This window comes from Saccostrea echinata, unplaced genomic scaffold (genome assembly GCF_033153115.1).
Source record: "Saccostrea echinata isolate AGI-Se365-2 ecotype Australia unplaced genomic scaffold, CSIRO_AGI_Sech_v1 ptg000018l, whole genome shotgun sequence".
Classification (NCBI taxonomy): Eukaryota; Metazoa; Mollusca; class Bivalvia; order Ostreida; family Ostreidae; genus Saccostrea; species Saccostrea echinata.
The window spans coordinates 1,689,302-1,753,577 of record NW_026889767.1 but is presented as its reverse complement, the minus strand read 5'-3'; the positions used below and the strand labels follow the sequence as shown (position 1 = coordinate 1,753,577).

General features: G+C 33.4%; 1 protein-coding gene across 1 annotated transcript; it reads left to right on the top strand.

Annotated features, from left to right (window-relative positions):
- Positions 1 to 4,065: 4,065 nt before the first annotated feature.
- On the top strand, positions 4,066 to 39,661 carry LOC133189383 (endothelin-converting enzyme 2-like). Its single transcript, XM_061324763.1, has 18 exons — positions 4,066 to 4,154; positions 11,124 to 11,333; positions 22,853 to 22,995; positions 26,729 to 26,923; positions 27,346 to 27,474; positions 28,503 to 28,676; positions 29,193 to 29,378; positions 29,995 to 30,084; positions 30,381 to 30,502; positions 31,545 to 31,767; positions 34,510 to 34,686; positions 35,049 to 35,152; positions 35,534 to 35,644; positions 36,032 to 36,099; positions 36,306 to 36,430; positions 36,737 to 36,904; positions 38,248 to 38,324; positions 38,534 to 39,661. The coding sequence occupies exons 1-18, from the start codon at positions 4,142 to 4,144 to the stop codon at positions 38,631 to 38,633; spliced, it is 2,415 nt and encodes an 804-aa protein (XP_061180747.1). The 5' UTR covers positions 4,066 to 4,141; the 3' UTR covers positions 38,634 to 39,661.
- Positions 39,662 to 64,276: the final 24,615 nt, after the last annotated feature.

Genomic DNA, 64,276 nt, shown 5'->3' with positions numbered 1-64,276 from the left:
AATGAATTTTAAAAACATCGGTGGTCATTTATCAGATGTAATTTGGTACGATACCGTGTTAATTTCTGCTGATATTTTCAGGGTTGATCTTGTGAAAACGGCTTAACAGGAGACAATTTATTAAATTTTTCCTTTCAAAATAATTGCAAAAAGATGATGATTTTATGATTATATTAACGGCATAAAATAACAGCGAACACCGACTACTTGCAGCAAACAAGTGCGCCGCCATTACGAATTCGTAAAACAAAGAGACAGTTACGGATACTCGTAATTTTCCGAAAAAAAAAAATGTGTAGGAGGTCAGTCGGGTATAACCGGAAACAAACAATTTTTTTTTTAGCCTAATGATGTATGTATGTAAATATTCATGAAGATTAATCTTACAGTTGTAATACTGGTAATGCTGTAGTGTTTTCAATATATTACTACTCAAATAAATAAGTTAAAATTTGAATGCGTTTAAAGAAAAGGGTTTGAAAATACGGTATTACTTCGATAACCCTGAATGCAATTAAAATAACTTTCTCCTTTCTAATAAATAATTTCGAAAAAAAAATCCTTATGATGGTTAAGATCTTGTATTTGTTTGTTTGTATGTTGTTTAACGTCCCTCTCGAGAATTTTTTCACTCATATGGAGACACTACCACTTGCCGGTGGAGAGCTCCAAATTTTGTCCTATACTCGGCACTTATGGCCATTGAGCAGTGAGGGATCTTTTTCGTGCAAGCACCTATTGCGACACGGGACCTCGGTTTATACGGTCTCAACGGAAGGACCGGTCTCCACGTCCCACAGTGGGATTCGAACCCCTTACTTCGCGACTCTAGAGCAGACGCTCTTACCACTGCGCCACGCGAGCGGCTAAGATCTTGTGTAAAGGTGATGTAAATGAAGTTCAAAACTATTTGTTTTCTTTCATAATATGAAATAAACAATGCGATTCCATTTGGTTAATATTTTAATTTAATAGTATTAATTTAAAGGACTGGGATAAAGATTTATTTTCTGTGAAGCATGGAATATAATTAAATAAAAATGTAAACTTTAAGATAGAAATTTCATGTGAATATGTTTATGTATAATATATAAATTATTTATACCCATTTAACAATCAATTTAGCGTCGAAAATTTTTATGCTTACAAATTCAGATCAAATTTTTAGTGAAAAGTCAATGGTATGTTTTGAATGTGAAAATTTTGTTCGAGACTTCTCACCTTGGATTCATCTCGCATGTGCTCCCAAAGCGCTTTACAGTATATTGAGCGTGCGCGCGCATTCCAAAAAAAGGTCTTAAAACACATGCAAGCTCTCAAGGGTGCTCGGAAATAAAATTCGTTTATGTTAATATATAATTAAAAGAAAACAACATATAAAAATGTTCATTAGTCTTTATCTAAGTACAACACATATAATAATTTTTCAAAAAAAGTTGGTTAGTCTTTGCTTCAAAACTTCCTGTTCAGAATGAAGAGCCATCTATGTACGAGCCATAAAGACCTGAATACATCATGATTTTCTCAGGCAATGACCATTATGGCCGAACCTGGAACTAGAACTAGACTCATATTCATGTCATAAAGATTAGATAATTATAATTTTCGTGCAGCTGGTTTCCTAGAGGACCAAAAATAAAGAATATTTCTTTTCTGATTAATACAGGCATGTAGTATCATTATCAGAAAAAAGGAGAATTGTCCAAACCCGAAAATCCTATTCCGTTGGAGAAGGAGTAGGGGTGGGCTACAACTTACTTTCACATTTCGAATTTCATTAATTCATTACCAAATTACCGTACTTTTAATATGCTACAATAAAATGATGGTACAATCTAATTAAAATTAGACTATATCCAATTTGCTTTTAGTAAATCTGTTCGTCGCTCGTGATAAATACCTGGTTTATATAACGAAGAGTGAGATGAAAGTTCCAATTTAAATTTGATTGCGAAGAGTCAATCAACCTTTCAATGTACATTGTCCATTGTAAAGGTTTATGTTTGAAAAATGGTGACACCCCTAGCTCCTCCGATACTATATAAGTGCCTGTATGAATCAGCAAAACCACTCAAAGTGCACTGTTACCATGCATAACCATTGTGAGCTAAATGTTTAGAAAGGTATAAATGTATTTTCATGAAAAATATCACCAAGTCCTATCCTGGGGTCTTAACGTTGGATTCTGGACCGTAAATTATTGGTAGATGGGTTATTGTTAATCATAATCATACAAACTCTACCTGTTAAATATCAATGGTCAGAAAGAAAGATTTTCTAATATGTACTAATTTAGGATTAGACAATACACTCGAACATATTAAAGCCCGGCTTTCAGTACTTTCAGTACTTTGATTATCAGTGCTAGTCGTTGACGGAATAATATACTGACAGATGTGCCCTCACAACTATCTTCATGTTCGTTCACCGGTGACATTCCAATGCAAAGGTTTGTGGGCGCTGTCCAGAGATGCGTCATTTTACCGTTATTGATCATCTCTTCTATCGGAGGAAACCACCGACAAAATGTACCAGGCTCTTCCATTCTGACTGGAGAGAGTCCTACGCAGCCTGCTGGCCCTGACTTGAGACTCTGGGTGAAGGCTACAGTATATGTGGACTCCAGACCGTGGTATGCGACGCTGGGTGGGCATATGCAGACTTCAGACGGTGACTTGAGACGCTGGGTAAGGTCTGTGATTCCGGACCGTAGCTTGAGATGTTACATCTTCGCTAGCCAAGGGTATATACGATCAGCTCCACTCTCCAATGTTGGAGAGTAGTGTACATAGCGGATCGTACATGTAAGTGGGCTAGCGAAGATGGAGATGTAACATTTCTTCAGACCAAATGAGAAAAGTTTGAAATGTCGGAAATTACATTGTATAAAACTCTGAATTTATTATATATATGCTAACTCAAATATTTTTTTTATTTTATTTCACAGGTAGATATAGAAAGAAAACTGGATTTCAGCACAGAATTTGTAAGATTGTGTCATATAACATGTACATGTAATTAATTACAAATAAAAAGAAACTAGGGAGGGGCGGATCCAGTGATTTTTGAAAAGGGGTTCCAGGGTGGTACCACCCACCACACACACTCAAACATAGATTCACACACACACAGGGAGAGAAAAATCACCCAGGCTAACATATGGCCCTGGAAAATAATGAATTTGTTTTACGTCACTTAACTCTTTGAAAAGGTATCCCCCAGTCCGAATAAAAATAAACACATTCCAACTGAAAACTGTTTTTCCAAGAAAATTTGTTGAGAATTTTGCGAGAGACAAAAAAATGTGTTTGTGTGTTCGCTTTTTTCAGTTTTTGACTGCATTTTCCTGAAACTCTACACTGTATATCCGCCAGAGGGCGTAAAACAAAGAATAAATTAATTTACCCCATCTTTTGATGACTTACATAAGAGATAATCCAAAAATAGTATAATTATTTATAATTTAACCAAAGAATGTCGGAGTCTGATATCAAATGGAATCTCGCATATTACTTATCATATATTGAAATATGTACTAGAATATTTTGTACTGTTCACTCATAAATAAAAACTCTGAATGGAAGAGATAATGAAGGTAAATGGAGGAAAGGGAATAATTATGTGAGACTCAATTTATAAGAAGGGGATATGCGCAGAGATTGAGGTCCTTTTGAACTACATGTACATATTCAAAACATACAATATCTATTCCAGAAAAATTGTTCTCTCTCTCTCTCTCCTTTCTCTAATTGGCAAAAAAAAGGGGGGTCCCAACCCTCGGACCTCCTCTGGATCCGCCAATGCTAGGGACGGAAAATCATTCGATGAGTTCTCTTTTTTTCCAAAACAAACACCCCCTTCCCTTTCAAAATTAAAAATTAAATTGAACTTTTCTAAATGTAGAAAAAGAACATATGCTTATGGAGGGATCACGGAAAATCAAAACAAACTTGTTTTGAAGTCGCGCTCGGGAATCCATTCTCCATATATAAACAAAACAAAACCGCGGGTAACGCCGGGTTGCCGACGGTATTTCCATTGATTAATAATGTTGTTATTTTAAGTTCTATGACACAAACTCCATTGTAGAGAGTTGGAATGCAATGGATTTCAACTTTGAGAAAATTTGGATGTAGGATACATGAATTCGAAAGGTAAAACCAGGGACCTATTATAGGCTGAGGGACGTTTATCCTTTATTGCTGTTCAAAAAAATTTTACATGACGGAGTTAATGCCAACTAATGGTTACAGTTCATGTAACCTCTTTCAATCTGATCATCTCTCACTTTCAGGCAGATTGCTTAACATATGGTTATACATGTAGTAGAAAATCTCACAGACAGATCGAAGGATTTGTAAAAGGGCAGGGGTCCATTTTAAAAATGTTTCACTTCATTAAATTGTTACACCCCCCCCCCCCCCCAGTTTTAGAGTGACTTAAAGACATTGAAGACTTCCCTTTCAGCAATGTATATGTTATTACATAGAGTTCAGAGACCAGAGTTTAAGTCTTCATGTCATCCATCACATTATGATTAACTCGACCTCTTCCTTTGTAATGAATTACATGTATGTATCTTAATTAGCCTCCTCCATTGCAAAATTCCTTTGATTCACCCAGAGGATGATCAAATCAGCTACGGAAAAAAAATTATTTTTTGAGGTACTTCAAAATGAGGCTTAGATAAATAAATTGTGTGTTTCCGGTTCCCTGACCGACCCTAAAATATATGAGCCGACCCTAAAAAATTTATCCGCAGATATCTTTCCAGGAGTAAACTTTTCCAGTTTCACTATTAGAAATCCTAATCTCGATCACTTCCGTGTTTCAGAAAATGCATATCCTATACACACTAATCAAAAATGTTTTGACGGCGACATGATTTCCCTGGGGAAAAATGGTAGCGTGCTTACCAGTTAAATATTAAAATAAAATGTTTTCCCTACCTACCTACCCTATTTTTTCTCAGGTTGGAATAGGAAACACACTATTTATTTATCTTGGCCTGAGTACATAGTTGCTGGTTGCAAATGTGGCAGTCAGACAGGTTTGATCGCTGGTGGCCTGAGATAGCTCAGTAGCTACAGACCTGTTTACTCTTAAGATTTCGCCGTATTTTGTATGGATTTTTAGTCCAAAATACGTCTCACGTTTTGCTATTATAAAGACGAAAATCAGAAATCATTTCCTTTGGATTTTAGCAGTTAGTTTTTGTTATGATCTGTCTCAGTTTGATGCCTTTTAATCGCTAATAAAAGAAAAAGATTTAAAACACTCAGTGATGTCGTGTTCTCAAAACGCGGTGGTTTCAAAAATTACAGAAACCCATGTTTTGGTAATCAGAAATATAGTTGTTCTCTATCAATATATGAAAAATTGATGGAGAGTGAAATCTTACTGGCAAATGCCAAATCTCACTGACAAATCTAATAAAAAATACTGAGAGACAACAATATTGGTAAACAGGTCTGTACATGTAGCTAGAGCACCTGACTAGAGATCATGGGGCCAGGGTTCAAACCCCGGTCTGGTCCGCTGCAATTTTCTCCTCTCCTGTTACGTATACACACAAAAAAATTAAAAAAAAAAAATGAATATGTAGTTAAGATAAATTAAAACATTGCTGTGACGTCATGCCTTTGTTCTTGCAGTCTAAAAATTTACCTGTAGCCGTCCGATAATAATAATTACCAGTCCAATAATATATTATCGGACGGCAGTGATAACAAAATCGGACAGTAGTTAAAAACAACAACTAGAGTGAAATCAAGGTTTAATATGCCCAGAAATCAAAAAAAAGTTAGGGAGAACAAATTCAGAGAAAGCGAACGCGAGGAAATTCAGTTGTTAAAAATAGCGAATCCAAGAAAAAGAAACTGGAGTTTTAACCTTCCTCAAAAGTAACACTTTCCATTCAGTTTTTTGCAAAGCGTTTTCGATACAGCACTGTGAATAAGCCAATTTAAATCCATTTCTGATAAAGAACCAGTCTGCGAATCTCTTCTTTTAACGAGGTTTGTTCGACAATGACCGCAGTTTTAAAACCCTAGATTTTCATTATATCATCCAATCAAATTTTTAGATAAAAATCCGCATTTTTACTTTAAATGAATTTTGAAGATATCATCCAACATTGTATCAATGTCAAACGTACTTAATAAAAAAAATATTCCGAATCATAAAAAAAAATTCTTCATCACCTGACCATTGTCCATAGTTCCTGCTAAGCCAAACGACTGCCATTGAATGAATGAATGAATGAATGAATGAAACAAAAGAGTTCACTCACTGGTTTTCCTGTCTAAAGAAAAAAAACTTTCTCTTTTCTTTTGTCTACTTATTAGATGGTTTCAGGTAGAAAACTATTGATGCCTGAACTCCCATTGTGTTATTATCGGACTCCTCCAGGTAACTTTTGGACATTTAAATAGCAATGTTTTAAGTAAGATATATGCCTCATACAATTCTATATGTAAAATTATCAGACTGTTTTCGGCCCTAACGGGCCTCAAACAGTCTGATAATTTTACATATAGAACTGTATTCGGCATATATCCATTACTTATTAATACATTTTTCTTGACTGCAGGGCTCTCGATTGTCTATATTTGGGCCATTCAGGGGCCCCATTCCCTATTCAAAAGTTAAAGGTACCTTTTTCCCAATTGATGTGTTGATTTTCCCAATAGTCATTTCTCCCAAAAATTAAAGAAAGTATAGTCGGGTATATGTAATAACTAAACTTGCTATTCATATTCCTCTGTATTGTAAAAGTTAGGAATTTAGTTGATAGCAAACTTGAAAGACCAGAAATCCAATATATCATGATTTTAAAGTATAATGGTTATCCCAAAATTTCCCAAAAGGTTGTTATTTTCCCAATCTTTACGGCCCCGGCCCCATTCCCAAAAAGTGGTGGGAGAGCCCTAGACTGGGTTTGAAGGCATTTTGTCAAACCCAAGAACCAAACTGTTTGCCTGAGGCCATAAGTCTGGAAGGGTGGTCAGAAGACATTCTGCTAGAGAATCCATTAAGTAAGTGTATTGTTTTAATGGTTATAGTGTACCTTCTACTTTTTTTCACATACTAGTAAATTGTGCTGACTTCCATGTCAGATGTAAATTTTGTTAACCCGCACTGCACGTGGCTTAATTAAATTCAGTCATTTCTGTAGCTATCAAACACCAGTGAATGCAAAAAAGTTGATCCTGCCCACAGTGTGACGTAAGCTGTCCAAATTATAATCAACAGGACTGGTCCCATATCTAACTCTGTGGACTTATATTATTTTTTTGACCGCTCAGTAAAACATTGGAAATGCTAGACTTATTTTATAAGGGAAATGTTTTTAAAGGTATAACAAAAGAGTATTTGATGAACTTAAAAACAAAAAAGACTGAAAAATGGTGATTTATCACTGAGTGATGTCTGTTCTGTGTTGTGAAAAAGTAACTTAAAGCTAGACTTGTACATCATCAGTGGTGGATCAAGGAATCTTGAAAAGGGGGTTGGGGCGACCAGTTTGGGGTCTGGGTAGGGGCCCACAGCCACCCCCCCCCCAAAAAAAAATGATTAATTAAATCTTATGTATATTTTGGACACAAAAGGGGGGGGGGGCGTGCCCCCTGGGCCCCCCTCTAAATCTGCCAGTGATCATTCAATAATTATAACACATATATACTGTACGTAGCTCTACATGTATCAGATTTTCTGTCTGTGAAGGTTACAGATGGAACACATTGTGACCTTATAGAGGCTGGTGTCAACTCTGAAGGTGTACTGAACAGATGTTGACTGATATATCGATGGTGTTTTTCTATCACACTTTAATTCTCTTCCCTGACATGCTTGGTTGACTCCTGTCGTATTAATATCCAAAAATCAATGTCATAAGTGCTCTTTCCTCAGTTCTCTAGGTAAGCAGGATGTTCGATATAATCAATTTAAGATTTTAGTTGATAAATAAATGAAGAATTTGATTTTTTAATTTTTAATTCCTACCATAAATTTGATTTCTTTTTATATCCTGTGTAAATACATGTTTGGTGTACCTGATTATACTAGCTTAATTAATGGCTGCATTTTTTCATGGCTGCATGTACAAAAGTGTTTTATTTTCCTCTGTATGTACATAAATGTACATACACAGTCTATGTATAGACAGGGACCTTTATATACAAACTTTAGTATTTAAGTCCCTGGTATAGATGGACCACTTCGTTAAGTTAATGAAGTGGTCACATTTACTGCTTATCTTCTCACCTCCCTGTCCCTCCCTTTGTTTCGTGTTGACCCTCTCTCATATTATTCAACAGTTAAAAAATCAATTAGAAGATAAAATTATCTTTAAATGGAGATTTTTTCATTTGGTTCTTTATATAATTGTACTCACCAGATTTTGATTTGTAGGTGAAAATAGTATAATATTATAAGCTTTTGTATAAGTTATGTGCAGCAAAATAACCTGTGATTGTTATTGGATTTTTGGGGCATTGGACAATTAATCATTAATGCACAAACACATTATTTAAATTACCTGTAATTTTACCTGCAGGTTACCTGTTAATGTTTTTTGACAACAAAGCTTGTGTGCTGAAATTTTGTTTGACTATTTGTGAATTTATTAATGAACATTCCTAAATATACTTTTAACATGTTCTGATTATAAAAGGTAAGACGAATGATTTTAACAAATTATTGTTAATAAGTTTCATAAGTCCAATGTTAGACTTTCTCAGAAGTATTTTTTTTTTTTCTTTTTAACAACAGTGAAGGTGATGCATAACAACTTTGTCAACAGATGTAAAATGATATTAATTCAATTTGACTTTAATGACATACTACAGAAAAAAAGGTATTGTAAATCAATATTTCTTATACAAACCGAAAGCACAGTATCAACACATGCTCAAAGATCAACACAATCTCTTTCCTACCTTATATTGACACAGTTTGCAAATTGTTACAGTGAACAATATTCTCATATTGAAATTATATTTTAAAATTGAGATGTAAATCTTAAAGGTAAAAAGAGGGGCTGAATTTACCTTGTGCGTGTTTCTGGAGCCGTTTACTTTTGACGCATGTTTTATTTGACGTGTGTACAAATGTAGGCCTTCATTTTGTCTTGTCATTTCCTCGTTGATCTCTGATCTTCACTCTGTGGCTTGTTTATGGCATGGTCATGTGAAATCTTAAGTTTCTACATACTGAGGACATTTTTTCAAAAAATATGTGCTGTATACTATTTTAAAACAATCAACATAAGTAAATATGAAGGAATTAACAAGCAGAGGACTGTGTCTTAAACTGGTCAGTAATGGTAGATTTATTTGCTTTGATATATTTTGCTGTTCCTGTCTCTTGCTTAGATTAAAAGCATGTATTCTTATCCACATCACAGAGAGCGGTGGTAGCAAGCAACACTTCATTTTGTTAGTTCTTGTGGTCATTCAAATCAGTCATGATGGACTCGCAGTTCATTTGTTATGAAAAGTACTCCCAACATACATTGTATTTTTAGCTCACCTCAACGAAGTTGGGGGAGCTTATGTAATACCCTCGGCGTCGACGTCCCATGTTAAGGTTTTTGGAGCAGTTTTCTTTTCAAGTACTTCTATGGCCTATATTAGTCAGAGATGCATGGAGGATGCTTCTAGTGTGTTTCATTGTACCAATCAAGGTTTCAGATGCTGCAATTTCAGCTAAAGAATGACCAGGTTAATGTTTTTGGAGCAGGTTAAAGTTTTTGGAGCAGGTTAAAGTTTTTGGAGCAGGTCTCATTTCCAAGTAACTATAAGCCCTATATTGACCAAACTTGCATGGATGATACATCTAAGGATGCACACTACTGAACTTGCTTCGGATGCTGGATCTGACCTACATTTTCCGGATGAGTGACCAGGTTAAGGTTTTTGGAGCAGATCTCATTTCAAAGTAACTATAAGCCCTATATTGACCAAACTTGCATGGATGATACATCTAAGGATGCACACTACTGAACTTGCTTCGGATGCTGGATCTGACCTACATTTTCCGGATGAGTGACCAGGTTAAGGTTTTTGGAGCAGATGTCATTTCCAAGTAACTATAAACCCTATATTGACCAAACTTGCATGGATGATACATCTAAGGATGCACACTACTGGACTTGCTTCGGATGCTGGATCTGACCTATATTTTCCTGATGAGTGACCAGGTTAAGGTTTTTGGAGCAGATCTCATTTCCAAGTATCTATAAACCCTATATTGACCAAACTTGCATGGATGATACATCTAAGGATGTACACTACTGGACTTGCTTCGGATGCTGGATCTGACCTATATTTTCTGGAAGAGTGACCAGGTTAAAGTTTTTGGAGCAGATCTCATTTCCAAGTAACAATAAGCCCTATATCGACCAAACTTGCATGGATGATACATCTAAGGATGCACACTACTGGACTTGCTACAGATGCTGGATCTGAACTATATTTTCTGGAAGAGTGACCAGGTTAAAGTTTTTGGAGCAGATCTCATTTCCAAGTAACTATTAACCCTATATTGACCAAACTTGCATGGATGATACATCTAAGGATTCACACAACTGGACTTGCTTCGGATGCTGGATCTGACCTATATTTTCCGGATGAGTGACCAGGTCAAAGTTTTTGGAGCAGATGTCATTTCCAAGTAACTATAAACCCTATATTGACCAAACTTGCATGGATGATACATCTAAGGATTCACACTACTGGACTTGCTTCGGATGCTGGATCTGACCTACATTTTCTGGATGAATAACCAGATTAAAATTTTTGGAGCAGATCTCATTTCAAAGTAACTATAAGGCCTATCTGATCAAAACTTGCATGGATGATGCATAAAGGGACGAACAATCTCAAAACTTGCTTCAGATGCTGGATTTGACTTACATTTTCTGGATGAGTGACTAGTTTTAAGTTTTCAGATAAGTCTATTACCAAGTAACTGCAAGCCCTATCAGACCAAAATTGCATAAATGTTGCATCTAGGGATGCACACTTCTAGATTATTAGTTTAGTGTGGGACTTTGCCTTACTTAAAGGCAACATTCGTTGAGGTGAGCTCTGTAATCTCTGATTACCTATGTTTATTTGTAGGGGTCACAGATGTTGTCCACAGAAAAGCCATGAGGTTAAAAAAAGGCAGCTGGGCCAAGTCCCGAGAAAAGGGTCATCTCGGGCCATCTCAGGAGGAGCAGCCCCTGCGGTCATTTAACAGCCAATCAGCGAGGGACCAGTTCAGTGATGTGTGGAACACAGATTCTGATGACGAGCTCTCCTGGGATGAGGACATAGAGTACAGGTCATGTAAGTACGCAAAAAGTGATGATGTCATATCAATGTATATGATATTTGTTATGATGCAGCACACAGGTTTTGTGATAGGAAGATTTATATAAATGTTATGTATATGATAAAATGTACAACAGGTAGATTTATAAGAATTATATCAGCTCTTCAGAGATAGAATAAAAAAAATAATTATGATGATGTCATTTTGGAGTGAATAGATTAATTGTGATGTCATTGATGATGTCATCAACATCTGCTTTTTGGATGAAAGGAAGAAAATGCAGGATTGTAGCTTGAGCTGAGGAATATGACTAATGTAAGTATAAATCTTTATTTTTCATAAATTAATAAGCATAATTTGTTTAATTTATAGTCTTTAAAGGCGCAGATCAAAACATCAATATTGTCCTAAAAATCTGAACATTAGGCTAATATTGGCTTAAAAATCACTGCTGAAAGATGGCTGAAATATTGCTGACTCGGCATTAAAAAATAAACAATCATTCCTACAAATCTACTTCTTGGTGTTATGTAACCTTGAAAATTTTGAGTATACCTTAGTAGTGTTAGTTGAAAACAGACTAGGGGGCATAAAACTTGGACACAGTCACTTTTGATCTCAGCCTCATTTTTCAACTATTAATAATTTCTTTGGTAAAAAGTAAGATTGCAGAGATCAAAAGTTAGCTTATCTAAGTTTTATTGCCCATGAGCCCGATGAAAACAGGAGCTGTTGTATTTACTAAATGTTACATGTAAATAAGTAAGGATTCTATGGAAGCCGGTTGGTGCCAGGTAGAAAAAATTTTTTATCTGGCGGCCGCCAGATAAATAACTGGTGGCCGCCAGAAACTTATCTGGCGGCTGCCAAATAATTTTCTGGCAGCCGCCATATAACTTATCTGGCGGCCACCAGAAAGTTATCTGGCGGCCGCCAAATAACTTTCTGGCGGCTGCCAGATAAATATTTGGCGGCCGCCAGATAAGTTATCTGGCGGCCGCCAAATATTTATCTGGCGTCCGCCAGATATTTTTTTGGTGGCCACCAGATAAATTTCTGGCGGCTGCCAGAAAATTATTTGGCGGCCGCCAGATAAAATATTTTTCTACCTGGCACCTACCGGTTTCCGTAGGATTCTGACATTCAAGCTCATTTAAACATTCTTTCCATTGATCGCTCTATATGTAAATAATTTAAATTTGGTTGTAATGTGTCATTTGATTGGATAAAAAAATTATAATATAGCGTATATCCTGGGTTGCCTACATAACAATGACATGTCAAAAACATATTGTTCCGCCTGATGTTACGTTTAATTTTGTACAATTTGAAGTCATATTTTAAGAGCAATAATCTTTTTTTTTCATACTATAAATAAACGAAAAATTATAAGGAGTGAAAATTAATAGCTACCCAATTTATATGGTATGAAGTTGGTTGGAACAGTTTACGCTTTTTTATAAATCACTTTGTGGTTTATGAAGCGTAAACTGCCCCAACCTTTTTTAAACCATATAAATTGTGTATAGTTATTAAATTAATTCCTTAATTGTACTATTATAATACTAGAAGAATAACACATTTGAGATAGCACAGTTGAGGAAGATATCATGAATTGTTTCCCTGAATATGACATGCTCTAAACCAATCAGTTTTAATGGTCTTAGTCTGAAGGATAATAATATTTATTATCATACATGCAGATGGAGTCCTTTATTAAAGAAAGCTTTTCTGAAAGATATCACAATACACACACAATAAAAATCTTCTTATTAAGAAAACACACACAAACAAGAGCACTGCAAAGCACTGAGCATCCCCTGGCAAAGAGCACATCTATAAATCTATAAATCATTACAGTATTCGACATTGATTCTGATGCAGATTATATGTCACTTCTGTTTCACACAAGGACAAACTAACACACAAACACACACAAGCACATTACTATATGTCCCCGCCAACTCCATTGCGAGGGGATAAAAAAGCAGCAGTGAATGTGCATGAAGATGAAAAGAGGTTTAATTTTGTTAGACTTGAGAAAAAAAATACACAGTAACATGAATAAGAGTTATATTGATCAGGAGTGGGGGTGTGTCCTCAATGACATTTACGTGAAGTGAAAATTAGATATTTACAAACTTAATCCATAATAGTTAGTGTTCAGAGTTCCTCAATCATTAGAGTTATTACTGTTAATTATTAACGTTACCACAGACAAGGCCTTGTTTATGAAAGATTATCAGCCATTATTGTATAATTTCAGTCATTATATGGAAATTATTGAACCAATGCGTGGTGTAAATCATTTAGAAATTAAGCTGAAAATGACGACTGAAGAGAAATTATGAATGACTCTTGAATGCTTTAGTAAAGTATGTCAAAAAAGCACTTTTGTACTATTTGTATGCTTATAATGTTTCTTCCAAATACTGGGATAGTCCATATGTGATTTTAAATTTTAAATGATGAATTTTATGTAGTATTAAATAATTTAAAGTGTAATTTACTTTAAGGACAAGTCTTTGGAATATGGTAAAGGTTATGTAATTAAAGTTCATTAACCTCTAAACTTTTAATCTTACAGCCAACTCTCGAAGCAGTATATTCCAGTATTTTGTCAATTTTATTGTACAATGTGAAATTATAAGAGTTGTTTCCCTTGAATTGAAAAATGCTACAATTTCTAATAATAAGTATTGCTGGCTGTATTGCAAGGGCATTAAATTATAAAAATCTCTTTCTCCCTCAATCTATTTCACTATGATTCATAAAATTTTGACATTTTTGTAGTATTTGGAATTACTAATGTAAGTTGATAATTTCATGAATGCAATATTTTTGTCAAAATCTGCAGACTGCTCCCCCATTCCTTGATCTAAGGTAGATATAATTTTGATATTTCGTCTGTGTGGGTTAAATCACTTGATAAGTATTGTACAATGATATTGTTGTACAGTTTCACTCCCATGTTTTCCGGACTCCCGACGAGATGCCCATCTCGTGCCTGATTCCTAGCACAGATAGGAATTATGTTTCCGTAGTTATCTTGTACCTGTCATTGTAATAAGCTATCGTCATAGCCATGATCTAATGCATTATGGAGATTTTTTTTTCATTATTTATCCGACACACACACATAAAAATCACTGAATTATAGGGTGTAATTTAAAATCACATTTGAGAGCGGATAAATGGAACATAAATAGGGTCTCCAGGCAATTTGCTTAGAATAATGCATTTTCCTCTTCATGAAGTATATAACCATTTACATACATGCAGTGTTAACTTTATGGGTGTTTATATGATATTCTATCAAACCACATGGACCTAATATTTAGCAGACTTTGGTAATAAATATGGAGGAATATAAACTCACTTAGGTAAGTGAAAATTAAAACTAATAATTGTCAATGTATTTAGATTGTTGATTTTAATTTAATTTTGTGTGTATAAATTAATTGCCCCTTTTAAAAGCAACTATAGCCAGTTACAGGTTTTTAATTTTGTTTCCTTAGCTATAATTATTTTTTTTTTTCAGTCAATTCATGCATTTAGATAATTTTGATTTTGCAACAAAATCAAATTTAACACCAAGTGCGATTTCCATAATCATTTAAATGTTTTTAAAATTGAAAGTGCCATTTCAGGTATTAATTTGTTTTTCATAGACTTTAATGAAAATGAGATTCCTTGCCCCTGTTCAAAGACTTTAGTCACAATATTTTAAGCAAGGAGGTTGGGGGGGGGGGTCAGTTAAGTATAAATGTGATCCAAAAAAGCTAAATTTTTCACATTTAGACAAAAAAAAAATTAATAATGTTAAAGTTCATTGACAAAGTACAGGTGTACTGTATAGGGACATGGTTTGCTGGCCATATAGTTTCTGGTTCAGTGACCACACTACCTGTGTAAACATTTTGGCAGTGGTTTGGAGTGTATCAAAAGTTTAGTGTGATTTGTTAAGAGTTTGTTTTTAGGAATTTAAGAAAGTTCTGAATGTAAGTGTACAGATCAAGACCTATCAAAATAATTATATGACTGTAAGCTGATCAAGAAACCTGTTGAAAATGACTGACTTCATGAAATGTGTACATGCACATATGAATGTGTATAGGTTTACACCTGTACAATCATTTTTAAAATACAGTCATGTATGTATTTAAATCCACCTGTCAAGTCATGCATTAAAAACTGAAGGCTTTCAAAATGGTTTTAAATGCAGATTTCCCAAGTATTCCTTATCCTACACCAGGTATGATGTACACAATGTTTTTTTTTATTAATCTAAGATAAGTGTACGAATATGTCATTTTCACTGGTTTATGTTCAAGTAGTGTTATTGACATTGTCATATTAATATCTTAGGCGGATCCAGGAATTTGTGAAAAAGGGGGGTGCAGTGGGGATGGAGGTGTTTATTACATGTTCGATTGGGCAGTTTTTCTCCCAACCTCATGAGAAACATATTTTTTTAAGCCCTGTAAGTTTCATGATCAAGGGACTAAGTGTAATAACTCGGTGTTGAGGAGGGGGCGAGATGCTCTCTATAGATGAAAGTTTATACATTCATGTATAAAACAAAACTTTAGAATTCAAAAGAGGAACTGTCATTTCAAGTTGTCAAATAAATAATTTTGTCAAAATATTTTCTCATCTATGTAATAATGGGCATAGTTTTCAACTGGTAAATTAATTATTTTTGTCCCTGTTTAAATCTGCCAATGCACCACTTTCTGCAAGCTAAGTACTGGCAAATGTCTTATTACTTCTGAATCAGCACTTTTTTTTTTCATAGCATATTGTTTTTGAAAATGCCTGCAACACCCTAAACCAAAATGCAACTATACAGCTGTAACATAAATCAGCATTCATTTGAGTGTAAATGACTGTGTAATTTATTTTTCTGTTCAAAAATTTTGCAATTGGTTGAATTAAATGCATCAGAATTGCACCTTGTTGATTCAGTTGTTTGAGAAATCACACCCGTATTCCATCAATATATCACCGCGTACTGTAACATGCCTTTTCATATAAACACACATTATAATGATAACTGATTAAAGTGGATCAATAAAAAATATAAGCTCTATCTTTTCCGATCTGCAATCAAGTCAATTTAAGATACAGGTATTGAAAATGATGTTATTGTCTAAATGTTTTTGTTGTTGTTGTTGAAATGCCTTAATTTTCTTTAGAGGATTTGAACTGGTAACCTTTAATTAGCAATTTTAAAACACTATTCTGCTATTAAAACAGGTAATGTTGATATATTCAATAATGTCATTCTATAGTTGAGCAGTTTGTGAATTAATTGATAGTTTGATTCACTTGAAAAGTTAAAGTAGGATGGGGGAAAGGGGAGGGCCGGGGGATATGAACTGTCCCATACTGAAAGGTTTAGTACATGACTTGTATAAGTAGAAAGGTCTTTTAAATGAATTGTAATTTTATTTCATAGGATTGTTTTTTTCAAACTTAATGACACCACTTTGAGAATGTATTGAATTTAATTTGTTGACTGTTAGCTATTATGCACCAGATGTTGATTATTATTTTCACATACACCATCAAGTCTGTCACATTAATTCATCTATAGATATATACTGTACAGTTGAGTTTATCATAATGACCAATTTAATGTATGTGATAAGGAATTAATTATTATCTATGCATGGGTAAGGCATATTTTCTTTTACAGGATTGTCGCTAAAGACCCGGGGCCAGGGAATTTCCCCACCTATAATGATGTTATTCTGGTGTGAATTCCCCCTATAATGATGTTATTCTGGTATGAGTTCCCCCTCAACACCCTGTTAGTGGGGGAAACCCAAGCCCTTCTACTTTTTTAATGCCCTCTGCTATTTCAATTCTTAGGGACAACCCTGTTTTAGATTGGTTTATGTTATAAGGATCTATATTTCAGTCATATTAATTTGGCCTTTCAAAAAGATTAGAAACAGGTGACACATTTACACAGGGGTTGAAATATACGGTAGCCCGACGCCTGGGGCTAGTCATTTTAAGACTCGGACTAGCTAATTTATTAATAAAAGTAATGATATTCCGTCGGACTAGCAGAATGGAAAAAAAAATTTCATCAGTTTGCTTTTGCTTTTCTATGTAGACTGGTTTCTTTTGAATAAGAACTACATTGTAGTTTAATTTGTTTCTGTCACCACAGCATTTGAAACTTTAATTTAACTTGTTATGTTTTCATTTTGCATAAACAAATTTTGGGCTAGTTAGTTTGAGGTTTGGGCTAGTAATTTTTTACTGCATCAGTAGCCCCTGGGCTAGTAGGTTTTCCAGGAAAATTTCAACCCCTGATTTACAGTGATAGGAGGTTAACTTTGTAGAAGCATTTTAATTTATTAATTAAATTTGTTAGGACAAACAAAAAAATATGTGTGGTTCCGGTTACACCTCCAAAAAAATTAGGGTAGGTAGGTAGGCATTTTTTTTTTTTTTTTTTTTTTTTTTTTGACAAAATGATTTTCATAATATTTCTAAATAATACCTATCACTGCTTTGCAAGTGGCATTTAGATGTGCCGTGGTACAGTCCCTGAAACGTTCTACTTTCCCACTTGAACGGTGAGCGAACGCTGAACGAACGGTGAACGAACGCTGAACGAACGCAGAGCGAACGGTCAGTGAACGATGTGTGAACGCTGAACGCAACTTGGTGAACGATGTGTGAACGGTGAACGGTGAGCGAACGCAGAACGCGAACGGAGCGCAAACGCGAACGCAAAGTGAACGGTGAACGAACGGTGAACGCAAGATGAACGATATATTCGGAATGCCTCTGATCTTTTCCTTGCATTGAAATTATTTTATTGTATTATAATGTCAGGTGCCAAAAAATAAATAAATAAATAAATAAATAATTAAACCAATAAATGAATGAATAAATAAGTAAATAAAATAAATTCTCCAAATTGTCCTAAGAAAAACGATTCATGCACATTAAGTTTTAATCACACGATTTTTAACGCATTAAAACATTGCAATGGTTGCCGAACGCTGAAGTATAAAAGATATTTTTTTAGTTGGAAAATAAAAATGTTTATTCTTATTTGATAACAAATCAGAGAAAACTTCTGACTTATAGAATGATTTAAAGCGATTGTAACATCCATTCATATATCTCCGTGTCAAGGCGATTTCATGTAAAGTAATGAAAAAAAATTAATTACAAAGATCAGTGGACGTTTTGCATTTATACGCTGGTATTTTAATTTTTTAATACAATAATATATTGTGTGTCATTTCTATTTTTCATGATGATTTATTGAGCAGACTTCTACATGTATCTGTAGATGGCCGTGATTATACTCGGACAAGATAATACAAAGATACATATTCATATTATTTGTTATAAATTCAATTTTCAGAACTTGATATTTAAGTAATATGCTGTTATAATTTTTATTAAACAGACAAATATGAGAGAGAGAGAGAGAGAGAGAGAGAGAGAGAGAGAGAGAGAGATTCCGTTTTAGCCCCCCCCCTTCCTTTCAGGCTTCACTAAATGTTTGTACCTATATCAAACAATAACTCTGAAATTGTTTTCTAAATATATTATACAGTGAAAGTAACTTTTTTTTTTTAATCAACAAATCATATCCATCTGTTTGACAGTATTACTCGTTTTTATTTTCCTGCCTCAAGTTCACACGAAGTCCACGTGCTTGTCCTGTCAATCAAAATCATTTGACACTGTGCAGGTGTGAAAGTTTCGTCACATCGAAGACGAAGTGCGAGTATTTCCAACAAGTTATAACATTTATTTTTATCATTTCTAGATTTGATACCAACATTTGAATAATAAATGAATAAAATATATTGGGCATTAACACTTGAATTTGAAACATACTCTCTGCCAATTTCAAATACCACCGCCGACACGTGTACATTTTGAACTACTATTGCTTTGTGACTTTTTTAGATGCATGTTTGTTTTGAGACTGAAATTTTTGTTCTAAAAAAGACCTTAACGTTTTTTAAACAGGTTAATTAAATTTTTCTGGAAATACAGTACTGACTAAGTAACCGATTTAGGGGAAAGGGGGGTGGGGGGGGGGTATTAATCATATCGAATGGCAAACATATAAAGTTACGGTGAAGAAAGAATTTTTTTTCTCTATAACTATAGACTTTACTTACATGTATTATAGTAGCGAAAATTCTGTAGTGCATTACATTTTAAATAAATATTTCCTTTAAACACACTATCAATTTAATTCGTTCCAAAGATAATAAATTAACAGGATATCCGCAGTACTATGTATAACTCTCAGAACTAGTTCTATCATATTTTCTGTAGTAATTGAATAAAAAAAAACGCGTTAGAAATAAATATTTTCGTAATTTTGCTGCGTAATTATTTGACTTGGATAATTATATCTCCATTAACGATTTGTCGCCTTGAACAAAACAACAAAATGTTGCAGTGCTTGAAGTATTTGCACATTGCCCTTAGTTAAATTTAATATTTCAGCATCGTTCTAGATAAGTACAGAATGAGCTTATAACAACATTTATTTTCCAGAGTAATTTAATAAATAACCTAATAGCTAAGTTAGAATAATAAAAATATATATCTTAGATATTTTCCCCCATGAAATAATGATTCTTTAAACACGATATGTTAGTTATTAAATTAAAAGATCTGTAACTCCTTACCTACAAAAAGATAAGTCCTTTCACTTGGGAGTTCCGAATGGCAATGGAAACTGAACGATAGGTGAACGCTGAACGCAAGGTGAACGCTTTGTGAACGGAACGAAGAGCGAACGCTGAACGCTTTGTGAACGGTGAACGCGAGCGCACGGTGAACGGTGAACGCAAAACTGTGAACGGAGAGCGAACGGTGAACGCACGGTGAACGAACGGTGAACGCACGCTGAACGAACGGTGAACGAACGGTGAGCGAACGGAAAAATGGGGAAGTAGAACGTTTCAGGGACTGTAATATACTAGTCTACATTGGTAGGTGACACCTACATGCTAGCTTGCTTTGGATTTAACACTATTAAAACTTGCACTATATGTTGAAATGATGTTTTGCAAGGAGACCACCATTGCTGAAACTAAAACTAATACTGGAGCCAATGATGGAAAGCGGGGAAAATTCTGGAAAAATTAGGAAAATTGCCAGAAAAAAGTTTAGGGTCGGGGGAATAAAATAGGGACGATCGGGTAACCGGAACCACACATATTTTTTTATTTGGCCTTATTGAATTTTTCTCAGTTGAATATTTAATTGAATATTTTGGCCAGTACAATCACCATTTCAGCTGGGTAAAAGTACCTGGTACTGGTAGATTTGGAAAGGCCTACTGTAATGAATTCGATGATTTTAGAGCAGCTTGCTTTTCATTACATTTCATTACAAGATTGATGTTTATACAGATATCTCACGTATAATTGACAGAAATCTAAATTCATGGCACCAGTCTGGCAAAAAGGTCATATTTTTAAATGTGAATGTACATGTATCAATCTTACATGTACTCCAAATATATGTTCTACGACCTACAGTAGCCTATAATAGTCATAGTGCACATATAGTTTTTCATATTCATCTTCAGTGGTATGAATTGATGAAAAATGTGCCATTATGGTATTCAAATCTACTGTTTTTCAAAGAATCTTTGGCCCTTAGGCTGAAATGGGGCCTTTCATGCTAGCTGATATGACATATGATATGGATTTTAGTAATACGTAAAATTTTCTATGTATTGAGTCAGACCATATCATAAAACTATTTTACAAAAACAAATGCCTTAAAACCATGATAATCTTCCAAAGTAGATGATCTTTTTTTTTACAGTTCATCTTGCCATGAGTGTCTTGCAAGTTGCAGAATCATCTATAGGGGACATAAATCTGTACAGAAAACATGACAGACTCGGATAAAACACCGATTATAAACACAACAGACAAGTCAGAATTAGAGAAGGCTCGGAACAGGATGATCGCCGAGGGATACCGTTACCGGGCAATAGACAACAGTCTGTCAGGAAGTGATTCTGATGATGGTAAAAATAGCAAACCAAGAGGGATGAATGGGGAAAGTGGTGCAAAGGGGATAATTACAGTAGGAGTGGCTGACAATGTTAACAATATCAAATGATAAAGAATGATTGGGGGGAGGGGGTCCAGGGGGGCATACTGTAAAATCACTTTTTTCATTCATGAGAACTTTATTTTTGCGTGGGTTTTGGAATTTTTCACCTATAAAATAGTACTAAAAATCATTGAGAGTTTAGGTACTTTCAGTACATTAATTATTATTGTATTGAACAGTATATTCTAAACCAAATTCAAAGGAAGTGCAAAACATCAAATTTAATGAACTCATAAAATACACTGACAAAAATCTATCCAATGAGTCTGTTTTCATTCCAGTGTCTGTTTGATGTGAATTTAAATTTTGCATTTCAGGAAATTCAGAATTAAAAATCTATGTTTTTAAATTAGAATGCACCCTATGAATTGTACAGCTTTATATGTCATTGCTCAATAATCCAATCAAATTTTACCCGAGGCTCCAATGAAGTGCGAGTAATTGTCTAGTTTGCCAGACCGTGGGATTGTTTTATAATGTTGTAAGGATTTATCTTCTGGCAACTTTCTGTTTATTCTGCTACTGTACAGTATAATTTAAGTACGACTAACCAATTTAAAAGCAGAGTTTAACGTAGGAAGAACTTATTTTATATTTCTGTCATATTTGATAAAAGCTTGTCTTGGTAGTAAGTTAGGAATAAGATTTTTTTAATTTTTTTGGGGGGGGGGGATTGGGGGGGAGGGGAAGAGGATGAGTTGATAACTAACCTGAGACCATGTGATAATTCACGATAGTGCAAGAGGTCCAAAGTTCATTGATTTATAAGAAAATCTGTGTGCTGCATCATTGTAATAATTATATATTGTATTTTGTGAAACAGAATCCCAGAGTTATGTTATACAGTCATGTACATGAAATAGCTACAGGTATTACATATTTACAGTCAAGTCAGTCATAAGCATCTACTGTATAGAATGAGCCTTACATGACTAACAATCATATTTTATTGAAGCTTTGAAAATAAAATACATTTCTTTCCAATCCTTTTAATAATTACCTTAAAGTGTGGTAATTTGTAAAAGATGACCACATGTCAAATGTAACATTTTAATAACAATTTCTGAGAGGTCACTTAGTACAGCTTTGATTGTGGTAAATTACAATATGTTAGTACATTGCTATCATTATGTATCATATGGTATCATGATTATGGTAAATGTTATACTGTACAAGTATTTCATTGTGTTACAAATATTGCATTTCTTAAAAATGAGGTACATGCATATCTATCTTAAATGTTACCTTGTATTACATTTGTTACATTCGATATACATGTAAATGTGCTAATATGTCATACTGTTAAAAATATTACATGCAGTATAAATATGGTATGTTATATTACATTATCATTATTATATTACAATTATTACAGATTACAAATTACAAATTACAGATACAGTAAAGAAAAAGAGAAATGGAAGACGACCTATATCACAGTGGTGTATCTTTGTACTCCTGGGTCTGGCTGTTATTATTATTGCAGTTCTAACCGGGCTCATTGTGTGGCAGCATCTACAGAAATCCAAACACAAGCAGGTAGAATGCTTCACCATAAATATCACCAGCACATATAATTTTTGTAATGTCTGTCCTTCTTCATCTGCCTAGCTGTCTGTCTGTCTGTCCCTCTGTCATACTTTGCAATTAGCTCAGTTGCCAAGAAACTGTTCAAGATATTTTTATCAAAATTTATATCTGATTCAAGATATATATTGGTGAGAGTAATTGAACTGAGTCATAGTTTTCTGGCCTTGACCATTCCTTTGACCTTAACCCTTAACATTTTTCAATCATGAAACTTGATACACTGATACAGTCCCTGAAACGTTCTACTTTCCCATTTTTCCGTTCGCTCACCGTTCGTTCACCGTTCGTTCAGCGTGCGTTCACCGTTCGTTCACCGTGCGTTCACCGTTCGCTCTCCGTTCACAGTTTTGCGTTCACCGTTCACCGTGCGCTCGCGTTCACCGTTCACAAAGCGTTCAGCGTTCGCTCTTCGTTCCGTTCACTTTGCGTTCACCTTGCGTTCAGCGTTCACCTATCGTTCAGTTTTCATTGCCATTCGGAACTCCCAAGTGAAAGGACTTATCTTTTTGTAGGTAAGGAGTTACAGATTTTTTAATTTAATAACTAACATATCGTGTTTGAAGAATCATTATTTCATGGGGGAAAATATCTAAGATATATATTTTTATTATTCTAACTTAGCTATTAGGTTATTTATTAAATTACTCTGGAAAATAAATGTTGTTATAAGCACATTCTGTACCTATGTAGAACGATGCTGAAATACTAAATTTAACTAAGGGCAATTTTGTTGTTTTGTTAAAGACGACAAATCGTTAATGGAGATATAATTATCCAAGTCAAATAATTACGCAGCAAAATTACGAAAATATTTATTTCTAACGCGTTTTTTAATTCAGTTACTACAGAAAATATGATAGAACTAGTTCTGAGAGTTATACATAGTACTGCGGATATCCTGTTAATTTATTATCTTTGGAGCGAATTAAATTGATAGTGTATTTAAAGGAAATATTTATTTAAAATGTAATGCACTACAGAATTTTCGCTACTATAATACATGTATGTAAAGTCTATAGTTATAGAGAAAAAAATTCTTTCTTCACCGTAACTTTATATGTTTGCCATTCGATATGATTAAGCCCCCCCCCCCCCTTTCCCCTTAATCGGTTACTTAGTCAGTACTGTATTTCCAGAAAATTTTAATTAACCTGTTTAAAAAAGTTAGGGTCTTTTTTAGAACAAAAATTTCAGTCTCAAAACAAACATGCATCTAAAAAAGTCACAAAACAATAGTAGTTCACAATGTACACGTGTCGGCGGTGGTATTTGAAATTGGCAGAGAGTATGTTTCAAATTCAAGTGTTAATGCCCAATATATTTTATTCATTTATTATTCAAATGTTGGTATCAAATCTAGAAATGATAAAAATAAATGTTATAACTTGTTGGAAATACTCGCACTTCGTCTTCGATGTGACGAAACTTTCACACCTGCACAGGGTCGAATGATTTTGATTGACAGGACAAGCACGTGGACTTAGTGTGAACTTGAAGCAGGAAAATAAAAACGAGTAATACTGTCAAACAGATGGATATGATTTGTTGATTAAAAAAAAGTTACTTTCACTGCCTAATATATTTAGAAAAAAATTTCAGAGTTATTGTTTGATATAGGTACAAACATTTAGTGAAGCCTGAAAGGAAGGGGGGGGGGGGCTAAAACGGAATCTCTCTCTCTCTCTCATTTGTCTGTTTAATAAAAATTATAACAGCATATTAATTAAATATCAAGTTCTGAAAATTGAATTTATAACAAATAAAATGAATATGTATCTTTGTATTTTCTTGTCCGAGTATAATCACGGCCATCTACAGATACATGTAGAAGTCTGCTCAATAAATCATCATGAAAAATAGAAATGACACATAATATATTATTGTATTAAAAATTTAAAATACGAGCGTATAAATGCAAAACGTCCACTGACCTTTGTAATTAATTTTTTTCATTACTTTACATGAAATCGCCTTGACACGGAGATATATGAATGGATGTTACAATCGCTTTAATTCATTCTATAAGTCAGAAGTTTTCTCTGATTTGTTATCAAATAAGAATAAACATTTTTATTTTCCAACTAAAAAAATTATCTTTTATACTTCAGCGTTCGGCAACAATTGCAATGTTTTAATGCGTTAAAAATCGTATGATTAAAAACTTAATGTGCATGAATCGTCCTTCTTAGGACAATTTTGGAGAATTTATTTTATTTACTTATTTATTCATTCATTTATTGGTTTACTTATTTATTTATTATTATTTTTTTTTTTGGCACCTGACATTATAATACAATAAAATAGTCAATGCAAGGAAAAGATCAGAGGCATTCCGAATATATCGTTCATCTTGCGTTCACAGTTCGTTCACCGTTCACTTTGCGTTCGCGTTTGCGCTCCGTTCGCGTTCTGCGTTCGCTCACCGTTCACCGTTCACACATCGTTCACCAAGTTGCGTTCAGCGTTCACACATCGTTCACTCACCGTTCGCTCTGCGTTCGTTCAGCGTTCGTTCACCGTTCGTTCAGCGTTCGCTCACCGTTCAAGTGGGAAAGTAGAACGTTTCAGGGACTGTACAAATTAGCCATACCAGAATTTTATGACCTTGATCTTTCCCATTACCTTGAACTTCAGTTCATCTTATTGAATTCTAGAGAGGATTATTTTATACACCCCCATACACACATACACAGATAAATCTCTGTGTCTGAGAGCTTTTCATTCTTTATACAGGGATTAATTGTCATTGCAGAAAAAATACAGTGTACTTAAGTATATAAATCCAACTTTTATTTTTTTTAAGGCTATGTCTGTCTCTTTTTCTTCCATTGTATGTGTGTCCATCATCTGTCTCTATATTCATTCATCAACACTTTAGTTGTCTGATAACTTGAACATTTTGGTAAATTTACTACATTGATTGAGGGATCATTAGACTTTTATGCAGTTTCTTACAGCTTAGAGCTTTTGCAAGTCATTGTTTATAAATCAATCCTTGATATTTATGTGTAATTATGTGTGATTACAGTAAAACATGGTTACAGCAAACATGCTTATAATGAATTCATGCTAAGAGCAATGTAATTCTTATTTCTGAAAGTTTTTAAAATAAATACATGTATTATCAACTTATCAAATTATAATGGATTTAAATTGATAATGAATCAATTGAAAATTGTTTGTCCTTGAAATTTTGCTATAAGCTTGTTTTACTGAATAGTCAAACTTCATTATCTCAAAGTCAATGAGGCTGAGAAAAAAAAAACTTGACATGTCAGAGCATTTTACTGAGGGTAAAATCATAAAGAAAATGTGACACTTCCAAGTCACTTCCATATGTCCACGTATTGGAGATGTCGATTTTTGAGACACCAAAGTTTAACTTTACTTACATCATGTGTAAATTTTTATTGATGGTTTGATTTTATTACAGCCTTGTTTATAGCCCTGAATGTGTTCAGGTTATTGTTTACAGCATTTTGTAGATCTATATTGATTGTTTGATTTTTTTTTACAGCCCTGTAACAGACCTGAGTATGTACAGGTTATTGTTTACAGCATTTGTAGATTTTTACTGATGATTTAATTTTTTTTAGCCCTGTTACATGTAAAGACCAAAATGAGTACAGTTATTGTTTACAGCATTTGTAAATCTTTACTTATGAATTGATTTTTTTTACAGACCTTTTACAGCCCTGAAAGTGTTCAGTCCAGTGCCTATATCATGAGTAAGATGGATCAGTCTGTGGACCCGTGCCAGGACTTCTATCAGTATACGTGTGGTAACTGGCTAAAGACAACCAAAATCCCACCCTCCCGGTCTCATTACAGCTTGTTCTCAGAGATAGGGGACCAAAACAATGAAAAAGTTAAAGCTGTGAGTAGTTTTGAAATTGGTGCACATGTAATAAAATAAGTGTTTCTTGCAGATACAGTGAAAGCTGTCTAATCCGACATGCACTGGGAGACAATTTTGTCAGTGTCAGAATATGATTTTGGATTACACAATGTAAAAAAAAATATGGAAAATAGTAAAATGATAACAAAATTTAACGTCAGAATTCACTGTAGGATGCATTGCACAGGTGTCAGATTAGACAGTTTTCAATGTATTTCTCTTTCCTCTCACAAATGTCATTGACAACTTGAAGTGTTTGCCAGTATTTATTATATGAAATACATTAACATTGCTCAAATACACTTTTCAGTGAATTGTATTTTTAGCAAACATGAAAAGATTCTGTTTGTTGATAATTTATTTTTCATGCAAATAAAAATACTGAATTGCTTGATACTTAGATCCTGGAGAGGAGTGGTACAACTTTCATGAACAACCACTCCACAGCCATAGAAAAGGCCAAAACATATTACAGCCTATGTATGGATGAAAAAACCATTGAAAATCAAAGGGTGGATCCAATAATTAAAGTAAGTATGAAAGCCACAAGAGATGCAGAGAGTGGATCTAGTGATAAAGGTAAGTGGTAATACACCATAGAAAATCAATGAATGGTTCAAGAAGTTGAAATAAGAATGAAAATATAGAAAGCTAGGAGTGGATCCGTTGATAAACATTGAGTTATCTCCCCTAGCAAAAGGTCATTCCTTCTTAAGATTTATGTCTAAACCGTGGAAAACCAAGTAGTGGATCTTGATTCTGAAGGAAGGAGTTAATATATAGGTAGTATGTTACAGAGTAAATTTTAATCTCTGTTTACTCTCTTCAATAGACTGAATTGGCACCTTACAGGTGGTATTTTACTGTGTAAAATTTTAGCCTTTGTTTACTCTCCTCAAAATAGTGAGGTAGGACTTAACATATAGGATGTTAGCGAGTAAACTTTAATTTCCATCTACTCTCCTCAATATATTGAAGTAGAATTTTTGATGAACTTGATTTCATTTCATAGTACAACCTAGCAAGAAGTTGTTTAGATGTGACAAGAACTTTGACACACAACCCTGTCTCAGTTACTAAATGTAGGCTGACTGTGAATGAATTTTGAAATGCATTAAATAGTTACTGGCCATGAGGATGTATGCTTTCTACAAGGCATTGGCCCAAATCTAAAATTTACTGGCCGAAGAATCCAACCATCAATTATATCTTATTTCGAGCCATTAGCATGATTAGAGAGGTAGGACATGTCAAGACTTATGTTACTTAATCTGTTTCCTCTCTTTAGTATAGTGGGGTAGGACTTAACATGTGGTATTGTTACATGTAGTGAGTAAACTTTGATCTCCATTCACTCTCCTCAATGTAAGGTTAGACTTTACAAGTGATATTTTACTGATCAAACTTCTCTGTTTACTCTCAATAGAGTAAGGTAGGACTTTACATGTGGTAAGTTACTGATTATACTTTAATCTCCATTTACTCTCTACGGTATAGTCAGATTAAAACTCCATTTACTCTCCACAAGATAGTGAGTTACAATCATTTCTATTTTCAGTTTATACGTGACCTCCATTCCTGGTCTCTGACATCAGCTCATGGTCTGTCATGGTCAGAGGCATCATGGGACTTCCATACAGCACTAACAACTAATCACGCTAAAGGATTTGAGGCCCTGTTTAGTATGGGTGTGGCAGTTGATGACAAGAATAGCAGTCAATATATAATAGAGGTAAGGCTATACAGTGGGATCATTATATTTCCAGATGGTTCAATGTTTCATGTTTCATGGATTTGTTCCTCTCATTATATGACTTAGTATTGCTTACATACTACATATTAACTCATAATTACGACTTATGTAGAGCAGCCTTCACCCACAAACTGACAATATTGATAAATATTGATAATTGTGCAAATTAAATTTTTCATAAGAAACATTTATTCACCATAAAAAGAAAGTATCCCAAGGAAGCAAATTGATTTAAAACAGTCCACAAAAAAATTGACCCTTTTGAATTAAAATAATTCAAAAGTATTTGAAAAAGAGCTGCTTGTACATGAAAGAGAGAAATATGCACTGGGAGAAGGCTTATGTTCCGCTTAAGAGGAGATTATAGCTGGAAGTTGTTCACAACAGAGTTACATGTATTGGCAGTTGTTTTTCATGGGAAAACATTGTTAAGATTAAGTTTGATTTTATTTTGATATAAATTGATTTGCATTGACAAAATATTCTTTCTTTCAGTTTACACAAAGTGGTCTTTCTCTAGCATCTAGAGAAGAATATTTTACAAACCACTCCAGTTACCAGAAGATAAAGACAGGGTTCCTGGAATTTGGTGCTAAATTAGGGCACCTGCTAGGGGGAGATAACTCCTCGGTGTGGACAGGAATGTCTGATATCTACAGTCTAGAGACACAACTAGCTAGTGTAAGTAGTAACATCCTTTATTGTAACAAAATCTGCTCCCTGTATCCAAGAAAATATTTGCCCTTATATTTATTTTGGCCCCTTTTCATCTTTATTGCATGTGGGCGAATTTCAAATTGGCAAACTTAAATGAAAAAAGAGTTGTCTCTTTTAACACTACTGTATCTAGGTGAATTAAAAGTGGGGCAGAATTGTTTGCAAGTGTGATGGGGCAAAAATGACATGGGGTGAAAATAACCTAGTATACAGTATAGGATAATTCTTAAACAATTAGAATTTGTACTTTTCAAGAATTGGTTAGGTGAAACAATGAGCTATTACATGTAAGTGTGGATTAATGATTAATGATACCATCCTCTCCCCCCTCCCCACCCTTTTGTGTCCACAACCACCACCCCCCATATTCTTTCTGAATGGAAATCAGTCTATCTCTGGGGAGACAGAAGCTCAAACAAAATATCATATGGCATTGCATGTTTTTTTGTTTTTTGTTTTTGTTTTTGTTTTTTTAAATAAAATGCATTTGCATTAATTGAATCACAACTTTGTACTTCTTAATGAACTAATTGTAAGCATTCATGAAAAGAGATCATGAACTTGATATTGTATTTTGTAGATACATGTTCCAAAAGAAGAATTACTAGATCCTACCAAGACTTATCATAAAATGACAGTCTCAGAATTCCAGACTCTGATCGGTTCATCTGTATGTTGACAATTTTTTTCATTGGTTCCTCTTTAAGTAACCTTTATTCCCATTGGTTAATCAGATATTTACAGATACAGCTGAACTTTGGTAACTCCAACATTGATATCTTATATACCATGGATATATCAAAGTGATTTTGTAGTCCCAGATGCTAATTTCTTAAGTACTTTACTTTCTATATCTCAAATCCTCTGAGATATCTCAAAATATTTTGTCAGGCCCATCAAGTTCAAGGAACAAGGTTTGACTGTATATGGTGAATTAATTACAAATTGATAATTATTGATTTTCAGATTAAACTGACCCAGTACCTGAAATCATTGTTTGGGAGGGAGCTGGAGGATGTAGCTGTTCTGGTACACACCCCCAAGTACTTCCGGCAGCTGGGAGGTGTTCTAGCTAAAACTCCTAAAAGGTATACCACTTCTAAACCTCATGCTTACATGTATAACTTGTCATTATATGTATTGGGTTTGATTTAATCACAGTTAAACTTATTACTGTTGATTTTATTGGGACTATTTGATCTGAGTATTACTTATATATCAAAGACATTCAATTTTATGCAATTGTATTGAAGGTAAGCTTAAGGTTCATAAACCCTCTGTTCCCTCAAATAAAATGTTTCTCTAATGTTCATGATTTTCTGAAAGAAAAATATTCTATAATAAGTAAAATGCATCCAATTTTAGCACAGCGGGCAGGGCAAAATTGGACAAAAAGGCATTTAAACTTGACAAATTTATAAAGGAATAATAGACATTCATCCAATTAAGAGTTATCTCCCTTATCAGAGTATCATCGATCCTTAAGATTGAGTTTTCTGTGATACTAATATAACAGATCACTACTGTAACAGCAGTGTTTGAAACTCACCATAAATTTAGCTAGACATGCAGGGCCGACTGCTAGTGAAAGTTGTCAGCCCTGCCAAAAATCTACTAACCCGAGAAAATAATTGTCTTTTATAAATTTGTTTCTTGCAGTAATTTGAATTTGGGGATCAAATCATCAAAACTTTAATCTCGAATCTATAGGCTGACGAATTCTATCTTTTTGCTAATGTAACACATTGCTACCAATTACCATTAGTTGATTTGAGAAAGAGTAATCAAATTAATGAATTGTAATTCATGGGAAATTTGAACAAGTCCAGCCAGGCGTTTATATGTGCAAATTTGTAAGCCCCCGGCAAACTTCGTGTGTCCCAGGCAGTCGGGCACACTGTTATTTCAAACAATGGAAACTGGTTAAGCTAATTATCACTGTGACAGTAATAGGCCTCTTTTATTTATTTATAGTTTAAGTTTATAATATTTTACATTTCGTTCTCATTTTGCCAGAATTGTATCATTTAACAGTGTCCATTATTACACGTCAGATATTAAGACTTAGATATATATTGTGGAAATTATTTTTGCAACGTGTAACAATGAGCAATGTTTTTAATCATCCAGGACTCTAGCTAACTACATTGTGTGGAATGCCCTGAATTCCCAGGTGGGCTATTTTCCCGCAGAGTTTGTGGAGGCTGGCCTCCTTTTGAGTAAGGTGGAGAGTGGAATCAAGGGACTTGATCCCCGTTGGCAGCGATGTATCAGCAAGGTCAACATTGCGTTTGGGTTTGCCTCTAGCGCCCTCTATGTTCAGGAGTATTTTGCCAAGGATAGTAAATCTAAGGTAAAGGGCAGTAATTTTTAAAGTTGTGACCTCAAACTATATAGTTCTGCAGTCTATGTTTTTGGTATGAAAATTTAATTAAAAAACAGAAATATTAAAGTTTACTTTAAGTTACAATAGTTACATGAAGTTTTGAAAAGAAAGTAACTATAATTGCAAGGTGAATCTTCAGTTATAGGTTGACATTTATATTATGGGGTTTTTCAAATTATAATCGTGAATATTGGCACGAGTTGGCTATACAAATGCACAAGCTAAAACATTTCCAATTGATTTATTTTAATTATTTCAATTAAATAGATCAAAATTAATGAGAATTTACCAGTATCAGTATTCTAATCAAAACTGTGCTATGACATTGTCTTTCCTGTAAGCGTTCAATATTACTTCATTCCAGTGACCCTACTAAGCGTTATGGTTTGCTAATTGAGATTTTGAGACTAATAGGTACTAAATTATGAAAAATAACATCAAATTTGTGTGGAAAGACACATATTACCTAGCTACCACTATCTTCATAAATATTGCTGTCGGGAGGTTGACCAGGGAGGTTGACCAGATGATATTTTTTGTTTAAAACAGGGTGATCAATATTGAACAATCATATTCGGAATGTTTCGGGACATACTCGTATGTACCTAATGCAAACTCGGCATTCAATAAAATGTCAAGATATTGCACGCTAAAATTCTCTAGACTTTTAGTAGTTTTTAGCTCTACTGGTCAGAGACCAGAAGAGCTTATGCGATAGTAAGGTGTCCGTCGTCCGTCCGTCTGTCTGTCTGTCTGTCTGTCTGTCCGTCTGTCTGTAAACAATTTTTCAAAACGCTACTCCTCCTACAGTTTTGGTCCGATTTCAATATAACTTGGCACACAAGTAGACTACACTAAGATACATAATTTAGTGCATCGGTTTTTGATTTTGATGGACAGTGTTGCCATGGTTACTAAAAATAGAAATTTCTGTGAAATTCCTTTAAAACGCTACTCCTCCTACAGTATTGGTCCGATTTCAATATAACTTGGCACACAAGTAGACTACACTAAGATACATAATTAAGTGCATCGGTTTTTGATTTCGATGGACAGTGTTGCCATGGTTACTAAAAATAGAAATTTCTGTGAAATTCCTTTAAAACGCTACTCCTCCTACAGTTTTGGTCCGATTTCAATATAACTTGGCACACAAGTAGACTACACTAAGATACATAATATAGTGCATCGGTTTTTGATTTTGATGGACGGTGTTGCCATGGTTACTAAAAATAGAAATTTCTGTGAAATTCCTTTAAAACGCTACTCTTCCTACAGTTTAGGTCCGATTTCAATATAACTTGGCACACAAGTAGACAACACTAAGATACATAATTTAGTGCATCGGTTTTTGATTTCGATGGACGGTGTTGCCATGGTTACTAAAAATAGAAATTTCTGTGAAATTCCTTTAAAACGCTACTCTTCCTACAGTTTTAGTCTGATTTCAATATAACTTGGCACACAAGTAGACTACACTAAGATACATAATTTAGTGCATCGGTTTTTGATTTTGATGGACGGTGTTGCCATGGTTACTAAAAATAGAAATTTCTGTGAAATTCCTTTAAAACGCTACTCCTCCTACAGTTTTGGTCCGATTTCAATATAACTTGGCACACAAGTAGACTACACTAAGATACATAATTTAGTGCATCGGTTTTTGATTTTGATGGACGGTGTTGCCATGGTTACTAAAAATAGAAATTTCTGTGAAATTCCTTTAAAACGCTACTCCTCCTACAGTTTTGGTCCGATTTCAATATAACTTGGCTTACAAGTAGACAACACTAAGATACATAATTTAGTGCATCGGTTTTTGATTTTGATGGACGGTGTTGCCATGGTTACTAAAAATAGAAATTTCTGTGAAATTCCTTTAAAACGCTACTCCTCCTTCAGTTTTGGTCCGATTTCAATATAACTTGGCACACAAGTAGACTACACTAAGATACATAATTTATTGCATCGGTTTTTGAATTCAATGGACGGTGTTGCCATGGTTACTAAAAATAGAAATTTCTCTGAAATTCCTTTAAAACACTACTCCTGCTACAGTTTTAGTCTGCTTCTAATATAAATAGGCATACAAGAAGACTTTACTAAGATACATAATTTAAGCATTGGTTTTTGAATTCGATGAACAGTGTTGCCGTGGTTACTTAAAATAGAAATTTTTGTGAAATTCACATTAAACGTTACTCCTCCTACAATTTTGGTCTGATTTCAATCTAATTTGGCACACAGTAAGAATACACTACGATACATAATATGTATTTCTGTTTTTTTTTATTTGGGTGAATGGTATTGTCATGGTTACTAAAAATAGAAATTTCCGTGAAATACTTTCAAAACGCTACTCCTCCTACAGTTTTCATTTGATTTCAATATTACTTGGCACAGAAGTAGACTACATTAAGATACATAATTCTATTCATTGTTGCATGTTGCAATGTTTCAAATCCAAGTGCTACTTTTCTTTTGTTATACAAACAGACCAGTAGAGCTACAGTCTCATCAGAGACTTCTGGTTTGGTTGTTAGTTGGTGAACCTGATTGGCTGGTAGTGCTGTTAGGAAATCCCATGATGCCTCAGACCACGACAGACCATGAGCTGAGGTCAAAGACGCTGTTAGCGTGTTTTACTAAACAGGTATAAGAAGATACTGGATGTGAATTACGTCAAGATGCCTTTCCTTATTTTTATAGGTTTTGACTATTGTGAAGGAAGTTGAGGAGGCTTTTATCCGTCATTTGCCAATGGTCTCGTGGATGGATGAACACACGCGACAGATTGCCAAGGAGAAAGTCCAGAAGATTGTAGAAATGATTGGATATCCAGACTGGATTCTAGATACAACAAAACTGGACAAATACTATGAAAATGTGAGTAGATGTTTGAATCTGCAAAAAGAAATATTTGATATATATATATTTGACTTCCTTATTCATCAATGATAGTTTACTCATGGTTTCTTAAATTTTGGATTTAAGGGAGAACACTAAAATATTTATAAATAACTTTGCAAGTTATCCTGCTTATAGGCTACCGTTATGTTATTATGCAAGTTTGGGTATCAACGAGTGTTTATCTTATTCCTTTTAGATAATGAGTCTGACTTATTAAGGGATAACTGAATTTGTTATTTTTCATAAAAAAGTCAAATGAATGTATGTTAAAAAAGGACATGTTCTCATTTTGTACATAATCATATGATTTTCAAGGAAAAAAATCATTTTATTCACAGGTAACAATAGAAGATGGTAAATTTTTCCAGAGTCATCTGAACAGTCTTAGAGAATCTGTTGTGAGGAACTTTAACAAGTTAGGGACTGTACCCGACAGAGAAGAGTACGTATATACATGGCTGTCTTAGATGATTCATGTGTAGCTGCATTTCTGAACCTGTTTTCATTTATCATACAGATTTCATGCTTTATACATACAGTCAAACCTTGTTATCTTGAACTCAATGGGACCAGAATTTAACTTCTAGATAACCAAGGATTTTGAGATAACAAGTGTAAAAATCATTAAAAAAAAGTGGTTGGGACTGACAACACCCTTCAACATAACAATGTTAAGTAAAAGTTGTCTTTACAGATGGCACATGATTCCAACTGAGATCAATGAGTACTGTTCACAGTCGTATAATCAAATTAATATAGAGTTACCTCTCTTTGTTATATAAGTTATCTCTCTTTGTTAAGTAAGAGTTGTCTATCTTTACAGATGGCACATGATTCCAGCCGAGACCAATGCGTACTATTCACAGTCCTATAACCAGATTGTCTTCCCTGCTGCTATCCTGCAGCGGCCCTTCTTTACACCAACATTTCCTACGTGAGCATATGACATTTTTATCAAAAATTTTTAAGGACAGATGATAAATACAATTTTTTTTCAAGAATCTTAAAATTAATAACTAAATTCATGTTTTCATAAGTAAAATGATATAATTAAAAATAATTGCATATTTATGGCCTTTAAAGTGAGAAAAAAAAGTTGTAAAGAAGAATAAGGATGATTTCAGAAAGATAAGATTTTGAATATGATAGAAATGTAGGACTACATGTATTTCTTACCATTTTAGAAATTTTATATTTGTGTCATTTACAACCAAAATAAGTCAAAAAAGATATATATCAATGTAGAATTGTTTTTTTTTTTATATCATGTTATCATAGTAGTACATGTTTTCAAGCATTTTTAATTTTTTTTCTTTTTTAGGTCTTTCAATTTTGGGACTGCTGGGATGATTATTGGCCATGAAATGACTCATGGATTTGACAATGAGGGTAAAAAAATCAATTAAATTCTTTGACTTATTCATGGATATTCAATGAAGGATTTTTTTCTCCTTGTAAATTTTTAATTGAAATCAAATTATTCACAAGAATTTTTTTTTCAAGTTTTGAAGAACTTTTTTCTGCATTTAGCCATTTACATAAGTATGCTAATCAACTTGTATCAGTACTTTTCAGTACTTTGTGATTTTTTCCAGGTCGCCATTATGATAAGTATGGTAATCTTAATAACTGGTGGTCCAACCAATCAGCATTGAGCTTCCAGAAAGAGACATCCTGTATGGTCAAACAATACTCTGCCTACACTGCTGAGAATACTCATGTAAGTGAGCTATATGTCTGAAGTGTTTACAATGCAGTTCAGTAAAAGCTTCTCAACATGAAAATGCGATGAATTTGAAACCTCAGTGTTTGAGATATTATAAGGATATCAAGATCTTCATATCAGGGATATATATACAGTCAGACTTCAATATTTATATTATGATTTGACCATTAAAATCTCTCAGATATCTCAATGTCTGAGATGATGAAGTTGAGAGCTGAATTTGTAGTTGAAATCTTTGACTCATTTTAACATACAACGTAAAAAAAATTCAAGTATATATGTCACTGTCTTGTCCTGTAGTTGAAGGGAGAGCGAGTTTTGGGGGAGAATATTGCGGATAATGGAGGACTGAAGATGGCCTATGCAGCATATAAATTCTGGGAAAAGTCACATAGGTCGACAGAGGTCACAGATCTTCCAGGGCTTGGTCTCACTCCAGAACAGCTGTTTTTTGTTGGCTTTGGTCAGGTAGGGGTCATGCTGTAATCTACAACATTTATGCAAAACTTTGTACTGTCAAACCTTGTTATCTTGAACTCATTAAAGCAAAAAAGGATATGACAAAAATGATATCCAAGGATTCGAGATATCCAGGGTAAAATACTTAAAGATTTTCAAATCACTTTGACCTATCATAGTATTCAAGATATCAGTTTTTTTCGAGATTCCAAAGTTTAACTGTATCTTCAAGAATTATATAGTACGAGGGGTTATCAAAAAGTTCGTGGACTGATGCGATAAAGTTAATTCTATGTAGTCTGTGCTTACAAAATTTATGAAAAACATAAATCAACAAAAGTTTAAGAAATGTTGAAAATTTTAACTTGATACCTTGATAATTTGCCAAATTATTCAAAAATAAAAAAGACATTATATGATCAACCGGCGCTGTCGCCGTTTAGTTTCATGACGTCCGACAACGTCATTGTTTCTCAATGTCCGCTCCGTCTACCTTATTCACTTATCTTGATGTGATTACCTGGAGTTAAGTAAGGACTTAAGTCCATCTTGTTTATGTGACTTTACAATGTCATGAACAGCTGCTTTCAATGCATATAATATTGTAAATGTATCTATACATAAGGAAAGATCCCCACTTGATTATACCAGAATACTTAGCTTGATGGAGTTCAATTTCTACCACACATGATCAACGTCACTTTTCGACGTGACTGATTTTTGACACCCTCACTACAAACTGACTTTAACTGTGCATCTTTCATCTCTCTTAATCTTTTTGGCTATTTAAAACGAGTACTCTGGATGTGTTTTATTTTTCTGTAGCCCATTTAAACATTCCCTAGGTCTATAACAGTTTTTCCAGGTGCGAAACTTTGAAGAATGTTAGAAACAGAAACCCCTCCCCCTTTTTGACGTCATTTTTGATCCCTTAATTGTTTGTACACTCCATACAAATTTACGATAAAATTTCATAGAATTTACAGAATGGGGTAAAAATTGCAAATTTTACGGAAGAATTGTGTTATACCACATGCCTGGATTAACCGGTTTTTTTGATGACAAATGCTCATATCAAAAGAGTTTTTCGCAGTTACACTCAGGTAGAAAAATGTAATATTTGAGGTTGCGCCGCTTGGACATACCATTGCTTACAAAAACAATAACAATTTATTAAAAAATGAAAATTGTGATTTATGGTTTATTCTATCGATAGAAAAGATGATGCTAACTAAATGTATTAAAATTCATTGATGTACCTAAAGCGGTTTTAATTTTATGGCGCTAGTCCACGAACTTTTTGATAACCCCTCGTATATAACTATTTTTTATTAATGCTTGTTTGTTTGTAGCTTTGGTGTTCTTACTACACACCTCAGTACCTAAAGCAAGCCATACTGACTGATCCTCACACTATAGGAAAATTTAGGTCAGAAATGTCCTGATAATTAATGTAGTCATTTATCATTATTAACAATGTTTTGATAATAGAGAACCCAAAATCTTTTAGCATGATATCAAGCTTAATTTCTGTTTCATAAACTTAATTTCAAAACTTTTGTCTGAATTTTTTGGAAATAAAGTTCATGAAAATATACCGGTATTAATATTTAATTTAAAGACTTGCTTATTTTGCAGGACAATAGGAGTGGTTTCCAATTCAGGTGATTTTGCTCGAGCTTTTAACTGTCCTCCAAACTCTCCCATGAATCCACAAACTAAGTGCCAAGTTTGGTGAAATTCTGTTCATTCCATGATGTCTGTGATTAATTACTTCATTCCAGAATTTTTTTAACTGCCAAAAAAATTGGCCATTTTCTTAGATGGTGTGTTTTAAGTTCTCAAGAGCTGATATTAGAACAATTTGTTTTATTTAAAGTATTTTCATTTTTTGTGACCATAAGCCTCAAAAATAGTGCATATTGATTATTGTGTGTGTTTATCTGTCCAAAACTTTATTCTGAAACTTATTTTTATCTGCATTGATAACATATAGAAGTGTCACACCTTGTTTTGCACTTGTTTTTATAGATCTCATTTGAATTGTTGATATCTTGAAGTACATGTACGTTACAGGAAGTATATTTTTTTATCATTATAGATTATTTATTTTGTTCTAAGCCCCTCCAACTTCTAAGATAAAGCTTGTTATATTTACATTTACCAATGTTTTGTCTATAATAAACATACTTACCCTTAATATCTGGGTTAAACCTTCATAGACCACATTGCATCTTATGTGACCTTTGACCTATTTGTCCTTTTTCTGGTTCAAAGGTCTTGCCTTGTACATGTATATAAATTAGTATAGGATACACGTTGTGGCCACAGAGAGTAAAGGCATTAAAGTATGTAATTATAGCTTCCATGAAGTATAGTATAATGTTACGTATTACCTGTTTATGTATCTAGGTGTGAGTGAGATGATTTATTTTCTAGTAGATTTGCTGCTCAAGCAAATTTTCATGTGCTTCCAGGTAGTTTAGCCTTTTATAATTCCCAGAGTCCATGCTTTGTGCAACTGTTTAAATGTTGTCATGAAATTATCGCAGACATATCAATCTTTGTGGAAATGATTTTATAAATTGAACCCATGCATCTGATGTTTTGAAGTTGACCCGTTGAAATTTTATTAAATAATAAAGGGCTACATTGTAAAATTATTGTGCATTTTGACCAATAACTGTGATCTCTTTTTTCTCAAATGCAAGTTCATGGAAATCTTTGGAATTTCCAAATTATTTTCTAAATATAAAAAAAAAAAAACACAAACAAACAAAAAGAAAATACAAAAAATATCATTTTTTATGCACATGCACTGAATTGGAGAATTTTTTTTACGATTTGATGACTTGATAGACGACTTTTTCTAGTTCTTTTTTCCCTGTATTTTATACAGTTTCTCAGAAGAAAATCCCCTTTACCATGAAACTCAACATCTCCCTCATTAAGGATTATGACATTCCTGTCCAGACCAGTTTCATTTCAATGCATATATTTTGCTCATGGTCAATAATCATTATGGATTTGAGTCAGAATTACAGACAAACTTTGTTATATCAAACTAGAAAAACCTTCAAGATATCTGAGGATTTGAAATAACAAAGGTAAAAGAAATAATATTAAGTGGTTGGGACTTCCAAATTACTGCGATGTATCCATGGTACTAGTATTTGAGATTTCATTGTTCAAGATACCAAAGTTCAAGTGTATTAGGGCAAATTTCAAGGTCACAGATCCACAGTGACAAAATATTTCCTTGGGCATTTCCCTTGCGATGAAAGGCTAATGCAAATTTAGCATTAGTTGTCGAGGATTTAGACAAGATGAAGTTCACATACTTTATCAACATAAATATAAAATTGTGTTATTTATTATTATTGTGTTATTACAGAAGTTAAATTTGTTTGCTGTACAAATGGTTTATTGTGGAAACGAAGAAAAAAAGTGTTTTGAATATTCACACTGAACATAATTCATGCTGGCCATAAGAATATGAATGCTTTACAGAGTCTAATATTGTGGCAGTACATTTATATGCTTTGAAATACAGAGCAGATGCAATTCTGACTGATCAAGTTCTTCATGTCCAAAACTGGCTGTAAATTCCAGAAAGGATAAGTTTTTTTCTTAATTTTGTTCCTATGAAGGTTCTACAACTTTGTAAGATAGTGAAATCTAGATGATCAAAACGGAATACAGTCATGTTTCTTTCCTAGATGGTCAGATTACGACATATCGTTTAGAGATCTGCATATTAATTAATATTTGTGTACCAAACCTCTCATTGAAATGTGTTTTGCTGCAGGATTTATATGATATCTGTACAATCTTCTGAACTGTTCAAATGACTACCAAGATATGGTTAGTTTGAAAATAAACTGTCTAAATCTTGCATTAAATCTGTTTTTAACTCAACTATTCTCAACTGTAGTTAGACCAGAAATTCTTGTGCAATGCTGTCTGTCAAACGTATGTCCTTACATGTAACAAAATATGCTAACAATATTGATCAGATTTGGATGAAACTGGGAAATAGGCAATTCAATTCCAAGTCAAACAACTGTTACTTTGTTTAGCTCACCTGAGCCGAAGGCTTTCTGATCGAAATTTGTCTGTTGTCTGTTGTAAACTTGTCACATTTTCATCTTCTTCTCCAGAACCACTGGCTGGGCCTATTTCAACCAAACTTGGCTCAGAGTATCTTTGGGTAAGGGGGATTCAAGTTTTTTTTCCAAATTAAGGGCCACACCCTCTTCCAAGGGGAGGTAATTAATATAAGAAATGATGAAAATTGGACGGGATAATTTAAAATCTTCTTCTCAAGAACTACTGGGCCAGAAAATTTGAAACTTATTTGAAAGCTTTCTGGGGTAGTGTAGATTCAATTTTGTTCAAATAATGACCCCCGGGGGTAGGGTTGGGCCACTATGGGCGATCAAATTTTTGCATAGGAATACATAGGAAAAATCTTTAAAATTCTTCTCAAGAACAGTAATGTCATGATTAATGATACATGTATTTATACGGAAGCATCCTCAGGTATTTGTTCAAATCACGACCTCCTGGGGTAGGATGGGGCCACTATGGGCGATCAAAGTTTTACATAGGAATACATAAAGAAAATCTTTAAAATTCTTCTTCTCAAGAACAACAATGTTATGTTTAGTCATAATCATATGGAAGCATCCCCAGGTATTGTACTTTCAAGTTTCCCTAATGACTCTCCGGGGTAGGGAGGGGGCCATGATGGGCGATCAGATTTTAAGAGCCATTCTCTGTAACGACTTGAAATTTTATATAGGAGCTGTGGCACGCATAGTCTCAGAATTTCTCCAAACTCTCTATCATAAAAGTCTTCGATACCGTAAACGCAAATCAGGCAGAAATTGGTTGCTATGTGTCATGGTTACCATGGCAACATGTCCTAGATTTCGAAAAATGGCATTTTTCAACATGTTCAGAGTCCCATAGTTAACGTTTGCAGCAAAGCAAACAAGTGGCAATGATTGTTTCTGAAAGTTGAAGGCCTGATGTTTTAAATGCATGATAAACATGTTTGGTAAATCAGCTTTTACATACGTTACTATGGAAACAAAGTATTTAAAAGTAATAAATTTGCTCATTTAATTTCATAAAATCATACATTTGAGAATAAAAAAGAAATTATAGGTTGAAATGCAAGCAAATAATAGACAAAAGATCCTTGTAACATATACCAAGGAAGAAATGTGATATTTCTTATAGGTAATTGGCAATGGTTGCCATGGTTTTAATACCAAGAAGGGATTTAAAATTTACTCTCTTGGTGTTTAAATCTAATCCTTTCTTTTTAAAAAGCATATTTTTATATAACTAATGATCAATTTTAAAAGACGTTCGTGTGACTCTAATTTTCACATTTCAAAAAATTCAAATCCAATTCTTTAAATAGAGCGTTGCTATGGAAATAAGCCGAAAAAAATATGCATAAAAATCTGAAAAATATTCTGTTTCCTTGGATACGTACCCTTGTATGCAGATTCCCAAAACTTTTATGATTGATAATTATGAACAACTAACCTGACTTTCAATTTTGACTGCCACCCAGTTTCTAACTGGATGCAAAAATCTGGCACATAGGGTTTAATATTGATATATAATTAACAAAATCGAACATTTTCCCTACTTGGTTACCATAGCAACAATGTTGTATTTTTCAACAAAAGTTATCAATATATAATTTAATTTTGTTTGTATTCTAGCCTCTGATTGGTTAATATCCAAAAAGGAACACAAATTATTTCTGTATAACCTGGTTTGGTATGGGGACCCCCCCCCCCCCCCCCGACAACCAGCTGAATCATCTGTATCCATACAATCCTCTCATTTCCAGTCCTCGGGATTCATGGAAAATTCCAGATTTAATAAATGTACCTTTAACTTAACAATAATTCGATCTTACCACGTGTAAACAAACAACAAGGCTGCCGCTAGGCCTATGCATCAGTTTTTACCTCCCCTCGCTTCCCATCACTTCCGTTACTTCCGTTACTACGGTTGTATGATTGAGCGGCAAATTTGAACTAATAAAAAGCAACGAAATTTTGCACCCTTAGTTATTTCATGATTTTAAAATTAAATTATAAGGAATGACTCTAATTCTTGGCTAAATTATTCGAGTATAACCTGGTTTCGGTCAGTTTACGCTGTTTTATAATCCGCTTCGCGGATTATAAAGCATAAACTGACCCAAACCAGGTTATACTCGAATAATTTAGCCAAGAATTAGAGTCATTCCTCGAATAATTTGGCCCTCGAGTCATTCCTCGAATAATTTGGCCAAGAATTAGAGTCATTCCTAAAATGATATTCAACTTTTGTTCTACCAGATAAGTACTATTCAAGGTGAGTCAAATAATATGTTTCTTGAATAAAAGGTAAGTAAATTCCTAAGGCAGCAAAAAATATCACTTTAAACAACTGGTACATTGTTTCCAGGTTACACTACAAAGTAACAATTAATCCCAATTTTTCTTATGTTGTCGGTGTTGCAAGGTCCTAAGGATGTATGTGTGCCAGTCATGAATATTATTGTTTTTCCTGAAGATAGTAGCATTAACCCAATCTTATCAACATATTTTGCATGGTAACACTGTGTTACCATGGCAACCACGAAAGTTATCTTTTGAATAATATTGCCAATACCTAATTACTTAAGGTTAAATATTTTTATTGTTTTTCTTAAGTTGTTGATTGAGTTTGATCATTTAACACCTATCATTAGTGAATATTGAGCGGTTTTCTGCATTTTTCAGCATCTAAAATGTATTCCAAATGTATCCATGGTTACCACTTACCTAGAGATAAAATTCTAAATAGTTTCTTTATAGCATAAATGGCAACAAGTTGTCAGGTTTTTGTGAGAATGGTTTGTTTGTTTTTCTTAGTCTTTATTAAGGCTTAATAAAGATTCAAAGTAGCTGAAAATCTCAATTTTTCCAACTTTTCTGGCTGCTACCATGGCAACCAAGACACATAGCAACGAAATTTTATTTGCAATATGTTTCTGGTGTCAAGTTGTAATAATGGGCAAAGTTTCGTCAAAATCGGTGACCATGCGTGGCAAAGAAGTTTAAGTGGTTACAGAGAATCGCTATTAAATAGGAATATATAGGAAAAATCTATTGAACAGCAAAGCCATGATTAGTCATATTTATATAGAAGTATCCTCAGGTAATATAGATTTAAGTGTTCTAATCAAGACCCCATGGTGTAGAATTGGGCCTCCGTGGGCAACCAAAGTTATACGTATGAATGCATAGGAAAAATCTTCAAAAGTCTTTTTCTCAAGAACAGCAAAGCTATGATATATATTTATAGATATATTTATATTGAAGCATCTTCAGGTAGTGTAGATTCTAGTTTGTTCAAATCAAGACCCCCGGGGATAGGATGGAGCCACAATGGGCAAAGTTTTACATAAGAATATTTGGGAAAAATCTTTAAAAGTCTTCTTCTTTAGAACAGCAAAGCCATGAATAGTCATATTTATATGGAAACATCCTCAGATTCAAGTCTGTTCAAATCATGACAGCGGAGGTAGGGTGGGGGCACAATATTTTATCTTAATTTTACATAAGAATAATTATGTATAAGGAAAAAATCTGCTGATAAAGAACAGAAGGGACATAGATACTCAGGTGAGCGTAGTGGTCCATGGGCCTCTTGTTTTAAATTGGCAAACACTGCATTGCATGAATTGTTGATAATTAAGGTATTCACAGCTGCCAACCCTTACGATTTTGGCGTAAGGCTTACGCTTTAAGCGTCTTTAATACGCCTTACGATTTATCTAATTTTATCCTTACGAACTCAGTGAGGTACATTTCTAGAAATATTTTAGTCTAAAACCCCAGTCACGTTTCCAAAAACGACCAACGGCCGACGGTTTTCGAGGCAAAAATAGGATATTTCGGGCGACGGTCGGCAGTTCATCTTCCTCTTTTTTCGTCGGCCGACCAATTTTGTGCCTGTTGGTTATAATTTTTTCTGCGTTGGTGGCCGATTCCTGCAATTAAAGCAGTCGGTGAATAGTCCGTCGACCAACCTTCCATCGTCGTCCGATCATCGGCAGACAGTTCGTTAAGTCGGTCATCGGTCGGTCGACATTTAAATGTAAGAATTGGGTTTTCATAAATGTCGGCCGACGTTGAAAACCAAACTGCGGCTTAGCGAACGATGATCGGGCGACGATTGGCCAACTTGGAAATATTTAATATTTGAAAATAATCGGTGTTCCTAGGAATTAATGTGACTGCTCCATGTCGCCCGATACCAGTGTCGACCGATTATGTTTTTCAGCCGACGATACGAGAAAAATTTGGTCGCCCGACCATCGGCTTGAATGTGACCTAGGTATAAGGGTTTAAAGCTAGATTAGGTTTGCTTTGATTGACCCTTAGATTATATAACATTAATATCTAAGAGGTTTTCATTTCTCCTCTATATGAAAATCAAATAATATTTCTACAAAAATTGCCATGAAGATAAGAAGAATGTTTGTTTTTAAATATCCATCGTCAGAAACCCACGGTCGGTGGAAGCAAACTGATGATTGGTTTCCGAAGATGTGAAAAATCATGATTATTAATCTTGAATGATGGTTATTTTACATGGGGTTCATTAATAACATATATGTATTATATACAAACTGGTCAGAGGTACATATAGGAGGGGTGATCAAACAGTACGCGAACTAATTGGATAACTTCCTTAAAAGACATAAAATGAGTAGTCAGTGTTTATTATTTTTTAAAGTAGTCCTCTCCGATTTTAATGCACATCTGCCATTGTTCTGCCCATGCGCAATCACGTGATCAAGGCAGTCACGTGACATGCTCCGTAGCAGTCTGTTCAAAGAAGCTAAAAGATTGTCGACCGATTATGTTTTTCAGCCGACGATACGAGAAAAATTTGGTCGCCCGCCCATCGGCTTAAATGTGACCTAGATATAAGGGTTAAAAGCTAGATTAGGTTTGCTTTGAAGGACTGTTATATGTAATAATAAATCCGCAATCTGAAAAATCTCCTATAAAAATTATGAAGATAGCAATGAACAAACTCGTAATCCAAAACATAAAAAAATAAGAGCAGGGAAAGCACAGACCCCTGGAGGGGTTAGAGATATCTTTCATGTCAGCATCTACAATGTACTGCGACTTGGGACTCCAATTTATTCCGTCTCATCCGAAGGATTGCTCTCCACGTCCCACAGTGGATTCGAACCAACAAATGTAAGCGACTCTAGAACGAAAGTTCTAACCACTGTGCCACACGGGCGACTGTCCGTGTTAATTGCATTTCCCCTAGATTATTTAACATTAATATCTAAGAGGTTTTCATTTATCCTCTCTATGAAAATCAAATAATAATTCTACAAAAATTGCCATGAAGATAAAAAGAATGTTTGTTTTTAAATATCCATCGTCAGAAATCCACAGTCGGTGGAAGCAAACTGATGATTGGTTTCTGAAGATGTGAAAATTCATGATTATTAATCTTGAATGATGGTTATTTTACATTTAATGTTAATTTAATAAAACGGTTTACGTTTAGGAAATAATTATGAAAGCATATTTTTGTATATATATTATAAAAAATTGTAATATCGAATTAAGTTCATTTATTTTATCACAGGCCCGTAGCAACGGCTTAAAAAGTGGGGTTGGGGCAACTTTAAAAAACAATCTGAGAAATTAAAAATAAAAACTGATCTAAAAGTGGGGGGAGTCAACTTCCCAAAATAATCTGACAAGCAAAAGAAAAAAAAAGTCTAAATCCCGGAATTTGCCTGTGCTCGACCTAATAGCAACAAAAAGTAGAGGGGGGGGGGGACAAGCATCTAAAGGAAAATTTACTATAGCAAACTACTTTATGCGGAAAAAGTGGGAGGGGGACGCCCCCCTCCCCCCCCCCCCCCCCGTTCTACGGGCCTGTATCATTAACATCGTACATGTAACTGTTGTAAACAGAAATATTTTGTCCCGATTTTACATTCCTAAGAAAGTGCACGGGTTTATGCTTTCTTCAGAGCTTTTTGTTTTTCATTTTCTTAGACTCAAATTAATTTGCTTCAAAGTAGTACATTTTTGATGGATTTAGTTTTTTTTCCTCACTTTCAGACCAAATTACAGTATAGATAAGGGTTGTTACACGGCTTGACGAGGGCGCGTTTTGCGCGCCCGAGGCAACCGTGTTACAAAATGTTTGTCGCGGGTGCGTATCATTAGCGCTACATTTTCAAAAAAGGTTACATTACCGCTACATTTAAAAGTATACATTACCGCTACATTGCCTCTTTCGTTAGCCAGCGGCTTAGATTGAAAGTACAACATACATACGTAAGACCTGTTCCCCCTTTTCACCACGGAAAGGTGAAAGTAAGACTTTGAGCAAGATGTTTTTTTTTTCCAATTTTTTTTTATTTAAAATCAATTGTATTTAATCAAACATTTTAGAACGTTTAAAACCGAGCATTGTTCATGGATAAAACACACAGTCTTTACATAATTGGTAGAGCTTTGAAGGCCATCTGACGTACTGTTGTCTGGAAATCTCTTATAATGAATCGTAATGAATAGAACTTACATTCCGTGGCATAGCTGGCTGATTGGATATGTAGCGGTAATGTCTTGTAATCGGCAAGAATCTTATTGATAAAATGTAGCGGTAATGATCACCCGAAATTTCGTCGAAATGTAGTGGTAATGAGTTGAAATTTTTCGCAATGTAGCGGTAATGTTGACCTCCCTTTGTTGCATGGTTCTTTGTTTCTTGATTAAATGATTTTAAAAAAATTTTCCAGGTAGGACAGCTAGGGTCGGTAATTAGGTAAAGGGTTACCCTTTATACATTGATTGATACAATAATTAATCAATTTATATCTCCCATTCAAGAAGACCTGTGCAAGCATGAGACTGAGTGTTATACCACGGACAATTAAGTGGAAATTTGTGGTTAGTAGAACCATGCAAAAAATATGAAAGTATGGATTTGTTGAGAATGCAAAAATAGACTTCAAAAGAAAATTGATAAATTGATGATCATGTGTTTCAATAATAAAGACTGTACAAACAGTTTTACAAAATTCTATTACAGATTTTTGAAGTAGCCCTTATCATTAACATTAGCAAAATAGGGAAGTTTATAATTCTTTATATGAATCGCAAATTATTTAGACATTCAAGAGTTATCATCCTCTTGTTAAATTGTTATCCTTAAAATACTGGCTTTATTGCATACATCCGATTGATTACCTCCTCAAAAGTCATAGAAAACGATGATCTGAAAAGTTTATTCACCATTATATGTACTAAAATGTATATGTTTGTAAAAATTGTCTATGAGATGTATGTTTTTTGACCTTAATAAACTGAACTGAACTGCATGGAAAGTTTATTCGGGTTTATTAGGTTGATTACGAACAGTCCTAACATTTCAGTTCGCAGCACAATTTTAAAAATGCCATAATCGTACCTTAAGCTCGCAATTATGAAATACAACATTCAAGCAAAAAAGGATTTTCTTTCCTTAAAAAAACCATTGTGTTTGCAGAGAGAGAGAGAGAGAGAGAGAGAGAGAGAGAGAGAGAGAGAGAGAGAGAAGAGCGACTGAAATATTAATAGATATATTGCTTGAATTCATTTTCCATAAACTCATGCGTCATTTTAATGAAATTTCAATCACCAGGGGGTCGTAACATAAAGCTTGCTAAGTTTTTGACATAAGTACTGTCATAAATATGTTTAGGTGCAATCTTAAGACCTGCCTAAGTACTACTTAAGTATGTCTTAAACCGTAACATAAAACGGACTTAGGTAGGTCTTTGCTAAGTCAAACTTATGTTCAAAATATTTGTTATGAATCATCCTAGTTTTTCAATTTATTTATATATATATTTGTAAAAATGATTTAGTTACGTTTTTAATCACATATATATTAAAGCTGACGTCCTTACCTATCGGTTTTAGCTAGGTTAGATGTTAGATTTCGTATTTAATTAAAGTTAATTCTGTTTAAATTATTCGAAATACAATGTATTTGAAAACAAATATTGCACGGCCACAAAGTGGCGCTAATGGTTCCTTGCAAATGGGTGAATATTGTTTATCACTCGAGACTGTTGTTTTCAGTTTACCGTTTGTTGTTATTCTTTCGTTTGACAAATGTTCACTTGCTTTCAAATTGTCATTCTCGCAGACATGGCACGATAACCGAACGTCTGTGTACTTGAAATTGAAACTCTAATAAAAAAAAAATAGGGACATTTTGATTTTTTTCCTCCCATATCAGCAAGCAGAGACTGCAGACGTTTTATGATATACTTATTTACAATTTAATGAAGCATGGAAAAGAATTGTTTTCAGAAAATAATTTTTTCGTATATCTCCAACTTATCAACAATTCTCTCTCTCTCTCTCTCTAGCTTTAACGGTAGTGAACCCTGTCTGAATACTCGTTTGTTGTGTTCTACATTCAATCTAATTTACAGAAAATCTTTATTTGTTTTCTAGTCATCATCCTTTAATTCATCGACAATTTTTAAAATCATTTCATCTCATTTTTTCACAGTGAACAAATCAAGCCATGGGGGTCGTAACATAAAGCTTGTTAATTTTTTGACTTAAGTAGGGTCGTAAGTATGTTTTAGGTGCAATCTTAAGACCTGCCTAAGTACTACTTAAGTATGTCTTAAACCGTAACATAAAACGGACTTAGGTAGGTCTTAGCTAAGTCAAACTTATGTTCAAGATATTTGTTATGAATCATCCTAGTTTTTCAATTCATTTACATTGTATATATATATTTGTAAAAATGATTTAGTTACGTTTTTAATCACATATATATTAATGCTGACGTCCTTACCTATCGGATTTAGTTAGGTTAGATTAATTTCGTATTTAATTAAAGTTAATTCTGTTTAAATTATTCGAAATACAATGTATTTGAAAACAAATATTGCACGGTCACAAAGTGGCACTAGTGGTTCATTGTAAATGCGTGAATATTGTTTATCACTCGAAACTGCGATGTTTCAGTTTACCGTTTGTTGTTATTCTTTCGTTTGACAAATGTTCACTTGCTTTCAAATTGTCATTCTCGCAGACATGGCACGAGAACCGAACGTCTATGTACTTGAAATTGAAACTCTAATAAAAAAAAAAAAAGTGCAAAACAATAGGGACATTTTGAATTTTTTTTCTCCATATCAGTAAGCAAAAACTGCAGACGTTTTATGATATACTTATTTACAATTTAATGAAGGATGGAAATTAAAGAATTGTTTTAAGAAAATAATTTTTCGTATATCTCCAACTTATCAACAATCTCTCTCTCTCTCTTTCTCTCTCTCTCTCTCTCTCTCTCTCTCTCTCTCTCTCTCTCTCTCTCTGGAACGTTAGTGAACGGTAGTGAACCCTGTCTGAATCCTCGCTTGTTGCGTTCTACATTCAATCTAATTTACAGAAAATCTTTATTTGTTTTCTAGTCATCATCATTTAATTCACCAACAATTTTTAAAATCATTTCATCTCATTTTTCAAAGTGAACAAACAAATCCATGATTGTTGTATACAAATTACTTTTATACTTTTATGATTAAAATTATACAATATACTTATAAAGATTAGTGTTTATAACCTAGGTCCCACTAATATTTCAAACGTACCCCCAAAATAATATTTTGCATTTAGATGTATATGTCATTTAGAGAGTGATATTGCAATCAGTGATGAATACCCCCCACCCCCCACCCGACGAAAAACTATAATTCTTATACCAGTATATTAAATATAGAAAATTATTTTTTAATGCATAATATAAATTGAGGAATATTTTAACATAGAAAGTCAACGTTAAATAGTTCTAAATATATGTTTAAGAAAGTTAAGACATACTTAAGTCACCTCTACCGGCCGCCTAAGTTTTGCTAAGATTGTCAAATCTTAGCACGTTTCTAGTTACGGTCTTAAGTTTAAGACTGTATTTAAGTCCTACTTAAGCATGGTCTTAGACTTAAGTACCCTTTATGTTACGACCCCCTGATTACTGTATACAATTTACTTATAATGATCAGTGTCATAAACATAGGTCACACTAATATTTCAAACGTATCCCAAAAATAATATTTTGCATTTACATGTATATGTCATTTAGAGGGTGATATTGGAATCAGTGATGAATACCCCCCCCCCCCCCCCACGAAAAACTGAAATTCTTATATCAGTATATTAAATATAGAAAATTATTTTTTAATGCATATACATAAATAGAGGAATGTTTTTACATAGAAATTCAACCTTAAATAGTTCTAAATAGATGTTTTAGAAAGTTAAGACATACTTAAGTCAACTCTTCCGGCCGCCTAAGTTTTGCTAAGATTGTCAAATCTTAGCACGTTTCTAGTTACGGTCTTAAGTTTAAGACTTTCAGCCTTAATAGACAAGTTCAATTCATGCGTCATGTACTGATTGCATCATTGTTTTAAACATTTAAATGAAAAAAAGGTGAATTTTCATCCATGGGAAAGTATATGTGAAGAACGAAAAGCGTATAAAGAAATACATGTACAAGCTTTCAATTCTATAACTCCGTGGAGCGAGGACAAAAAATTCAAATTCTACAACATCCACCTGATTTGACATTTTTTTTAATCTTTCAAAAGGCAAAATGCTATTGTTAAGGAGGGATTCTTCTTATTTTTCTTGTATTTAAAAATTAATGATTTTTTTTAATAGATTCAAGAAGAGATTATCACTAAGTTATGGTATCAATTAGATTAAATTTGACCGTTTTATTTTCGAAGCAAGGTCAGGTCAAGGTCATTATCTTTTCCCTTGAAATTAAGAAAATAAATTACTGTTGCCAATCATGCGATGCCTATTTTTATTTCAAAGGATTAAATGTTTTTTTTTCTTTTTGCATAAAAAGATATTACCGTATATGGCCTATTAGATGATACTACCAAATTGACATAAATAATTTACTAAAATGGATATTGGCTAATCCGAATTTCCTCTTTTTCTTAAAATTTTAGGATATATTACATGTAGTTATTTTTATATGCGTCATATATTTAATTTTTTCTTATTTTTACATATGATAAAGTAGTTATATAAATATGCAAAATGATAAAAAAAACAAACAAACAAAAAAAAAAAAAAAAAAAAAACAACCAAACAAACAAAAAGTTTTGATTGTTAACTAAGAGAGAAAAAACTTTTTTAATTGATTTTTTGATCAAATCTATACTTGGAATGGAAGCTTTTAAAAGCAAATAAAATCGTAGTTTGTTTGGAAAATCATATTTATTTGATATATTTTAAAACTTAGTTAACTATTATTATTTTTACCTACATTTGAAAATTTCTTTGATTGTTTAAAAGTTTGACTAAATTCATTGTTCTATAGTAATTCTGAGAAGCAGAAAAGGTGATATTTTCATACGCCGCAGTTCCGCCAAAAACATGTAGTCCCTGCTAGATTTCAAACTCAGTTTACCATTTCTATTTAAAGTTACAATTATGATGAGGAAAGAAAAATATGATCTTTTAAATTCCTTACATCTAAATATATAAGACTTATAAGCAAATATACTTTGAATATTTCATCTAGTCAGAGACCAGACAGGAATCCCTCCTTAAGGACAGATGTTACAGACAATAGAAATATTAACTTAATATTTTGTTGATTATATGAGTAACCTGGAGAAGTTTTACCGATTTTTTTTTTTTCATTCAAAAATTCTCTCAAAAGTGATAATGAGAAATGTATTGATTTAAGGTGAAGCCATACTCTGATACTCGTTGGACGTGATATTGTAAACCCGAATATCTTACATGTACATTGTACGTAACTACCTTGCACAGTTTACTTCCCCCCCAATATTAACTATATTTTCCCAATTATTTTTTAAGATTTCAATGTTATATTCTTACCAAAATGATTTTAAAAGGCTGTTTTTGAAAAATGGGTGAAGAAAACTGGCCTTGTGTTTTAAAATTGTGCAGAGATGCATGCATCTTTAATAATGAAGTTTCGATCTGTTTAGAAGTTTAGAAGTGCTTAATTTTCTTCGGCGAAAGTCTTAAACAAGACTTGATTTTTATGTAAAAAAAAGATAAATTTATGTAAAATTGATTACTTGAAAAGAGATACATTTTTTTTTTCAATTTCTATACTTAAAAATGACATTCTTTCAAATAATGAGTCTTAGTGCAAAGAGGATAAATTTCTGTAATTTAGGTGTAAAAACACACAGAACTTTTAAATAAATCCTTTTCCCTTTGAAAACAGAGATATTAATATATTTCCCCGATTTGGATTTTTCTCATAGGTTTACCCAAATGTTTGAAATTAAACACTTGTAAATATGAAAAATGACATACAGGAATTTACAGCTATGGTATATGACATCATCAGTGTAGTGCATATAACTTTTTTAAAAAAAAAAAATTTCAACGAATAAAAGATAATTTTTTATTAATGTATCTTTTCCTTGTTTTCTTTGTTTTAAACATAGCTTAATATTATTTATCTGAAGCAAATTTTGCCACAGCCGGGTTGGTCTGTACCTCAGAGTCCTTTAACTTTAAGTGTCTCTGCTGAAAAAGTTAATACGATGACAATGGCTCCCCCATGAATATGTTTCATGTGAGATAGTTGAATAATGTTTAAAGTTTGAAAAATTTCCCTCAGAAATTAATCCGAGTATGGTTCTTCCTTAAAAGGGTGTTGGTAAATCTAAGATTTCATAAAATTTTTGAGATTTTATAATTATATATGCATTAACCACAATACAAATAAGTCCAAAAATATATATACTGGTACTGGTCAATCTATGGTCTAACTTTATGTTTTTAGCATGTGTCCTTAAAAGTCAGTTCATAAGACCTTTAAAAGATAACTGTTATTTTTAGTCTAAGTGCCATCCTTCAGACCTCTGTAGGAAAATCATTTTTTATAACTTCTATCTTCATTTTACTTCCTCTTTAGAAATGGCTGTCCTGTGGGGAATGTGGATTGTTTTGTTACCCAGAATTATTTACTGTTACGGTATGAAGTTATTTTGTTATCATTTTTTGATGATTTTTTTTCTTATTTCTTACACTTCAATGTTCCATGAATCTCAGATATTGGTGTAAAACATTTATTAAATAACGAACCTGTGTTAAAAGTCAATGTAAAATTATTTTCCAATGTTGCATGTAATAACAGTTACCGGAAATCATATAACGACTGCTATTAGGTTTATCATTTTCTGCCTGTACGATGAGATTAACGCAGAAAGTAAAAACAATATATATATATATATATATATATATATATATATATATATATATATATATATATATATATATATATATATATATATATATATATATATATATATGAAAATTAAAAATAACAAGGCAACAATGTTAGTAAAACGTAAGCGCTTTCATTATACTTCTTCAGACGTTTTACAATTCAAAACAATTCAAACATGTGACGTTATAACGCTACCTGATGATAACGTCAACAACAATGCAATGACGTCACAATGCTTATAGAGGAAACAATTATAGAGTCTAAGTAAAATTACTTTGTTCATTAATAGCGTAATAAATAATAAAGTCATGTAACAGTCTATATTAAACTATTTAAGGACGGTTTGAATGAATTAAAAAAATATCTGCTTGAACAATGCTATCTTCTTGGAATCATTGAGGACGGAATCAGAAAGGCTCTAGAAATCGACAGAGATAAACTTATTAATTCTTCAAAAAGTGACACATCAGATTCTGCAATATTACCGCTTGTAACTACATACAATCCAAAGAACAGGAATATAACCTCTACAGTGCGTCACCTCAACAACATTCTACAGACGGATGAGAAAATGTCCAAAGTACTGGAAAAATATAAATTCATCAACAGTAAAAGACAACCTAAAAACCTCCGAAGAATATTGTGTAAATCTACATTTCACCAACGGAATTTGTATGTGGTCAATAAATGCTCTGATTCACGTTGTGGAACCTGCCAGTATATTAAAGAGGGAAGTACTTTTACACTCGGAAATAAAGAATTTACTATCAATGCAGATATGACCTGTGCATCTAAAAACGTTATTTATTGTATAACATGCACTGGATGCGGACAATTATACATAGGAGAAACGGGGACCACACTACGCACTCGTATACGCATACATAGACAACATATCAACCAACCCGAGTACAGAAAAATAAAACTCAGTGAACATCTTGCTGTTTGTGGACAGGGACAATTCTCAGTTTATCCCTTTTATAAACTCAAAACAGAAAATCTTTTAGAAAGACGGGAAAAAGAAAAACATTTCATCAAGATTTTTAAACCGTCCTTAAATAGTTTAATATAGACTGTTTCATGACTTTATTATTTATTACGCTATTAATGAACAAAGTAATTTTACGTAGACTCTATAATTGTTTCCTCTATTAGCATTGTGACGTCCTTGCATTGTTGTTGACGTTATCATCAGGTAGCGTTATAACGTCACATGTTTGAATTGTTTTGAATTGTAAAACGTCTGAAGAAGTATAATGAAAGCGCTTACGTTTTACTAACATTGTTGCCTTGTTATTTTTAATTTTCATATTAATTACCGGACACTGATATTTCTTTTCATTTTTTGGATATATATATATATATATATATATATATATATATATATATATATATATATATATATATATATATATATATATATATATATATATATATATATATATATATATATATATATATAAAATAAAACACTTTTGGATTGTTACATTTATGAGTTATTAAATTTAGCGTTACAGTTAACGCAGAATGCATGTAATAGCGCAAAATGTACCAATCACTTTTTATCTCCACAAATATTTTTTTTTTTTTTTGTTGGTAGAAAGTGGGGAATATATTGCAAATAATAAAGTTTTCTTAATGCGAATTTGAAGATCTGTCCAAAATATTCACACATTACATCGATAAACGTTTTGCATTGATCTTGATCCAAAGATGTCAAAATCCTTATGAGTTGATTTCTGATTTCACAGAGTACTAATAATATTTTCGGACTTTTGAAAGTTTTCTTGTGATGTTCTTGTAATCACGCCTCAAATATTTTGATACATAATTGTATATTTTTGAATTATCGGGAAATTTAATTTTAAACAGTCATGATCTTTTGTATCTATATTTTGATATTAAGTCCATGAAAAATATCATTTCATTTTGCGTAAATCCAGACGCAAAATGTAATACCGAAAAATGTAACAATCCTAAGAGTTTATTATAACATTTTGCCTTATTGCATTTCACGTCAAGCTCGATGTAAAATATTATAACGCGAAATGTAATAATCCAAAACACTATTTGTACATTATATGCGTTATTTCATCTATTTTAGCCTCGACGCAAAATGTAATAACGTAAAATATAATAATCCAAGTTTATTACATTTTGCGTCCTTATTATGTTTTGATTGTAAAAATGCCTTGATATTTTATCAAATGATGTAGCTAAAATTGTACAAAAATGTAAAATGTATTTCTTTTAAGAAAGGGGATTCTCTATCAAGCTTAATAAAACAAACATTTACATGTATTTTGAAACGGGCTTGGTTTTTTTTTTCTTCAACTGTGATGCAAATCAGTATCAAACTAAAACTAACATACGTATGTCCAAAACTTCTATACTTATTATTATTATTGAAAACACATACAGTTTGATATATTATTCTAAATTGTTCTCCTCTCATGTTGTTAAATAGATATTTCAATTGCCAGTTTATAATAAATATTCACTTTGAATTTATAAATGAATGTTTTTTTGAGTTAAGACTAGTTGAAGTCCCGGGTCTAGTTAAGACGGAATATTCTAAAGTGATTTGGAGTTAGAGTGTTTTGTCACCAGCAAGGGAGGTCACAGTCTGAGAACTCCCTTTGGCTCGTACCCCGGTAGAAACAGATAGGCACGCTCTGCACAATGCGCACTCCTTATTCAATCAATGTGTGTACTATGAATAGATTGGGTCCGAAAAGTCCAGCACGCTACACAAGATTAGAACAGGGAAGTATGAACACTTGATCTTGAGCATTGACAAGAAGGGATGTCCACACACTTGTCAATGTAAATATACCAAGTCAAGAGTAGGGATTACGCCACATTCTGTTAGTATTAAGTGATGTCCGAACACTTGCATCTATCACTTAGTACAAGTACAATAAAAGCAAGGATATCCGCACACTTACACTTATCTATAACAATATTGTGGAGGATGACCTCTTGTCAGTGTAAACTCTGCGAAGAACATATATGATATGTAGTTTCTGTAAAGTGACAAATGACAGAAATTAAGAAAAGTACACTGTACTGGCAAATATCCTAGGGTATTTTACCCCATTCTCTGTTGTATGTTTGCAAATAAAGAATTGAAGATTAAAAAAATACTCTTCTTTCCTTGTTGTAAGTATAAATCGGCTTAAAAAAGATTTTGTGAAAACTTTGTATCGCTTATATATAATCAATATATGTGTAACTTTTTAAAATAAATATAAGGTGTAATAATGACTTGGTGATCTACAGTATAAATACATACATGGCATCCATTCCAACACACGCGATTAAACCATGCCATCAATATTATTTTATTTCATATAATCATGTGAATGATGTGCTGAAAATGGAGTCATCGAGCCCTCATCTGGAGGTGAGGCCTGATTAGGAAAAAGTATGACACTCCTCGTTTCTGTGTAGATCCTCGAAATTTTTTCTTCATAGAAAAGTCCTAATACTAGTACTATATTTCCCCATGTTATATATAATTCCAAAAAAATGTCTAAATTAGTCCAAATCTACGGAAGCCCATTTAGGACCTATCAAAAAATATTTTTGAATTCGATATAACGAATATTGTCAAATTTGTTATAACGAATTTAATTCGTTATAACAATTTCTTTGAATTCGTTATAACGAATTCAACAAATTTGTTATAACATATTGAAATCGTTATAACAAATTAAACAAATTTGTTATAACAGATTGAATTCGTTATAAGGAATCCAAAGAAATTGTTATAACGAATTAAATTCGTTATAACAAAATTCAACAATTCGTTATATCGAATTCAAAAATATTTATTGATAGGTCCTAAATTGGCTTCCGTACAAATCAGTTGCACATTAAAAAGTTAAATCTTTGTATCTTCGAGTATTTGACAAAATGGACATTGGTTTGATACATCTTACTCTATTTGTTAACGGATTTGTTATTATAAAGTAGATTTTGCAAGACCTTTTAATCAAATTCTGCTAATTGGTAATGTTTGATTTTAGTTATTTTTGATCGATAAATATCTGTTTTCTTTTCCTTAAAATAGATATCACAGCTTTTTGATCAAAATTTCTCAGAGTAGGATTTTACAAAAAAAAAATTAATTTTTTTTTTTATTTTTTTTAATTTTTTTTATTTGCAAAAATGTCATATATGATTTGCAAATTATAAAATTTATCGGTTATCTCATTTTTTTAAAAAGCAAAATTTACTTTGATTTTTTATGTTTATAAAAACGCCTTTTGGAGCATCATGAGGTTTTTGTATAGGCATCATAACTTTCTTTAAAAGAACTGTTTTTAGAAATAAAAATTAGACTTGTTTACAATGAAATATATGGAGATAACGAACAGTATTCAAGCTCAAAAGTCCATTAAACAATTCAAAATAGGAGCAGAGCAAACACTGACCTCCAAACATCAGAGGTGGGATCAGGTGCCATGGAGGAGTGAGCATCCCCTGCTGACCGGTCACACCCGCCGTGTGCTCCCTTGATCGGGAAATGACGGAAAAATCCGTCGACAATTCAGTGTGTAAATAATCATAAAAAAAATGTCATGGAAATTTCCATTTTCGTCGACCAGATCCTTTATATACAAAATTCCACTTTTTGTCCAATCTGTGTAGAGTTTTATCATTAAATCGAATTACGTTGTTTAACTATATACTAGGTTGAAACAATATTTCAACATCGTTATCTCGAGCTCTCTGGTATTGTGTGTTTTATGCTTTGATTCGTTCAGTGTACTGAGTACTTCACAATAGAATATTCTCGAAATCTGATTATTGTTGTAAGTATTCTTTCATAATCAAAATACATATACGCGAGAATGGAATTTTGCGATCAGACAGTCTCGCGAATTTACGAGAAAATAAAGTTCTTGCGAAAAATGAAAAAAAAAAATACATTTAGGTCATGTGATAGAGTTCGAGCAGGTTTTATTAGTTAGATTATACATACGTCCGATATTCTATATGAAAGGTCTTTTTTCAGAAAGGAATATAACATAACTTATATAATTATTTCGTAATGCACGAACATGGACTCTTTAATATGAAGTAAATTACTAACATATTTGCAAAGGCCGGGAGCAAATTTTCCCAACAATAACCTCGAAAATAGGAATCCGCTTTTAGAGGTCTTATTTAAACCTTTTGAGGTTTTAGAATCTTAAGCAATTGTATTTTTTTGTTTTTCTTTTCTGTGCCTAGTTCCGCTCGTACGGTCCGGATTCACAGAAGTGACGAGTAGCTCAATACATTTGTGGAAGTTCAGTTTGAATTCCATTCTGTGGCCAGGATACAGTATTGATGGAGACACAGATAACACAAATTATCAAAAATGTTCGGTAACAGCTTTAAACCAGAAGGAAGCTTGGTTGAGAGTTGATTTAAAGGAGGTGTATAGTCTTCATTCTGTCAAAATATGGTACAGACAAGAAAGTAATAATTTATTTATTGTATTTTGAATGCAGTCTTGAGTTAGTAGGTTCTGGTGAAACTATAACTTTTAAGTCAGGTCGTCCCATGATCTTTTGAAAAAAAAATATGTCCGTCCAAAAATTTTCATATGAACTTTAAAAACGATATCCTAAAAGCTAACCAGGAACACCTTTCCGAAATCCTTATCTGATTACATCTCTTTTTATGAGTAAAGAGTCGCCCGTGTGGCGCAGTGGTAGAGTCGCGGTGAAAGGAGTTGATCCTTACGTCGCGGGTTCGAATCCCACTGCGAGATTTGGAGACCGGTCCTTCAAATGAGACCGTATAAACCAAGTTCCCTTGTCGCAGTAGGTGCTGCCACGAAAAAGATTCCTCACTACTCAATGTCCCTGAGTGCCGAGTATAGGTCTAAATTTGCAGCCCTCCACTGGCAAGTGGTGGCGTCTCCATATGAGTGAAAAATTCTTGAGAGGGACGTTAAAACAACAAACAAAATATAAGAAAAAAAGAAAAGGAGAGGGCTCAATTTTTTTTTTTTCAAAGAGAACTTGAAGCAAAAACATATTCTTTACTCGACTCATAGAAACATCGCACAACTGACTGGAGAGACATCATACAAATGTATAGAGATACATCGTACCAATGTCTAAAGAACAGTGGTTAAGATCCGGAATAATTTCCACTAATTTAATTCCATGTCTAAGCCCTTAATTGCTTACATGTATCTTAGCCAAAGCTAGGTACTTGTTTTATTAGATATGTAACAAATTAAATACATTATCATATTAGAAATAGATACATACATGTACCTACCAAGGAAAGCTATAACAGTTATTAAGGCTGTTTCAATTCTTAAGTACAATCCGATTATATTTTATGACTAACGAATAGAAATTTTGTAAGACTGTAGTACATTAAATGCCTTTTTTCATTGAATCCAATGCATTATCTCGTATGTTTTATTGGTTTGCAGTTTAAATGGGTCCTTGTTTTATGCCTTGTTCACAGATTTGAACTGTTTGTAGATTTTGTTTAAGATCGATGAATGTGCGTTATCTTCACCTTTTTCATACGTAAGATGATAGTGTGCTATTTGAGTCTTATATGTGGGTTAAAGGAGCGACATCTCTGATTATAGATTATACCACTCTTCCTACTTTTCCTTAAGCATTTCATTCAAAAGTTTTAATCTAAAAGAAGTTGGAAAGATGATATCAAGATAAGCTCATTTTTTTAACTCAAGAAATATGATAATTTAATCATATGGAGATACGTGCAGTTTCGTATTCATACACCAAGGAAAGCAATTATACCTTTCATCATTTAATGTAGTCCGATCCTCAGGTTCTGAAAGTCAGGCTTTGAGTAATTGAAAATACTCACAAATTGTCTCTGAATTCTCCAAGTAATGTGTACCGTCCACGGTAGCCCAGTCGGTAGAGCGCTAGCTCCGTGATCGGGAGGTTATGAGTTCGAATATCGGCCGCGACTGACCTAAGTCGATAAAAAATGGGTATCAACTGTTCCTTCGCCATGCGCTCTGTACTTTGAAGTGAAAGTTGTGGGTCCTTCGGATGAGACCTTAAAACTGAGGCCCCGTGTCACGGCAGGCGTTGGCATGATAAAGATCCCTCACTGCTCAATGGCCTTGAGTGCCGAGTAAAGGTCAAAAATTTGAAGCCCTTCACCGGTATATGGTGACGTCTTTATATGAGTGAAAAATTCTCGAATGGGACGTTAAACAACATTCAATCAATCAATCCAAGTAATGTGTATATTTGCCCATTGTAATTCTTCAGACATCATCATTAATCATATTATATAGGAAAAATTATCAAATCTCAAATAAATTTTCAGTAAAATAAAGAATAAAAATAAAAAAAATACATTTTTTATCTACTCCATTATGAAGTATTTTAATGAAGTATAAAACATATGAATCAATAATTGAACTATTCCTTTTCTAGCCTGCAGACCAGGTCAATATGGGGAAAACTGTTCTTTAAAATGTGAAAATTGCAATTATAACGATACTTGTGACAGAATAACAGGGCAATGCGAAACGTGTGCACCGGGATGGAAGAAAACTAAGAATTGCGATCAAGGTGAGTTAAAAATAGGAATACCGAGAAAAAATGCTGGTACTCGTTAGAGAGGCTTAGTATAATTATTTCTTCTCTAAACAGTGGCAATAATGTACCTTTGACATTTTTCAAACTCTTCCATCCCTTGTCAATATGTGGAAAGCTAGGTTTTGCATATTGGTCTTGCTCTGTTAAGACAGCAATCTAATGATTATTTTCAGAGAGTTTTATTAAAATAGGACTTTGCTCTTTTCTGCTTTGTGCTGATGAAATATGCTATGTATGGATTATTAAGATCACGATTTACAAAATTGATTTAAAATTCAGAATGTGACAGCGGGTATTTTGGACCCCAATGCACCAACTCGTGCAAAATTAATTGCAATGAAAACATCTGCGATCCTGTTGATGGACGTTGTTTAGAAGGATGTCGTCCCGGTTGGCAAGCACCACATTGCAATGAAAGTAAGAATAAAACTTTAACTATGGACTATTTTGATTTTTAGTCGAACGTCGCCATAGCAGGCATCGTAAATATGAAAGCATAATGTTTATATTTTGTGAAAGTGGAACACTTAAAATAAAACGACATTTAGACAGTATATCCCCATGTCAAAATAGACACTCTTGCAAATCAAAATATTTGCTCTTTTTAAAAAAATAAATCGGTTTCAAAATTATTGTAAATTGTAAACTGTTGATATCTCCCCGAGATATTGAATGATTCTTAGATTTTTCCTTGCATTTGTCAAGGTCTTATGTAGAATCTTCATTTTTTTTTCAGCTTGCCCAGATGATTGGTATGGTCGAAACTGTGAATACAGTTGCAGTAGGTATTGCTACAATGCGACCGTCTGCGACAAGCAGACTGGACACTGCCCAAAGGGATGTATTGAGGGATATCAGGCACCAACCTGCCAGCAATGTACTTACTTCAAAATTTATAGTTTCTTTGTCATGTATATCTTCTATTCAATTACAATTACAAACAATTACAAATACAAATTAAGTGTTGAATTTTCATTACACAGATGTGTCGAGGAGTGGCTTTGACAAAACGTCTCTTGGAGTGGGATTTAGCGCTGGTTCGCTAGTAGCCGTCCTCTTAATTGTTGTGATTTGCATACCTATATGCCTTTGGTATCGACTAAAAAGGTATACTTATTAAAGATGTGTTTCAAAGAAAATGTACTGGAGAGAGAGAGAGAGAGAGAGAGAGAGAGAGAGAGAGAGAGAGTTCCTGTCTTTGCTTCTTTCAGTAATACATAGGCTACAATTTTGACTTCAGTATTATCGTTATCCATGTCCTTTACCCCTGTATACTATTATGTTTCAAAATTTCAATATAAATTTATAGAAAAAGAAAGCGAGATCTTAACGCACAATATGAAAAGCCTCAACAGTTTCTGCAGTCCCCTCAAGAGATTTCTCAAGGATCCAAACCAATGGCCGTAAAACAGAATTCCCATTACGATACGAAGAAAACAGAGGAAGAGGTCAGCATTGCCTCTGAACTATATGAAGAAGTTGTATGAACTACGTGTAACCTGATGTATGTAAATCGGTGCTAATAATAATGTAAAATGATTGTCAAGGAAGACTGCTATGAAAAGTTTGGATGTATTTCCTCTGTAATTGGCAAAAAAAGATTTTTAGTAAAGAACTCATAAAAGGAAAACAAACAGTGGAATATTTTTATAGGCATTTGATCCCATCTCTGAAATCTCCAGGGGTCTTTGTCTTATGCCCTGCTCACAGATTTGTATTGTTTGTAGATTTGTTTTTTTTTTTTTTTTTTTTTTTTGATCGATCACTGTTCGTTATCTTCACCTATTTCATTATGTTTTTCTGATTGCCAAGGTTACTAAAATCGTTTGGAAGTGGTCCCACAGATTTATTTTAAAGTAAATTCTATAAGCTTAGGGTAAAAATGTGCATCAATTTATTTCAATATTCAAAGAATTCCTGAATAAGGACTATGCATACTTTGCATAATACTATGCATAACATCAATTGAAGCTAAACTATATATGACATGAAAAGTCCCTAACAATGTTTATTTGTGTGCAGACGAATGCTTCCTAGACATAGTTTTAATACAGGGTCATCATATTGTAAGTATGCCCGAATATTGATGTCTTTTTCAGTCTCATGATTTTTGATTTCATTTTAAATTACGTGTACTGTTCCAACCATGTTTATGGCTCTTTTTTTTTTATCAGAACATCCATTTAATGCATTTATCCATATTAGACAAAGCAAAGCACTAGTGGTTTTTTTTTATTTTTTATTTTTATTTTTTTATTTTTTTATTTTTTTTTTTTTTTTTTTTTTGATTAACGACTAAAAATACTGCTCTCGAGATATATAGTCGTATTACAATTTTCAATATTATCTTTTTATTGGAGAGAGAGAGAGAGAGAGAGAGAGAGAGAGAGAGAGAGAGAGAGAGAGAGTCTGTAACTAACACGCAATC

Coding starts and splice junctions, on each gene's coding strand:
- LOC133189383 (XM_061324763.1), top strand. Junction 36,905..38,247: donor TTTTTGTTGGCTTTGGTCAG/GTAGGGGTCATG, acceptor GTTTGTTTGTAG/CTTTGGTGTTCTTACTACAC. Junction 38,325..38,533: donor CACACTATAGGAAAATTTAG/GTCAGAAATGTC, acceptor CTTATTTTGCAG/GACAATAGGAGTGGTTTCCA.